Source organism: Triticum urartu, chromosome 3A (genome assembly GCF_056163025.1).
Source record: "Triticum urartu cultivar PI428250 chromosome 3A, HENAU_Tu73, whole genome shotgun sequence".
Lineage (NCBI taxonomy): Eukaryota > Viridiplantae > Streptophyta > Magnoliopsida > Poales > Poaceae > Triticum > Triticum urartu.
Window position 1 is genome coordinate 673,198,814 of NC_141875.1, and position 71,333 is coordinate 673,270,146.

At 43.9% G+C, this 71,333-nt stretch overlaps 5 protein-coding genes across 5 annotated transcripts; 4 read left to right on the forward strand and 1 right to left on the reverse strand.

Annotated features, from left to right (window-relative positions):
* Positions 1-16,375: 16,375 nt before the first annotated feature.
* On the forward strand, positions 16,376-22,228 carry LOC125545909 (putative potassium transporter 2). Its single transcript, XM_048709966.2, has 10 exons — positions 16,376-16,540; positions 17,244-17,481; positions 17,647-17,895; positions 18,002-18,052; positions 18,510-18,770; positions 18,848-18,900; positions 19,395-19,509; positions 19,594-19,848; positions 19,966-21,106; positions 21,842-22,228. The coding sequence occupies exons 1-9, from the start codon at positions 16,499-16,501 to the stop codon at positions 21,054-21,056; spliced, it is 2,355 nt and encodes a 784-aa protein (XP_048565923.2). The 5' UTR covers positions 16,376-16,498; the 3' UTR covers positions 21,057-21,106; positions 21,842-22,228.
* LOC125545908 (catalytics) lies at positions 22,191-28,418 on the reverse strand. The gene is made up of 15 exons (XM_048709965.2): positions 28,096-28,418; positions 27,643-27,715; positions 27,220-27,241; positions 27,053-27,131; positions 26,890-26,922; positions 26,593-26,741; positions 26,358-26,514; positions 25,799-26,039; positions 25,476-25,717; positions 24,356-24,619; positions 24,169-24,279; positions 23,446-23,670; positions 23,156-23,359; positions 22,801-22,977; positions 22,191-22,709 (listed from the first exon to the last, which is right to left on the reverse strand). Exons 1-15 carry the CDS (start codon positions 28,375-28,377, stop codon positions 22,497-22,499), a joined length of 2,472 nt encoding a protein of 823 aa, XP_048565922.1. The 5' UTR covers positions 28,378-28,418; the 3' UTR covers positions 22,191-22,496.
* A 3,529-nt stretch (positions 28,419-31,947) lies between these two features.
* Positions 31,948-35,278, forward strand: LOC125545910 (cytochrome c1-2, heme protein, mitochondrial). The gene is made up of 8 exons (XM_048709967.2): positions 31,948-32,185; positions 32,619-32,686; positions 32,946-33,157; positions 33,479-33,758; positions 33,843-33,914; positions 34,430-34,546; positions 34,651-34,716; positions 34,812-35,278. Exons 2-8 carry the CDS (start codon positions 32,627-32,629, stop codon positions 34,926-34,928), a joined length of 924 nt encoding a protein of 307 aa, XP_048565924.1. The 5' UTR covers positions 31,948-32,185; positions 32,619-32,626; the 3' UTR covers positions 34,929-35,278.
* Positions 35,279-36,397: 1,119 nt separating this feature from the next.
* On the forward strand, positions 36,398-38,127 carry LOC125549119 (F-box protein At5g07610). Its single transcript, XM_048712604.2, has 2 exons — positions 36,398-36,556; positions 36,641-38,127. Exon 2 carries the CDS (start codon positions 36,667-36,669, stop codon positions 37,828-37,830), a length of 1,164 nt encoding a protein of 387 aa, XP_048568561.2. The 5' UTR covers positions 36,398-36,556; positions 36,641-36,666; the 3' UTR covers positions 37,831-38,127.
* A 2,900-nt stretch (positions 38,128-41,027) lies between these two features.
* Positions 41,028-42,282, forward strand: LOC147981375 (uncharacterized). Its single transcript, XM_087513949.1, has one exon. It carries the CDS (start codon positions 41,043-41,045, stop codon positions 42,018-42,020), a length of 978 nt encoding a protein of 325 aa, XP_087370075.1. The 5' UTR covers positions 41,028-41,042; the 3' UTR covers positions 42,021-42,282.
* The last annotated feature ends 29,051 nt before the right edge of the window (positions 42,283-71,333 follow it).

Here is a 71,333-nt window from a genome sequence, read left to right on the forward strand (position 1 = left end):
TGGTCTGGAGATTTTGGCCACCCCAAGTATTGCCTAGATGCCCTTGGCATTATGACAAACACCCTGTGTGCATAGCCAGATTTGGCATGGATTCAAGTTTACATTGTGAACTTGGCCACCTGACCTAACCACCCTGTCCATTCACCCTCTAACTAACCCTAACCTAGCCCTGTTTCTTCCCAACCTCAACCGCGACCTCTAGCATACTTTAGCATTTCGTCGAACAGCTTCCGTGCGTGCTCTGGCCGCGCCCGGAGCGCGCGTATTGCACGTGCCGCGCCCGAGCCGCCACGTCGTGCCCCTAGTTTTCCCGCACCAGAGAGCCGCGCCACGCACTCCCCCTCTCACCGCAACACGCCAAGCAGGCCCCGGTGCCCTGCAGCACCGCCGTCAGAGCCGCTTGGCGGCATGCCCACGGCCGCATCCGCCACCGCCATGGGCAGCGCCGCCCAAGCCACCCCGGCTCGCCACCTGCCCCTGCGGAGCCGCAGGAGCTTATCTCCTCGCTCGTCGGCTAGCTCCCGTCGCCTCCACGTCGCCCTGCAAGCTACAGGAAGGCGGTCCGCCGTCGTTCTTATCCGGCCACCGCAAACCGACCTCGTCACGCTATATAAGGAGGTCCCCGAACTCCCCCGAGCACGCAGGCAACCTCAGGCCACCCCAATGGCGCTCCCCTAGCTCGCATTCGACCCGGGGAGGCCTCCTTCCTCATCTCCGGCAACCGCAGCCGCCGCCATTGCCCCAGCCCTTCCAACGCCACCAGGGCCTCCCCCTCTCCGTTCTCTTCACCAAGAGCTTCCTCTTACTCCCGTGAACCAGTTCCCCTGCTCAATTTTGATCAGGGCTCACCGCGGGAGAGAAATCACCTTCCCCGACGGCCTCCGTCCGCCGCGAAGCTCGCCGCCGGCAGCTCCGTCCACCCCCGAGACCATAACGACTACCGGAGTGGCCGCCTCGATCCCCTGAGCCCACAGGTGATCTCCGTTTCCCGAACGGTGCCGCCGTTCGCCGGCGAGCATCGCCGGAGTCCCGCCCCCTCTCGGGCAGAGGAAGGAGAGGGAAAGGCGACTGGTCAAACCTGACCAGTGGGCCCCTGGACCCACTGTCAGCGACCCCGTGCCTGTCCACGTGGGATTAAGTGAAGGCGTAATCCACCCCAGTACGTTTCCCCGCTCCGAAAGCGTATTCCCCTCTGAAACGTTTTCTTTTCTGTTTTATTTTAAATAACAGATTTTGACCACAACTTTGACTGCCTATAACTTTTTAAATATAACTCCAAATGAATTGATTCTTTTTCCTACATCTCTCAAATTCTGTCTAGTTTATTTTAAGATTTATTTGAAAATTTTCCAAACAACTTTTTTGTACTGTTTTTGAAATATGTGTTATTTGCATATTTTTGGAAATAGGATTTTTGGGAGAGAAGGAAGCTTTCAAAAAATTTGGAGAGCACCCCCACCTCTCCACACCATGAAGGCAAGCATTCTGAACCCCGGAATAATATTTTTGGTGTGTTAGTTGACACGTTTATAACACCACCTTATATCGGAGAACTTGTTATTTCATGTGATATGATCATGTGCATGAATGCATATTAGTGATTTCCTTGCTGTTGGAAATGAATATACTTGTGATGGTAATCATCCTCATGTGCCTTGCATGCATGCCGGAAAGAAATCCGGGAAAGCCTCTGCCTTGGGTAGGAGTGAGCTTGTCGCCGGTCCCCGTCGGGACGGTTATGTCCGGTATGGCATGGTAAGGTATATTGAGTGGTGATTTTGTTGGTTGAAATATATTTGTTATACATGTCATGCAGGGAATTTATAAACCTCCTGAGTCGACCGTAGATCGAGTCTTGTTCCAGTAACCCCCATACTTGTTATGTACTACCACTTGTCCCTGCCGCAGGTAGGGTACGGTTCAGTAAGTCGTCAACCCCTTTCAAGCACACACCGTACAGAGAGGCCATGGTGGAAGATATCGGTTGTAGCCGGTAGGCAGGCCACCTGGTCCGGGGGCATGGGTGTTTTCGGTTGGGACCGAGAGGGGAGGCCACCCCTTAGAGCGCGCGATATAAATTTGATCCCATGCTACGCGAGGTTGTAGCCTCCCCACTTAGAGTTTTGCTTAACAAGTGTCGTGGGTGATTCCAGACACCGATGAGTTAAGCTGGTGTGTGCAAGTTAGGCGTGTTTTCAACTAAAAGGCCGTAGACGGAATTAGTCCCGATGGACTAAAGGAATCCGTTACTCGTGGGTAAAGAGTACACCCTCTGCAGAGATTAAAACCTATTCGAATAGCCGTGTCCATGGTCAAGGATTACAGTCTGGGATGGGTCAAGTGTTGGTCTTAGTGTCGGTCTTCGGAGGTGAAATATTGTTAAAACAAACTTGGATACCAACTGGTTACTTGTGAGGACCATGATTATTATTTTGTAATGGACTAACCCGTTGCATTATTTGCATTATTGAGTATCCCTGGGACGGTTCTACCTCCTGGATATTCATTGTGATTATTTATCTTTTAAAGCCCTTTATGTGGTGTCGCTCAGACGCCCGACTGTGGCATTTCTTTCAAAGCCCTTTATGTGGTGTCGCTCAGACGCCCGACTGTGGCATTTCTTTTAAAGCCCTTTATGTGGTGTCGCTCAGACGCCCGACTGTGGCATTTCTTTTAAAGCCCTTTATGTGGTGTCGCTCAGACGCCCGACTGTGGCATTTCTTTTAAAGCCCTTTATGTGGTATCGCTCAGACGCCCGACTGTGGCATTTCTTTTAAAGCCCTGTATGTGGTGTCGCTCAGACGCCTGACTGCCTCATTTTATTCCCACTCTATTACAGCTTATTCATGTTGCATGAAAATAACCTGCTTGCATGCATAAAAGATGTTTTATTTATGACTGACGATGTGATCATGAAAATTTTCCGTGCATGATTATCAATTATATTATACCTGTGTTCTTAATGTTTGCGAGTACATTCAAAGTACTCACTGGCTTGTCCCTGGCTATTGTCTTGGCCAGATTTTTGCTTGGAGAGGAGCGTGGCGATGACAGCCTCGAGACCTAAGCAACGGTGATAGCAGCCTCGCGAAGATAGGAGTTAACCTGGTCAGCTGTTCCTGTGGGGAAATGGAGTCCCATAGACACTGACGACCCACAAACCGCTTCCGCCAGCAACCACTAGAAAACCATTTGTTGTACTCTCAGGCCAGAATGGTCTTGTACTACATATTTTTGTATTTTGCTTGGAATTTCTGTATCAAGTTGAAGCCTCATCAGCTAACAGTAATCCTGGGGCTGATCAGCACGACGGTCTTTTTCTGGAAATTTATACCCGGAAAACCCGGTCGTGACAGCAGCTCAGTCTGATCCAGCTGAGGATTGGGCACCGACCGTGTCAGCGGATCAGTCTGATCTACCGGAGGATCGGGCATCGACACCGGCACCTGCTCCGACACCGGCACCAGTTCTACAAGGAGCACCATCTCCGGCAGCAGCGGCGGCTTCGGCACCTGCACCAACACTTGCACTTGCATCTGCTCCGGCCCGTGCAGTTGCACTGGCAACAGACTGGGCTGCAGTTCGCACTTCATATACCAAATTTCTTACAAAAACCGACATGTCCACCTTCTTGGTAAGCATTGGCCGCCCAAGTGCTTCGTTCTTTTTTCTTTCCATGTTGTTTCACATGATTCACGGTGTTGATCTAACTGTTTGGGTATGTCTTCTTGTTTGCAAACAGAGAATTTCTAGAGCAACGAGGGAGTCGTTCAACAATCCGGGCGACCGCGGCCAAGTTTCTCTTACCATGCGCAGCCTTGGTGTGAATGAACCTGCTCAATATACCGTAAGTACAAAGGATGGTTGCATGATGATTGATGCTAAAGGATAGTCAAGGTTCAAATCTAAATCATATCTTGCGGTAGGGGATGATGTCAAAATCGAACTTTCTCGGCAAGAAGAGCTGGTCCAAATCAACTTTGAAATTCTTCAGTAGCAGCACGCAACTACCGAACTGATCTATCCTCCGAGAGATTTTGACGTAATAATCTGGCATGGTGAAACAAGTGTCCTGTGTGTATAAGTGGCAAGGTTGTTAGAATCGCGATTCTGTTATACGATTCTATGACTTTACGATCCAAACTTATCCATCTGATTCTACGATTTTAATTCATAAAATCTACGTTTCTACGATCCTGGTAGTGAAGATTCTACGATTTACGATTCTACCATCAGAGCTCCGATCCAATTCAAAATCGCGATTCTGACAACCTTGATAAGTAGTACGACAGTATTATTTATCACATGGTATATCATTGATAGAATTGCAACACTGATTGCTGGTTAGGAACTGTCGTTCGATTTCATTCCAATAGCTGCCGTGCTTTATTCAATTTTGTGTATTCGCCTTGCGACAGCATCTAAAACCAGCGCTGTACCGATCGCTTGCAATATGAAAAGCGCTGAGGTAGAACACATGGGCCCCCAAACATGCAGGGTCGGCCTGCGGCCCAAAGTCCAGAACCGTGAGCCTATCTGAGTATTATATTCTCAGCTGAACCCCCATAAAAAAAGATGAACCCCCATAATGCCCGTGCGTTGTAGAGGGAGTATATTTCTCGGCAAGGTGAGCCTGTGATATAAAAGATTTGTATATTTCTTTACAAAGGGAGTATCTCTCTGTCAAAAAATATATTTATGTGTAACTAGTTACTCCTGTATTTCTACTTCTTTTCGATGATATGTGGGGCAACCGGCAACGGGGTCCACGTGCCATATGCACAAATTAGAGTGCACAACTTCACGGTAGACACACCCCGGTCGTAGTGCCGCAGTAATGCCCAATGAGCCGTCAAATCACAACCCCCCCCCCTTTCCAGCTTTAGCAGTAAGCTGGACAGACGAAGCGGCAATATTTCACTGGGCCTGAATCCCCTTCTCCCTCGTCTGCTTGTTCAGAGAAAACCCCCTCTCGACGATTGCATAGGGTTTTCTCATGGAGAACTAGGTACGGATTCTTCATCCATCCCCGATAAACCCAAGTCCCTTGGTCGCAGGTAATCCTAGGATGGCAGCCGCTGCCGTTGATGCATTTTTCTTCCTACTGAATCTAGTGTGTTTCATTTGCAGTGCCCAAAGTGCGAGTACCCTACAGGTTTCTGCGCCCTCGGCGAGGCGCCACACTTGTTCCTTCTCATCCTAACACAGCATTTTGAAACGCGCACAGTATGTTCCTAGAATCCTCTTTTCTATCCGGGAGGGTGGGGGTTTTTTGAACATGTTGTGTTCTCATATTATTTTTCCTGCAGTGTATTATTTGCTCTGCCAGAACACATGTACTCAAGATGCTCGGCCTTGCCATAACTAAATACACTAGTTTAATGGTCACAGTGAAGACAAGCCATGGATATAAGTTCCGAGTTGGGTTCATGAACCAAGAAGATCGCTGCTTTTTTATGGCCGAACTTGGATAAACTTTCTCAAGTGTTACGGACTGAAAGTTGGTGCACGAATGTTGATGGAAATAGCAGAACCTGGTCTCATCTTCACTGCGATCTTCCACCCCGACGTCGTTCCAATTGTTCATCCATGTTAGTTTTGTATCTGGTTCTTGCTTGTTGCCTCGATTACTTCTTAATCCACCTATTCCGTCTAACTAATCACAATTTAACTTTAGAAGTAGCAATGAATCTCTCACGAAGATGCTACTTCTAACTAATATTTTCTTATAATTGGTGGCACGTGTAGGTTTTTTCAGAGTTAAGCAGTCTGCTCGTTTGTTACTCTGTAATAACTCGGCTGTTACTAATGGCACTGAAGTTGACTGGATCGACATCCACAAGTTCCTACACTTTATTGATCATCTTGAGGTCCTTGTGGGACGTTTCAATGGTGGAAGGCCACGTGGGATATGTGTGCCACTGCTGCACTCGTTGAACAGGTCCAACTGTGTCAATAAACTTATGGTACGAGTTGTTTTCTGTTATATATGTTGTTCATAAACTATTGCTTATACACAGTTTTACAGCTGTGATCTTCTTGAAACAGGAACTGTCGAGTTCTATTGTTCCTATACAGATGTCTGACCATGGTCGGGTCAGACTTGCGCTTGGTCACAACATGATGTTTATGTCGACCTACTCAATTCCCCTTGGAGGTGAAAAGATACTTATTCATGGGTGGTCTCAAATAATGAAGGCCCGTCCATCTTAAAGAATAGGACAGAAGATTATGTTCATGCTTTTCCATGGCTCTAAAGCGAATATCCTGTTTATTGACCACGTTGCGAGATGAAGCCGCTTTCAGAAGGTTGTGGATGCGCGGGGTGGCGCCTGGGCCTTGTCCTGGGGCTTGGCGACCTCACCCTTGGTCAACTGTAGGCAAAGTAGCACTGTTCGAGGCGTGCTTTGTACGGTTGAACCTGTATAAGTACTCATACTGCTTTCAGCTTTGGTTGTTAAGTGCCCCTGCTGGTTTCAGTTAAGGTTGTTAAGTACTCCTGCTGCTTTTACAGTCTGTCGTGTTTCTTCAGTCATGTCTTCCTCCAGCCGCCAAAACCAAACCAGCACCGGCGGGGCCGCCTGCTTCCGCCTCCCACGGCTGGTTGCGCCTCAGCACACGCATAGCCGCCCCACCGTCTCCTAAATCGTTAACGCCGACATCCTCTGCGCGCTTTGGTGTGCTCGCCGCGGCGCCGCCCTCTCGCGTTGTCAACATGGTCAACAAACAACAGGAATCGGCAGAAGTACGTGGAGAGGATGACAGTAGGGGCCCACCACGTCAGCGTATGGAAAAATAAAATGCTTCCTCCTAGTGTTTTCCTGACATCTGGGACCCACGACATTGTGAGCGTATATAGTCAATAGACAAGAGAACAGCACAAGATCGGCTGACACCTGGGACGTAGCTACTCGAGCAGTATTTTTTTTGTTTGGTATTGTTGAGACGGAGCAGGGTTTGAACTGGGCTGTGGCCCGTCTAGCTCAGGCTTATATTTTATGTTCACCATGTGACCAGCCCAGCTATTTTTTCTTTGTGAAAATGAGCCCAGTTTATTTTTTCTGAAGAATGCCCAATCCAGGCCTACTTATTTTTCTATGCCCTGATGGGCTGCAACTCTTTCAAGACGCCTGCAAATCTTGAAAGTAATATGAAACGGGTTGTAAATATAAAAACAGATGACAAATTGGCAATTACTTTATAATTTCTGAATTTTATTGCATTTTCAGATTCCTATTTCACTGGGCATTAACCTAATTTAAATATATCTTCAAAGTACTTTAAATCTGGCTGGACATTTCGGTATTAAAAATAGTTTGGAACCCACAGAAATATGCGAAATTGGCCCTGGCCAACCAAAAAAATGACTGCAATAAATTGCATAAGAAGTTGCCATGAGCTATATATAAATTATTAAAAAAAGAGGGAGTGGTCTGACTTGTGGGCCTGTTTAGTTGACGCGTATGCAAGAATTTTTTTAGTTATTATATACGTCAACAAACGATTCTAGCAGACGTAACCGTTGGATGTCAATCCAACGGCCGTCGTGTTTCTACAATCTCTGATCTTCTTGCTCCAGCCGCCAAAGCAGCGCCGGCGGGACCGCCTACTCCCGCCTCCCGTGGCCGGCTGTGCTGCCGTGCAGGCCTCAGCGCCCCCTACTACTCCCACCGCTGGCCAGGGCATCCCTCTACTTGCCCACAACCCCTGTTATTCTAAGGCGACGGCAGCCTCACACCGCAGCCGAACCGGTGAACGCTCGTACTCCTCTCCACGTGGGCATCCACTGCCGCGTCTTCCCCGGCTCCGCGTCGTCCCCTTCCTATGCCTCGCCGCCGCCCACCGCCGTGGTGCTCTCGGCGCGGCGTGGTCAATGTGGTCAACGACTGACTTCCATCGGAAGAGTACTGTACGTGGAGAGGCTGACAGCTGGGTCCACGGCAGCCGCAAGGAAGTGTCTCCTTATTACGCGGAAAATAATTATTCCTCCACCTGACAGCGGGGACCCACTGGACGGGCCACCAGTATTTTGTGAAAAAAATCATTTCCCCCTGACTGCTGGGACCCACCGGACGGGCCACCGTATTTCGCGAAAAAAAAACGTTCCCCCAGCTGTCAGCTCGGACCCACCGGAAGTGCCTCCTTATTACGCACAAAAAAATGAATACTCCCCCGGCTAGCTGGGACCCACCTTGGTGGGAGGCTGACTTGTGGGCCTACTAAGTTGACGGGGACGAAGGGCTTTGTCAACTTAGTCAATATGAACGATTCTAGCTCCAGTGACCGTACGATGTCCATCCAACGGCCGTAGTGCTTCTTCAACCTCTGGTCTTCTTACTCCAGCCGCCCAAAGCAGCGCCGATCGTGCCGCATGCTCCTGCCTCCCGTGGCCGGCTGTGCTGCCGCGGAGGCCTCACCGCCCCCTACTATTCACACCGCTGGCCAGGCCCTGCGGCGACGGCAACCTCACACCGCAGCCGAACCAGTGAACCCTCGTACTCCTCTCCGCGCGGGCTTCCACTGCCGCGTCTTCTCCGGCTCCACGTCGTCCCCTTCCTAGGCCTCGCCTTCGTCCACCGTCGTGGTGCTCTCAGCGCAGCGTGGTCAATGTGGTCAACGATCGGCTTTCATCGAAAGAGTACTATGCGTGGAGACGCTGACAGCTGGGTCCACGGCCGCATCAAGGAAGTGCCTCCTTATTACGCGCAAAATAATTATTCCTCCACCTAACAGCGGGGACCCACCGGACGGGCCACTGTATTTCGCGAAAAAAACGTTTGCCCCTGACTGCTGGGACCCACCAGCTACATCTTCGCACGCAAGAAAGTGCCTGACAGTCGGGACCCACCTGGTCGAAGCGTACGTAGCGTTGTCATTCTAGTCGCGAACGTGTACGTGCATATATATTGGTCGATGTAGAGGCGCACACATAGCATGTACACGTACGTACAGCGGCCAGGGTGCAAGAAAGAAAATACGGCCACGTATGTGTACATACGGGCGGGGTCTCGAACGCCTACTCGTGCATACGTACGGCCAGGGCTCGTGTACATGGCTGGGTCGGAACGGAGAAACAGCGTCATTGTCGTGTTCATGGGGAGGCAACGGAATGCGTCGTGTTCATGGGGAGGCAACGGAATGCGTCGTGTTCATCGGGAGGGCTTGGATGGAACAGGCGATGGAAACGAGGCCTGGCGTACCGCAGAACGGAGGAAACGGCCTTGTGTTCGACCGGCCACGTTCGAAACGGAATCCTGTTCATCGGGAGGGGTCTGGCGTACCGCAAAACAGAGGAAACGGACCTCCTACGGTCGAAACGGGGGTCCTGTTGATCGGGAGGGGTGTGGTGTACCGCAAAACAGACGAAACAGACTTGTGTTGGAGCGCTACGGTCGAAACAGGGGTCCTGTTCATTGGGAGGGGTGTGGCGTACCGCAAAACGGGACTCCACGGGATACTGTTCATCTCCACCGTCGACCCCCTCCAGCCTCCATGAGCTACTGTTCATCCACCGTCGACCTCCTCCAGCCTCCACCTGTGACTGTTCATCCACAGGCTCCTGTTCATCCAGCCTCCACCGCGCGCTACTCCACCAGCTATTGTTCAACTAGCCCTCTCCACGGGCTCCTGTTCAACCACCCCTCCACGTGCTACTGTTCATCCTGCCCTCCACCGTCTACTGTTCATCCAGCCCTCCACGGGGTGGTCCTGTTCATCCAGCCCTCCACGGGGTCCTGTTCATCCAGCCCCAACCGGCTCGATCGATCGGGGTCCTGTTCATCCAGAGGCAACACCACGGGGTCCTGTTCATCCACCCCCACCGGGAACTGTTCATCCAACCCCCCCCCAACGGTCACTGTTCATCCAGAGGCAACATCGATCGGCTTCAGTTAGCAGCAGTAGCGAAGGAATCGCTCGATCGGGTTCAGTTAACAGCCATCGATCGATCGCTCGGGTTCAGTAATGCGTAGCCTGCAGTGCAATCGCTCGGGTTTAGTTAGAGCCCAACGCCTCGCTCGGGTTCAGTTAGAGCCAACGCCTCGCACACACGCGCGTATGTGTATGAGAGAAGCGCGCATCGCTCGGCCCCCGACCTCCCACTAACCGGGAACTCCCCGAAATTTTCCTCGCCCTCGCTTCTACCATGGTTTTTCCCGTCATGGACGGCCCAAAGAATGTCATGCAGCTGCGTCTCCGGCCCGCCCAGGACGAAAAGCCCATTTTCTGTCATGATTTTTTGTCATAGAAGTAGGATCCCACCACATCTATGATGATACCGGGTTTTGTCACAATTATCGTCATAGAAGTGTCATATGTATGACAGAAAAAAAATTCGTTCGGCCCAAAATGTCACGGATGTGTCTTTTTTTGTAGTGTTGCCACCGGTGTTTGGTATAACACTTCACGGTCCCCTTGCTCCTAGCCTCACCGGTGCTCGATCTCCATGATCCTGGGTACCTACGGGGATGAAGATCACGGACAAGACAAGAGAAACTTCACGATGCAATTTTACTTTACACATACAAGGTGTTTTGTCAAAGGCTTCCATTGATCCCTTCACCAAATACCTGGGGCTGCAAGGCTCATGCCTCACCCCATACCTTACCGGACTACTCACACATGAAGGTCAGATCGCGAGAAGAAATCGTTGGAAAACACATCTTGAGATTCATTGGTTGCAATATGTCTTGCAATAGATGCCTTGTGTGATGCGCGATTACAAGTATGATCTAGATGAGAGAGGACTATGGCAGTGGAGATGTCTATGGAGGTGAAAATGGTGGCTAGGGTTTGTGGATGAAGATGATGAATGGGTGGTGGCTGTGCTCGATGTTCCTCTCCTCCTTGACGACGTTCTGTTGATATTTCAACGGGGTCCCCTTTATAAAAGGTGTTCAGGTGGACAAGCTGCCTCGGTTTCCATGCCAAATGACCGCTCATGCGAGCGCTCACGGTCGCATGGAACGTCATCTTTTGCTCTGGAGTCCTTCTGATGCCTCCTGATGATTTTTTTTCTTCTCCATTTTCCTTCCTTTCCTTTCTCCCACGTGATATCTTCCATTTTTAGCCCATTTCCTGTGGAAAAAACTATTAAAGAGAGAATTTGTGGAATCCTTTGCGTTCATCAGTCATTAGTGGCAATATCAGAGCGAAAATCTCTCTTTTAGTGAAATTTCTCAGTTCAAACAAGGTTGAAATGAGTCCAAAAATATCAGTCATCAACTCTGCCAAGCTTAAACTTGATCGTCCTCGAGAAACATAGAGAGAAATCTGAATCATAAGGAACTTAGTTGTTTAAACCGAAATAACGAGAAGGTTTTGGTCCACTTACGATTGGTATGCCTAGATAGGCCTCCGTTTTTTAACCTGAAAACTTATCATAGATATAGCGGTGGCATGGTTATAGTGCAAGTGTTAGTGAAGTAAAGATAATCAACACAAAGTTTCTGATCTACTATATAAAACAACTTTGTAATGCTTCATTTCATTTAATCTAGACAACACTTGCTTGCCGGGAATGCACGGAAGAGTTTCTTAAGATAGAGCCATGAAAACATAAGTTGTGGAATAGAAAGTGATGTCTACTACACAACTTTATTCTTGTAGACTCGTGTTGGGCCTCCAAGCGCAGAGTTTTGTAGGACAATAGCAATTTTCCCTCAAGTGGATGACCTAAGGTTTATCAATCCGTGGGAGGTGTAGGATGAAGATGGTCTCTCTCAAACAACCCTGCAACCAAATACAAGGAATCTCTTGTGTCCCCAACACACCCAATACAATGGCAGAAATATATTTTTATAATCTGAATAAATAAAAACAACAAAGTAGCAAATAGTAAACGGGCACAAAAACGATATTGCAATACTCCTAGGGTCCGTACTTTCGCTAGTGCAATCTCTCAACAATGCTAATATAATTGGATCATATAACCGTCCCTCAACGTGCAACGAAGAATCACTCCAAAGTTCCTATCTAGCAGAGAACATAAGACGGAATTGTTTGTACGGTACGAAACCACCTCAAAGATATTCTTTCCGATCAATCTATCCTAGAGTCCGTACTAAAATAACACGAATCTATTCTTTTCGATCAATCTAACCAAGATTTCGTACTAAAATAACACCAAAGCAAATTCAGATTCATAATATTCAATCCAACACAAAGAACTTCAAAGAGTGCCCCAAGATTTCTACTGGAGAAACAAAGACAAGAACGTGCATCAACCCCTATGCATAGATTACCCCAATGTCACCTCAGGAATCCGCGAGTTGAGTGCCAAAACATATATCAAGTGAATCAATACAATACCCCATTGTCACCACGAGTATTCAATTGCAAGACATATATCAAGTGTTCTCAAATCCATAAAAGTATTCAATCCGATAACAAAGAAATCTCAAAGGGAAAGAAATCAATTCATCACAACAAGATAGAGAGGGGAAAATACCAAATGATCCGACTATATTAACAAAGCCCGTGATACATCAAGATCGTGACATCTCAAGAACACGAGAGAGAGAGAGAGAGAGAGAGATTAAACACATAGTTACTGGTACAAACCCTCAGCACCGAGGGTGGAGTACTCCCTCCTCATCGTGGTGGCCGCCGGGATGATGAAGATGGCCACCGGAGATGATTCCCCCCTGCGGTAGGGTGCCGGAACGGGGTCTAGATTGGTTTTCAGTGGCTATAGAGCCTTGTGGCGGCGGAACTTCTGATCTAGGTTAACCCCGAAGGGTTTTAGAATATTTGGGAATTTATAGTGCAAAGAAGGGGGTGCGGGAGGCCACCGAGGTGGGCACAACCCACCTGGGCGTGCCTGGGCCCCCAGGCACGCCCTGGTGGGTTGTGCCCCCCTCGGGGCACCCCCCAGGTGCTACTCTGGCCCATATTGGGTGTTCTGGTCCATAAAAAATCTCCAAAAAGTTTCGCGGTGTTTGGACTCCATTTGATATTTATTTCCTACGATGTAAAAAACAAGCAAAAAACAGCAACTGGCACTGGGCACTGGGTCAATAGGTTAGTACCAAAAAATGATATAAAGTTGCTCTAAAATGATTGTAAAACATCCAAGAATGATAATATATTAGCATGAATACTTCATAAATTATAGATACGTTGGATACGTATCAGAAAGCATGTAGTGAAACATGATGCTCAAGTGATCTTGAACATACCCACAATTGTTTCTTCCTCTAGGCTCTTAAACACTTTGTTTCAAGCATTGCTTGCTGGAACTTTGATTGTCACGTGAAGGAGATTATGCCAAATAAGTGATCATGAATAGGTTTACGTTGTGGCTTAATGTTCGGGAACTATGGACCTTTAGCAATAATGTCCCTTTCGAGCTCTTTTGATTAGTCCCCTCTATTTACCACATACATACTCATTCAAGAGAAAGCAGAATAATATTCATTTGTAGTGTTGCCACTACGTACGGTACCAAACTCATAGCCGAAATCCGAGCTATCACTCTTGGTGGATTGTTCATTGGCCAGCGGAGTCCTCACCATAACATCAAGAAGGGTGACGAATCCACATTTACACACGTAAATGTGTATATACTATTAAAGGCCATGGTACCAGCCGGAGGCTGTAACACCATGTTGAGATATACAACACTGATTTTTGGCATAATCTCACCCACCTTTCAACTAAGTTCCTCCAGACAATTTTATCCACAAGTGCTATCAAGTCTATTAAAATTAACATCATGGGGTTGAGCATGTTTAAACATCACTACTCTAGAATTTCTTAACTCCCAAGTCTTGAAAGACTTTCTCTTGTGCAAAGTTACACTTGGTTAATTTCATTTCATTTTCAAAACTGTCCCACGGCAAGTCTTAGTTGTCTAAACTAAAGAAAACAAAGGCTACAAAATTATTTCAGCTACTAGAGCAAAACCTTTGTATCAACTATCAAGACTCACTCCCATCCACACATAGCACACATACTACTACTACATCTACTCTAAGTGTTCAAGTGCGAAAGACGGGCGTCGCAGGACATACCTTCACGATTGTGAATTTACACACTTCTCTTCCTTACTCTTGCATTCCTCGTTGTTCTGGCATAGGTCAACTCCTCTGAAAACAAAATGCAAATGAACTCCAAGGGGCTAAATAAGAATCAAGAGCAAAGCAAAGCTTATTCTTTTTTCTTTGTTTTTTTTGGTTTTTTGAAAACTAACTTGCAACCGAAAAACGCAAAGGCAAAAAGAAAAGGCAAATAAAAAGCAAAGTGTTGGAACAGACCAACATGAGTGTTTTGAAGCTTCTTGAGCTTAAGTACAACCTCATTACAATTTATTCAAATACCGCCACATCTTGATGTAGAAGTGGGGATAACCTCCCGCAAGCTTAGGCCCTTGCAAGACCAAACCAGTGAGATCATTGCGGCGGTTGTTCAGGAGCCCACTCTTGGCTCTAGTTGGAGAAGTTCATGTTCATGTAGGCCGACGTGCTCCTCGGATGTGATGCGAGGTTGCACATATCATCAATAGAGCCCTGAAGGTTGTTGAGGTCCGTGTAGGTGGTGTAGTATTGTTGGGGCTGCTCTTGCTCCTCGTCGGTGGCGAGTTCTTCTTCGTCTACTTGTTCATGTTTTGGCCCTTCTTGGTCAAAAGTTGCATCTCCTTCTTGTGCAACATAATGCAATTGTCCATTCTAAGTGGAGAAATGGTTAGGCATAGGTGTGGGTAACAAGTACACCACTCCAAGAATTTTGATACGATGATGAACATTACGAACTACTACCATAACAGCACTAGTAAGAACATGAATGTTAACAAGGGTGTTACCGACAATGGGGCGGAGGTGACTGTAGTCAAGGCCAAGGGAGTTGGCCAACATGGTGATCACTCCTCCACACATGATATCTCCTTGTTCATGATTAGCTTGATGCTCCAGGTGTAGCAAAGTATTGCCCCTAAGTTGGGCGAATAACCGATGTCCAGGTTTGGTGCTTTCCCAAGAACTAGCATGTTCTCGTCATTTACCTTAGAAACTTCTCTCATGCCTACAACGAGATAGTGATAACATAGTAGAAATAACGTATAGCAGGACTTTCAATGCAACTGGCTCTTTACCTTGAGCCATGACGACATATACGATAAAAGGATTGCCTTGGGTGCGGGTCAGTGAAATCATAAACATATCTAAGATCATCATCATTGTTGGGGAAGCCAAAATAATTACACCACTCAGCAAGAATGATGTTAAAGTCTTGGTCAAGGAGATGGGTAGTGATCCTCTCCTCCTCATATGCATTTGGCACTAATCCAACATTGTGCGAGAGAGTACTAAGAAACTCAAGCGTCAAGTGTCCATATGTCTCACATCCCTGATAACCGAAATGGTGCAACCCGGCATTATGACAAAGCAAATTAAAATCATGAGTGATACCTAGCTTGGCGTGAGTATTCGCGCAAACCCATTTGGTTGCTTTGATCTTCCTTGTTGCGAGCTTTTGGAACTTCTTCCTTGCTCCGCGATCGGTGAAGACGATCCCCTGAGTGAAAACTTGTTGTGGTTGCGCGGTGGATGAACTCCAGGAATATGTTTATACTCATAGGTGATTGATATTGGTGGGAATGCTATGAGAGGAGGAGGTGGTGCTGACGTTCCTAGATCTGGACCAGCAAGTTCAAGTTCATCAGCGCACGGATGGTGAAGGCATGAAGTGAAGAAAAATATATGAGGTTGAAGAGGGGAGAGGAGGAGAGGGCTAACCAAGTGGACGAGGCAAAAGTCGCGGTCGCCGAAGGGGGGCAAAGGTTCGAGGCTGAGGGGTTATCCGAGGAAGGGGGAGGGTGACAGTCACGACCTGTCGCCTCCGCTAGAGGAGCGGAGCGTGGATCCTAAGCATCGGGAGGAGGGGGTCGGGGGCGTCGCTTTGGTTGCCGACGGAGGGGGTCAGGCGCGTCACATCGGCCGCCGACGGAGGAGCTCGGAGGTGGGGGAGGCGGGGTGCTGGATCTTTGTCGATGCCGCCTGTCGCACTTCTCTCTTTCTTGAGTCTGGCTTCTCTCCCCGACCTATGTGGTCCCGGCTTCTTTCCTCGTGGGAACGGCGTGGGTCGGGGCAGGGTTACCCCCGATCTGATCCAACCAAATGTCTATCTCCCTAGGCCAACCCAACTCGTGGTTCTTCAGACTCGGAGAAATAGCGGGGATCCACCCGGGATCCTCCCTTGCAACCAAACAAAGTCCAAAAGAGCAATAAAGCCTTGAGATATGCAATAACCACACATAGCAAGGGCTATAATTGCAAGTTATCCATGAACAAGGGCATGATTGAGAATCAGAGAAGGAAAATAGCATACGGTGGTTCCTATAACGAAGGGGCACAATGGTAATCTTGTTCCCGCAACAGTACAATGGAAGCGATCGATGATCCGCAGCCCCTCCCTCCCTGCCCCCGTGTTCTATAACTCCACGGAATCGCGCTCCACCGCCGGCCGGACACCTCGCGCCGCCGCCGCCGCCTGAGTGCGATCCATGGACGCCGAGGCCGGCGCCGCCGCCGCCCAGCAGCTTCCGGTACGCCCCTCCCTCTCATCTCCCCCGCTCTCAACATTTCTCTCCGCATTGCTCGTTGGCGCTGATTGGACCCGACGCGGACCGGGAGGAGCCCTAAATCAGGGCGCGCTCCCGGTTTCTCCCGCGCCTGGAATGGTTCCGGCGGTCTGATGCGGAGGTCCGGCGGGGGATCAGGGATTCCGCGGCTCCTACGGGAGATCTTATGTCTCCGGTCATCCATCCATCCATCCATTTCGATTTAATTTTTCCCGGGGTTCGATTGGAATGGGTTCGCTGCAGCTAGCGTTTTCTTCTTTGTTTTAATCTTTCTCGACTAGATTTGGGTTTGGCATTTTTGTTTTTGTGGTGGAATGGTATGGGTTAGTGTTCGCCACCTTTTGCCGAAGCAAATTACTTTGGGTAAGATTTGATTCTACAAGTGAGGAATGGCATTTCTGTGACGAAACAAATGCCTCTGTGGGTTAACAATCACTTTGTAATCATAGTGAGGGTCTGATTGCCATCAGTATAAAAGAATGATTAAAAATACAGAGAAGTGCCAGTTTCCGTATCTTCAGGTAGGACATTTAATCTTTTCAAGTTCCAGATGATAGAAAAGAAGAGTTATGATCTCGCATATTGTAGTTATCCAGCATAACTCGTCTGAATATACTCTGCCACAAAATGATTTTTTAACTGCTCTGTCATGGATTTTCATTTTCAGTGGAGGCAGCACTACAGGAATCTACTACTGCTAGCATACCAGAGCTTCGGTGTTGTTTATGGGGACCTAAGCACATCACCTCTGTATGTGTATAAAAGTACATTCTCAGGAAGGCTCCGGCAGTACCAAGATGAACAGACAGTATATGGTGTACTTTCCCTGATATTTTGGACCTTCACACTGGTTCCTTTGCTCAAGTATGTCATTATCGTATTGAGCGCTGATGACAATGGCGAAGGTACACTATAATTCCTTTGTAAGAAGTTGTTTCTCTTTTATGCCTGTCATCGTGAAGTTCATATTGTTGTAGCTGGTTGGCAAATTTCTATAAACATGCTCACATGGAGATCATAATAAATCACCTTATGAACAAAAAATATTTAATCCATGTACACTTTTGTAGGTGGGCCATTTGCTCTGTATTCGCTCCTCTGCAGGCATGCAAAGCTTAGCTTGATTCCGAATCAACAAGCAGCGGATGAGGAGTTATCTACATACTACAGAGATGGGTTCGCAGCTCAGCATGAATCTTCACCCTGGCTAAGAAGGTTTCTAGAGAAGCACAAAATTGTCAAAACTGGACTTCTTGTTGTAGTTCTGTGTGCTGCTAGCATGGTGATCGGTGATGGTGTCCTTACTCCGGCAATCTCAGGTGGATACTACCATCATTTGTTGGTTACCTTCCATGTCGATGCATGATTCTGGTTATTAACCTCTGTGTGTGCTTAGCGTGTGTTTTTCTGCTCCTTTCCTTGCAGTCCTGTCATCTATGTCTGGGCTGCAAGTTCGAGCTACTGGTTTACAGGAACGTAAGTACAACTCGTCTCTTTGAAATGTGAACTCGTAAGGCACAGTATTTAAACACATGTGCTTGTGTGGAGTATTATGAGATACGGTACATGCACTTCCTTTGGTTATATTTCTGTATTACTACATATTTTGTCATTTGGTTGCACTTGATGTGCTACCCATAGCACATCATGTCTACAGCACGATGCACTGTATGGTGGAAAATTTAAGGTCTACTGTATTGCTATGTGCTGTGAGCATGTGGCTGTCTCTTCAAATATACATTGTACATATATCTTTAGTTTTCAAATACTAGTCTGTGTATTTCAAAAACATTTTGTGTAATATATCTGGACATTAGATTCTGTTATTGCATAGTCAGATTATGCATCCTTATTTTCCAAACACTTCGTGGGAACTTTGGGCTTATTATATTCTTAGGCTTAACTGCTATAATCGCAATTTATTTCTATACAGGTTCTGTGGTGCTTCTTTCATGCATTGTATTGGTTGGTTTATTTTCCTTGCAACACCGAGGTACTCAGAAGGTAGCATTCATGTTCGCACCAATTGTAATCATCTGGCTCTTTTGCATTGGTGGAATTGGATTGTACAACATAGTTCATTGGAACCCAAACATATACCAAGCAATCTCTCCATATTATATTGTTAAGTTCTTTAGGACAACCGGTACAGATGGCTGGATTGCTCTAGGAGGAATACTACTTTCTATGACAGGTTAGTGACTGTCAACATATACAAGGGGTAAAATTGTGCTTCGCTTGTAACAATTTATGTTTCCTTTCCCCTTACAGGCAGTGAAGCTATGTTTGCCGACCTCGGCCATTTTACAAGTGCATCTGTCAGGGTAAGTTGAACTAGTGATGATCTTCTATCTGTTAATTTCTGCAGTGAAAACTTCCCACTGGATGTATAGATCCTTTTATGTTTATAATTATATTTGGGTGTGGTGCTGTGTGACAAAGCATCCATGAAGAAATAACTTTGGGAAAATATTTTTGCCAAATGCTTTAAGCTTAAAAGCAGCAGAAAAGTTCGTAATACCAAACAGCCTTTCTGTGAAAAGAGATTGATTTAACCTGCATATTTTAAAGAATGGATGACATTTCCCAAAGAACCTAGTTAAGTTCTTTGTTGTGTACCAAATTGTTGCTTTTGTGATGCTCTATTCGATTCCATGACGTTAAAGCATTGAAACCGCCTGGATAATACTAATGCCTCTCTTATTATACTCATAATTTACAATTTCTATTTGCTTAAACTATACCTGCCCTTCTGGCACACTTTGCTATTGAACCTGTATCTTTTTGGATACATGACCTGGGTTTCTCCTTGTTGCAGCTAGCTTTTATTACCATCATATATCCATGTCTTATATTGCAATATATGGGCCAAGCAGCATTTTTATCAAAGAACATGTTTCACACGCGCACAAGTTTTTATGACTCCATCCCAGGTTTTTGAACTTGTCTCTCACTCATCACCCTCACCTCCGCTCCTTCCTCTTTCCAATGTTATTAAAGTTTCAGTTGTCATCCAGGACCTGTATTTTGGCCTGTATTTGTGGTGGCCACTCTTGCTGCAGTTGTTGGAAGCCAGGCTGTCATTTCAGCAACATTCTCTATTGTAAAGCAATGCCATGCTTTGGGATGTTTCCCACGTGTGAAGATTGTTCACACATCGAGGTGGATCCATGGGCAGATATACATTCCTGAAATAAATTGGATCCTTATGGTGCTATGTGTAGCTGTCACAGTTGCATTCGGTGATACAACCCTTATCGGAAATGCCTATGGTAAGCTTGTAATAACAATTGACGAGATTAAGATCTTTCTTGCACATAGACCTTTTGATTTTTCCAGCATTCTCATTTACTGATAGTCTAACCATTGTCCATGGTTTATAATTTCAGGTATTGCTTGCATGACTGTTATGCTTGTTACAACATTCTTGATGTCATTTATCGTCATCTTTGTTTGGCAAAAGAACATAATATTTGCCTTGTTGTTTCTATTATTCTTCGGATCCATTGAAACCGTGTATCTTTCCTCATCCCTCATGAAGGTTCATCAGGGAGGATGGGTGCCTCTTGTGCTTGCTTTCATATTCATGTCTGTCATGTTTGTTTGGCACTATGGAACAAAGAAGAAGTACCAGTTTGATCTTCAGAACAAAGTGTCAATGAGATCAATCCTGTCTCTAGGTCCAAACCTCGGCATAGTTCGGGTTCCGGGAATTGGACTGATTTACACAGAACTGGTGACTGGTGTGCCTGCCATCTTCACACATTTTGTCACTAATCTCCCTGCCTTTCATGAAGTCCTAGTGTTTCTTTGTGTTAAGTCAGTTCCAGTGCCGTATGTTCAACCAGATGAGCGATACCTTGTTGGTAGGATTGGACCTAAAGCGTATCGGATGTACCGTTGCATTGTCAGGTACGGTTACAAGGATGTGCAGAGAGATGATGAAAATTTTGAGAACATGTTAGTTATGAGCATTGCAAGGTTCATTATGATGGAAGCTGAGGATGTCTCGTCTTCAGCAAGTTATGATATTGCTAACGAGGGAAGAATGGCTGTGATAAGAACCACCGACGATGCTGGCACCCCACTGGGCATGAGAGATCTGGGTGGCCTAGCTGAGTCCATTTCTACCACGAGGAGCAGCAAATCCGAGAGCCTTCGAAGCTTGCAGTCCTCTTATGAGCAGGAATCACCGAGTGCAGGCCGGAGGCGCCGTGTTCGCTTCGAGCTGCCAAATGAGGACGCCATGGATCAGCAGGTGAAAGATGAGTTATTGGCACTCGTGGAGGCGAAACACGCAGGGGCTGCGTATATCATGGGCCATTCTTACATCAAAGCTAGGAGGAGCTCCAATTTCGTGAAGAAGTTTGCGATCGATGTTGCCTACTCTTTCCTCCGGAAGAACTGCAGAGGCCCATCAGTCTCACTGCATATCCCTCATATTAGTCTGATAGAAGTTGGTATGATCTACTATGTGTAGCCTGGTGCTCTTTTGTTCACAATGTGGGCATTCGGTGGCAACAAAGCATGGTGAGTTTGCTAGTCACCGGTTAAAACTGACTACTTTCCTACTCAGATACCATTTGGATAATGCCTTTTTTGGGGGGGGGGGATCCATGTCATTACTAAGATGCTTAATGTTTATGTTCCATCCCAAGGGTCATAAAACATCCTTTATGCCATTGTCATCGCCCTTGGCTAGTTTCATCTGTCATTATTCCCCTTGCTCTTTTAAGTTATATTGGACATAAATTGTACTGTAAGCTTTTGGCTCCCTGGAGCATGTGTTGTTTGGATGAAAAAGGTAGTCTGAAAATATACTTTCTAATGTTAAAACATTGCGAAAAAAGGTCACCTGCTCACCTGCTTCAGTGCTCTATACATGTGTTAATTCTCATGATGAAGTAATATTTCTGTGTTCCTGTGCAAAAAGATAACTAGTTGGAAGTCCAAAAAAGCAACTATTTTGCCCCTAAATTTGTGTTTCCTCTCACGCAGCGCATAAGTACTTTTAGTAAAAATCTGTAGGTATACTATACTAGGTGCTCAAACAATTATATGTCTCACTTTTTTCTAGAATATTTTAGACTTTGTGACTTTTGTTTCTTGTAACTGAGAACATGTGTTCCTGGTGCCCCTTTTCGACTCCTGATTTTGCAGTCAGATGATTGTTGCTTTTGAAAGTATTGTCATTCTGGCACTGTTTCTTCTTTCTTGAACTGAATTGAAGGTGTCTGATTAGAAATATTTTCCTCCCTTTTCCAGTGCTACCTGTGAAGCCCCATTGCTTTATGTCTGGAGTTCAAGCTGCAATCTCTAGGAAGGAATGCTGCACTACATCTAGCTGTCCAAACGGTCTCAGTTTCAGTCTGGTGGAGATGAAGGCGCTGTGCATGTTAATATCACTTGTCAGCCCTAATAAAACGCCATGCTCGTATCAGTGATCGTAGCTTCTTCTTTTTGGTTATTGTCTACTGTTTTACATGTACTTCTTTTTGGAACGATGTGAAGTAGATCGATTTTGTCGCATAAATTTTGCCGCTTTACCCATAACCTGTATAAATTTTGCCGCTTTGCCCGTAAACCTATCTGCGATGAGAAGCCTAGAATGGTGTCATCCAAATTCCAGTGAAACCATTCACCGTACTGTTTTATTTCATCCTTTATTTATAAAGTGTCATGTATACAAAGCAGGCCTCCCTGTGCAAACATATGAAACGCATGCACACAGGTGTGTGACGTACAAGTCTAGCCTTGTATCTTACTGGGAACATCTATATACAACTGCCAACTGAAAGGTCTCAAGAGCTTTGTCGATATGGCACACACATGAACTACATAAGCTCTGCAAACATGTAAACGTCGACACAAACTTGCGGGAAAACAGACTGCTAGTAACATGCAGCAAGGCGGCAGAGCATCAAACAGCTGAACCCGCAGCAGCCACCGTCTTGTTGAGCAGCTCACGGAGCGCGCCAGGAGAGGTCACCGGAGGACTGCACTTGAACTCTTGGCACACATGCGCCACCGCTGGCTTCCCCGATGGGCTGCTCCGTGCCATCTGCGCGATGTTTGCGTTGTTGCTCTCCCAGAATGCCATCTCTTCCATATTGCTGACATCTATCTGGATCACCTGGAGCAATGAAAGATGTATCCTGGTCGGTAAATGTATAACAGGGGTGTTATGTCGAACATATGATACAACCACTTAGTTCATCACTCACGGTTCTGTTTGGATCGTATGACGAGAATGCAGCAGCGACCATGTCTTGAAATTCTGGAGATGCTTTATTCCCCACCAGCACTACCTGCTTCCTTGATGGAACAGTGAGCATGTCTGCTGCGCAGCACATCAGCGGCAATGCTATGCCAAGTTCTTTCAGTCTAGTCTCAAACACCGCCTACAAAACAGCAAATCCATTTGCAAGCATAAGCAGATATCCTGTCAATGTTACTCATCTCATCTCTGATGGGTCTAGGGCAGGAAAGATGACCATGGTGAAGCATAAACCTTATGGAATGAAACCAAACTACTGCTGTAATATAGTGCATACAAATGTAAACTAGATAAGTACATACCAGGAGATGTTCAACATTACGTTTGTAGCCTTCAGATTCTGCAGCATCAAATATACTGGACAACCTGACCATGTTGATCGCTGCCATCGAGTTTCCAGAAGGCTCTGCACCATCATAATCTTCTTTAACACGCAAAAGGACAGAAGGGTCTTCTCCGGGAGTATTGAAATAGCCACCCCCTTGTTTGTCCAAGAACAATTCATCCTGTAAATGTATGTAGTCATGGCAAAGTATTATGCAAGGGACGTGAAATATAACATCGATGCATTTAACAAGTGTGTTTCACTTGCCTGAATGACTTGCAGCTCGACAGCCCACAGAAGCCACTCTATCTTACCACCATATTCATAGAGATCCAGCAAGGCATTGATTAAGAAGGCATAATCATCTAAAAATCCTGGTGCTTTTGCTGGGCCATTTCGATAACTATGATGCAGCCTTTTTGAGCTTGCATCATAGAGTTTTTCCTTTATAAAGTTTGCTGCCTTTTCTGCAACTTGAAGATATTCTACTGGCTGCAAAAAATCCAGAAATATGGGTGGTCAATAAACAAATTTATGACTAGCTACAGTTGGACAGTGAATAAACTTGGTGATGTAAAAGCAGGTGAACGCAAAAATCCAGCACATGGATTCCTCCACTCGCACACGAAGGGGAGATAGCTTTTTAGACCTGATACAAAACAACATAAATGGCTACTGCTGCAGAAGAGGCCCCCATACAACATCATGGTGTTTTCTTTGTCTTTGTCATACACGACATAACATAATAGACAGTTTCATTCTAGCAGTTTTGAACAGATGTATGGGCCTGCATTCCCAGGGATAGGTTTCAACAATGAAGTATGGAGTAGAAAAGTATGACAAAGACTTGAAGAAAGCAGGGATGGATAAAAGCTCCTGCCATATTGATTGGCTGATCATGCACATAGTCACATAACTATAATAACATGAGTTCATGTCAACGACAGAAAATAAAAATGCAATATTCAGAGAATGGAGCACAAAACTTACATCGCATCCTACTACAGGGAAATAAAATTTGGTTCCAGGTGGTCCTGACTTCAAAATTTGTGAAGCTCTTGCAAAGGCAGATATTGCTAATCCATTCCATGAAACAATAACCTAAAACAAATCATATTTAATAGATTATTATGTGACCAGATTAAAAACAAGCTGCTGTCAGCATGTAGACAAGAACCTTGTCGTCCAAATGTGGTCTTGGCCTTTTTGATCGGACATCAAACAACTTCTGTCTGCATTCCCCCAGGATTCCATAATATTCATCAACAGACTTGCCATACTTCGATGCCATCAATGAACCCGGTCTTCTTTCTATTAACACATTTTTACCACTGAACTCGTTGTGAGGATCACTCATCCCCGAAAGGTCACAGTTGCCAGACGATTTAACATAGTAGTGGCTCTTGAACAGCTCCGCGTTCTCCCCAAGTGTGTCTTCGATCTATGTGACAAATATTAGACAGCTTGAGCATGCAATATACCAGAAGTTGAGGCCAATGAATAAATCAACAAATCTAAAATATATAGCTGCCTGGGATCCTGGTCTTTGCTTCAGTGGCAGGAGCATATGGTGGCTGGTAGCAAGAAGTTGGGCACGTTACAGCCTTATAGGGGATCTATCACCAAATATGGTTGACAGTTTAGCGATAGGCTTTGTACTGACTAAGTTTTTAGTGACTTGACAGCCTGCTGATTTTAGTTTATTCAAACTTTTGTGACCTTCTAATAAATTGAGTTGTGTGCATCTTCAGGTGCAGAGTCTGTGTGAGTTATTCTTCTATTTTGAATAAAATGTAGTAGAACTATTCAATAAAATTCTGCATAGCACCAAGTAGGTACAAAGTACCAACTACATGAGAACAACTTACATAAAATTATTGATTATTAGGAGGTAGGCATCAGACTAGCAAGTCTTTAGAGCCGGTATGTATAAGACTAGGCAATGGCTACAGAGTCCAGTCGCTAATGGTATGACTTGAGTCCTATTTGTAAGTACATTTATTGTGGAACAAGAGCAGAGGAGACTATAATTGTCTTTTCAACTTGGATTATCATCTAGCTGAAGTGCAAGCCTGTGTAAAGAGCTCCAATATGTATAAAGTTTCTTCAAGAAACCAGCAAGAGTGTATAAAGTGGCTACGATGTAAACTCAAAGTCAACAGCAGGCGGACTTACATGATGGTTGATGGTATGCGACAGTTCGAACTTAAAGGCCATTTCATAAGGAGCGGGCAGGGGTATGCATTAAATCGGCGAATAAATAGAAAAGGCTTACATATGCACTACTAAGTATGTACCTCTTGACTTGTCCACACATAGAAAGAACCCTCTTTTTTTCTTGGAGCACCTTCATATTCTGCACTATCAGCATCTTCTGCTGAGAAAATTTCACCATCTTCTCCAATCATGTCTCTCCTCAAGTAATCAAGTATATCACGTGCAACTGAAGAATAATACTCATCTCCTGTGATAACATATGTATCCAAGTATACATTGGCTATCTGTCCCTGGTCGTACAGCATCTTCTCAAAATGTGGAACTGCACAGAGAGAAAATATGAGAGATGAATTCTGCAAATACATGAAAAGAAAATGTCTCCTTGAGATTAAAGTGAACTTACCATGCCAGCACTCGTCCACACTATATCTATGAAAACCACCTCCAACATGGTCATGAACTCCACCTCTAGCCATACATTGCAGTGTATGAGTTACCATCTTCATTATGTTTTGAGCTTCACTCTCCTGCCTAGCTTCCATGTGTTTCCGGAATTTATAGAGCATTATGCAATCTTCAACAGGTCTTGGAAACTTGGGAGCAGAGCCAAATCCACCAAACTTTGGGTCATAACTGCTTGCTAACTGCATGGATATAAGGTGCAGGGCTATTAAGGCAAATAAGCTAGCTAGTTAAGAAAAAATAAGAGCTGAAAAAGGTAGGTGAGATCCTGATAGGCTATGACAAGCTAGTGGCGCTGAGTTAAGGATGTTAGAGTGCCCTAATAAGACATGGAATAAATCAGGAACCAGGATACGCCATCCAGGAAAAATGCAGTTTAGCTACTGCACTGTTGTTAACTCAATCGAGCAATTAGTTCACTCACTCAGTCTCGCCAGCTGTTTGTGTAGAAGTTCATAGTAGTAGCATACAGAAAAATAAAGTTGGAGTACTTCTCAAACCTTTTCAACACATTGATCTACATAAAGAACAGCCACATCATTTGGCACATCTTGAGAGCTAGCCTTGGCAGATAATGCATCTCTAAGTTGCTCAATGACCACCTTTCCTGACTTCTCAAGCGCATCACGTTTAGTATCCCAGGCTTCCTTGACCTTTCTGAAGAGAAGTTATGAACAAAACTGTCGTATCATGTATGAGCAATCAACTTCAGAAATGAGGTATTTGAGCTGATACCTTAAAATAGTCTTGAACCCAGGTCTTCCATACTTATCATCTGGTGGAAAGTATGTACCGCCCATCAAAGGTTTTAAGTTGGGTGATAAAAAGACGGTCAAAGGCCAACCACCACCGCCGTACAGCGCTGACACATATGTCATATAAACCTAAAGAATGTGACAGTGTCATAAATCAAGAACTGGTGCAAGTCAAAACCTCTCAAAAGTGTGACAATAGAAAAACAGGGAAATAAAGCCTGCCATCCACAAGAAACAGCATTTTTCTTTTACATTTGATCACTAGAAAACAGAATACCTTGTCAACATCTGGCCGCTCTTCACGATCCACCTGTCAAAACTAATAATCAGAAAGAAGAATTGCAGTTACATTGCATTTGCATAACTTCCACACACCGGAAGACATGTAATGAGTGGGAAGTAAAACAATTAGCAACTAGTGCTTATAAACACGACACTACCTTGATGCTAACAAACCAATCATTTAGAATCTTAGCAACTTCTTCATTCTCAAAAGACTCCACCTCCATTACATGGCACCTTTAACATTCAGCCAATAATAAAAACTGCGGTTAACATCTTTATGCTGTGCAAATAAATCACGATAAGATGAAGAACGACAACTCACCAATGGCATGTACTATAGCCAACTTCACGGACACATCCACATTTCCCATGCAGCAAAAGAAGGATGTTAAGATAGAACGGAAGGACTAACTAAATTTGTATTACGCAAGTCACAAGTAGGTTTGTTTTGCTAAAATGAAGCAGATGAATTTGAATGAATCTAGCTTTAGTTTGAACCTGGCAACACCCATCCACTACACAACTATTTATTAAAAAAATTACAGAGCCGGATTGGCAGCCATTCCTCTGCCCCGAACTATAGCACCACCAGTTGGTAATTTATCTAACACAATTGTTCATGAAAATACCACATCAAGGAATCAGTCCACTACGCAACGGTATCATAATTGCCCCATAATCCAATCGATCATAGCGGTATTAAATGAAGCACTAGAGTATACTTGTATTTCGGACAGTGCATTACTTGACAGAAAGATGGGGATATCCAATTTGCGAGCCTTCTCGAAAGCCTCATCTCCCCAAGGATACCAGTCAACCTGCATATGGAATCAGTAAGTATGCCAGTTCAATAATGGTACCTATAATCCACAGACAATCCAAAAGCCAGTGGAGAGCCAAAGGCAAAGCAAACATTTGTCACGGCTAGCTGTTCCAGAAGGATCTGAATTTTCAGGATAAATAAACTCGTAAACATAGCTCGACCACGTGTTCAGCTAAGCGCTCCTCAGTCACTCGCGCCCAAAAATACAGTAAGTGCTCCCCGAATCAGGCGAACGCGAGGGAGCACGCGCGCGACCGCAAGGTGCTCGGCGGAATCCCCCCGCGGGGGAGGGGGAGGAGAACCGCGGCGCGAGCAGACGGAAGCAGAGCCTCCGTGGGGTGGGGTGGGGTGGGATGGAGTGGAGGGGTCGCTCACCGGGTTGTGCGCGTGCTGCAGCAGGTAGGGGCTGTGCTCGGCGGCGAGGCGGTTCGGCTTCCGGCCGCCGCCGGGCGCGGCGGAGGAGGAGGACGACGACATGGCGGCGGCGGCGACGAAGCGGAGGGGCGAGGAGCAGGAGCTGGGGCGGTGGCGGAGGCGGAGGAGACGCGTGGAGAGCATGGGAGGGGGGCGGAGGGGCGGGGGGAGGAGGCAGGATATGACCCGGGCGAGAGCGGCGGGCGGCGCCATGCGTCCCCTGCTTAGCGGCGACACGTCCATGCCCCACAGCGGCAGAGGCAGGTCGGCCTGCCAAGGTCTCACTGCGCTCTGGGCCCACCACCGCTCGTCAAAACGATGGTGCTGCTACATCGCGAGAGCTATGCCTCGCCTACTGCGAGTGCTAAGTTTTTTTCATTTAAGGAATCTCGCCAACTTTAGTCATTCAAGAAATGTTCAAAGGTACTCCATGTGGATTTTCAAACTAAACATGCCTACCTATGACTAATTTACGAGCTATTTTGGTGAGACTGTGAGCTTCAAAAATGAAGTTCGTACCCTCATGAATAAAAAATACACAACTCAAAAAATTTCATGCTCTCTACTATCTCTTTGACTATTGCTCCAGGAGGGCCACCAGTACCCTGTCTATTGTGAGGCTCCGATTTTGGAATCTGCCTGTCAATTTTGACTTGGTCTTCCATGTGAAGGGTGTCGATGCTGGGTGGGCTCGTTTTGTAAGTGGTTGTGTGTTGTGGGTCATGGGTCTTGATGGCGAAAGGCACGTTTCTTCGTTGGGTCAAAGTATGAGGCGGCTTGGGGTTGTTTCTCGGCTCTCTTATTGAACATACAAAGGAGGAAGAAGGGGGTGTTAGGCAGGCTCGCGTCGTCCACGTGTCGTTATGAATAGTGCACAGCAAACGCATCGAGCGAGAAAAAGATTAGGATTGGGGCCTCTCTCTCCCGTGAAAATATCTTCTCTTTCCCTCATTCCACTACTCTTTTCCGTGCCGCCGCCACCCCCTCCTTCTCGGCCGCAGCCTCCTCTCCTCCGCCTCCACCACCTCCTCCTCCACTGCCTCTCCTCCGCCCGTGTCTCCTCACCCCCTCCCTCTGCCTCTGTGCTCAAATTCTCTTTCCCTCATCCCGCTACTCTTTTCCGTCCCGCCGCCACCCCCTCCTTCTCGGCCGCAGCCTCCTCTCCTCCGCCTCCACCACCTCCTCCTCCCCTGCCTCTCCTCCGCCCGTGTCTCCTCACCCCCTCCCTCTGCCTCTGTGCTCAAATTCTCTTTCCCTCATCCCGCTACTCTTTTCCGTCCCGCCGCCACCCCCTCCTTCTCGGTCGCAGCCTCCACCACCTCCTCCTCCCCTGCCTCTCCTCCGCCCGTGTCTCCTCACCCCCTCCCTCTGCCTCTGTGCTCAAAAGGAGGAGCCGGGGTCGCTGCCGCTGCGCCTCTACATCGTCTTCACACGCCGTCGTCCTCGCCATTCTGCTGGTGGAGAACTCCCCCATGATGGCATCCATCGGATCTCGCCGGCCCAGATCCACACGCCTCCTCCTTCCTCGGCAGCTCGTGGAGCCTCATGATGCGTCAACGACGCGTGAATGCACTCGGCCGTGCTTCCCGCCGCTCCCAGTCACCGGGCGCCGTCCCGCCGACACGGCCCACCGCATGCTGCCACCAGCGTCTTCTTCATGACGGTAGAGGCGCAGCTTGGGCCCGGGGACCCTGCCGGCGTGGGTGCGCCGGCACCGGCTTCGTCTCCATGGTATTCTCTCTTCTCCAATCCCCTCTTTCAGTTCTCTCTCCTTCTCTTTCTTATGTACTATCTCCTTGATAAACAGAGAGGGCCGAATCAGGACGGATCCAAGCTGCCGACGTCTTTGCTGCCATGGACGAGCCCTCACCCAGCGACCAAGGAAGGCAGGAGAAATCCCTCCTCCTTGCGTTGTTGCATCACTGCATCCCCACGGTAGTCCAGGAGGAGCTCGGCCGCCTGCTTTGAGAAGAAGAGATGGTAGGAGGATGAGGCCTGGGCTTGACAAGAAGTGGGTTGGAGCAAGAAGTAGAGCAGGTAATGCCCCTCTCTTCATTGGCATCTGCACAGCCAAATCAAGGACCTAAGCTCCTGGTAAGATCCTCTTTCATTTGTTTTCTTTTTCTTCCATGCCTGCATATCTCTAACTTTTATTAGTTTACCCTTCTAATTTGTGTGATTAATTTGTTGGTTATATTGTTGTTACTAGCTCCTGATTTGGGTAATGAACAAATGATTTAGATTTTGTGTGTAAATCTAAGACGCTACATTGGTTTCGAAGTGAATTTGTAATCTTTTGTTTAATTTAATGGCATGCTAAAGCTGATGCAGATGTCCTGTATTTGCTAATGTTGTCCATAGGAACGGCCCTCCTATGCCCTGCTCCTCTCGCATTGGCGCAAATTCGGCTCCTCCCCGCCTCCGTCTCCACGTGTGCAGCGATGACCCCGGGAGGAGCTCGAGCCGCAGAGGTGGTCCATGGTGTCGTCGCCGTCATCCTCGGTAGGAGAAGCGTGGGCTGCAGAGATGGCCGGATCCGTCCGATCCTTGCGCTGCCGTCCGTCCACCCTCGAGGTTCGTCCCTGCATCCTCGTAGCGAGAATAACACCTCTTGGAGGCGCACACATACAGGGCCGACCCATTAGCTCGGGTCATTCGCTCACGCTTAGGTCGCTTCCTCGCTCGGTTTCACGTACTGGTTTGCTCTGTTTTTTTCCTTCCTTTTCCCCCTTTTTTTCCTTTTTGTTTTCTTTTATGATTCTTTTGGTTTTATTTTCTCTTCACCTGTTTTCTTCGGTTTTATGTTTTTCTTTGTTTATCCACCGATTTTCTTTATCTCTTTCATGGTTTTTACTGTTTTTTTTCTTTGTTTCTTTCTCGGCTTTTCGTTTTTTGTGTTTCTTTCTTTTGATCTCAACTCTTTTTACATACACAATTCAATACTTTGCGTATACACTAGAAACATTTTTTGTATACACAATAACATTTTTTAAATACATGATTAGCATTTTTTTGAAAACTTATATTTTTATGTCTATTTTTCATACATGTTGTACATACTTTGTATATACCAGGGTATTTTTTATATAGACATTCAATGTTTTTCAAATACATGATTAACAACCACACTGGGGAAGGGTGGGAGGTAGAAACGTACCTCCAACCTACTTCACAATGGGAATGTATCGTCGTTATCCATTGGGATACTGGTCCGGCCACAATTTCAAAGTCGAAGAATCTTTTGGGCAGACTTCATAAGAAAACCGGGTCAAGGAAGCCAGTCATCGTCGGCTGACTGGGATAAACGGGTCGACCCAAATTTAGTGGTCCAAGACTCTAGTCTGTCGTTGCAATGCACATGTCTTTTCAAGGTTGTTACCCTTAATGCTTATATAAATTTTTTAATCTATTGACCCAATACTTTTTTGGTTTTAGAGTTACAAATATGCTACCTTATGATGTAAACGATTCATGGTACGAAGTTGCATATGTTCCTTTTTTTTCTTTGAACAAATAAATTTTGAATATCCTAACATACTAAAAATCCTTCTGCTAAATGATCCTAGTTGAAATAATATTGCTGTATAAATGCTCTTTATTCTTGTGCAATCTGGTATTGAAACGGGTCGGACCATGTTGCCCAATAAGAACATGAGTCCACTCGATATTGAATAATTGGGTCGACTCCATGTCCCTGGACAGAACAGACGGGCCGACAGGGACAAGGTCCGTGCCAGAGCGGGCCAGCCCATTCCCAAATCAAAAGTCTTTATAGCCACGTGGACAGACAGTTTCAAGTGGAGCTTGAAACTCCTCTCTCTCAAAAAAAAAAGTGGAGCTTGAAACTCACTCGAATAACCCGGGCCCACGGGTCAGCACCTTCCTCCAGCCGCCACCACGCACGGCCACCGGAGCGCCACAAAGCCCAGCTCCCCACCACTCTCCCTCCCTCCCCCGCCTCCGATCGCGCAGACAGCAGACGTGCAGCCCCTCCCTCCGGCCGCTCGCTCTCCGGCGACCTTCTCCAGCGGCTCCTCGCAGCGCAGCGCAGGTACCGGTCGCCGAACTCGACCCGCCTCTGTTTCTTCTTCTTCTTCTTCTTCTTCCGCGTGTCGGGATCTGGGTGCCGGTACGTTTGATCTCCTACGGGCGTCCAAAGTACTACCTAGTTTGTGATTCTGTTTTGTATGTGGTTTTATATGCACATCGCGCAGACCCTGCTACTTTTTTATTACATCCATTTTCACGGTGAATGAAATTGGGAGCTCTGCTCCTCAATTCTAAAAGCTCCTCTAGTAGTAGGTGAACTGTAAATCATTATCCATCAATTGGAAGTCATCAGGGAGTCGCCATACTTTACTTTTCAATCAGTCTTGTACCTTCAAGTTTGGGATCCTTCCGCAAGAAGTCAATTATTATTGCGCTACAATACTGAAACTCCAAAATGTTAATCGACCTGTTTGTGTTTGGGATGTCTGATACAGCGGCATAGATGGCTGCTGGGAGGGGCATTAGTCAGCTTCTGAAGAAAGCATTTCGCCAGCACCCATCTGTAAGTACTTCCCAAATCTTTCAAAAAAATTACCCTTTCAAAAAATTAATTTACCATATTACGTTATTTACTTTTGACTGCTGGCCATTATTAATTTGCCATATTATGTTATTCGCTTTTGACTATTTGCCTTTAACCTAAAAAAAATAAATAGAGCCAGCATCTTAAGTCACTGTAGTTGGTCAAAAGTGTTCTAGTTGCAACAGTACCTATGCATGCACCAAATCAGTATTGCTTAGTTATCTTGTACTTCTTACAGGGTTCATCTCTTCTTTCTTCGACCCGGATAAATCATGGAGAAGGAACCACTGGCTTCACTGGACTGAAAGCATTGGCTATTCTTGGAGTTGGTGCTTCTGGCCTTTTAAGCTTTGGTACAATAGCCTCAGCTGATGAAGCAGAGCATGGGCTAGAATCTCCGAGCTATCCCTGGCCACATGAAGGCATTCTTAGTTCTTATGATCACGCATCGTAAGTAAAATCATATTCTCTTGTCAAACAACTTTTCTTGACCAGTTGACTCTAACAAATAGCATGGAAGCACAATAGTTATTTGATCATACAATATTATGTTGAGTCCACTTAGGGCAATATAAAAAAGTATACAATTGTTCTTTTTCCATAAGCCGGCAAATTGCGTCCGTGTTCCACTATTGGAACCAACAACAGAGGAACAGTCCAAGTTCAGCAACAGGGGAATAGTAGTACAATTATGCTATCTGTAAAAATGTTCTCTTGAATTGGTAATATCTCTTCAAAACGTATTTAATTTTCTTGAAAACATATGAGCAGAATAAGGCGTGGACATCAAGTTTATCAGCAAGTGTGTGCCTCCTGTCACTCAATGTCCCTGATCTCGTACCGAGATCTGGTGGGTGTTGCCTACACAGAGGAGGAAACAAAAGCAATGGCTGCTGAGATTGAGGTGGTTGATGGGCCAAACGATGAAGGTGAGATGTTCACGCGTCCAGGTAAGCTGAGCGACCGTCTGCCGCAACCATATGCGAATGAGCAAGCGGCTCGATTTTCAAATGGTGGAGCATACCCCCCAGACCTCAGCTTGATTACAAAGGTAACCGACTGATGGATTCTGGTTGCATTCATCCAATATTTGGCCTCAAAATTGCATCTCACTCTTTGCTTACATTTTTTGCAGGCCAGGCACAATGGTCAGAACTACGTTTTTTCTCTTCTTACTGGTTACCGTGATCCACCTGCTGGCGTCTCGGTAATCCTCTCATTTATATTTGGTGTTGATGGTTTCTTGTAGTTCTCAGTGTGATCTTTCCCAGTTTATACTTTTATTATGCGTAAGTAGTAGCAGCAATCATATGGATACAATGGACTCACATTGGCGCATGATGGGCATACACTTGTTCTGAACTGACACTGAATTTACCCAACCATTAATCCTTTCGCGCTATTTGCTTCTCTCTAGTCAACTTCAAAGTTTGAAGAATCTTAAAATGCTGTGCCACTCTAGCACTCTCTCGTCACTAAACCTAATCTTTTTTACTTGGAATTTGAAAGGATTACCAACTTCATCTGAGATTTTTTTTCTTCTAAAATTCCTCTGAGAATTGTACTGTGAAAAGGAATATCGTAATCAAATTTCCAGTGAGTATGCATCTTTCTCTCTTGCTTGAAGTTGTCTGGTAAGGTAGGTACCTTGTTTTGGTTATATACTCTGATGAAATTCTTACACCCTAACTCGTAAGCTTCTGCTTTTGATTTAAAATCTAGATTCGTGAAGGCTTGCATTACAATCCCTACTTTCCTGGTGGCGCCATAGCCATGCCCAAGATGCTTAGTGATGGAGCTGTCGAGTATGAAGACGGTACTCCTGCAACGGAAGCTCAGGTAAGTCTTACTTTTTTATTGTGAGCATCACGGAACTTATGCCGCGGATTCAGTACTAAATTAAAGGATGGGTTGTTTCTTCTGTCTACACTCTACAATTCCAGATGGGTAAAGATGTTGTCTCATTCTTGTCATGGGCAGCTGAGCCTGAGATGGAAGAGAGAAAGCTGGTAGCCCTCTTGCTCTACGCCACCCATTTTATTTGAATGGCAGCATAAATTATCTACTCCGTAATTTCTTACTCCACCTTGTGATTGTAACATAGATGGGAGTCAAATGGATCTTCCTACTCTCGCTCGCGCTTATGCAAGCCGCGTATTACCGGCGCATGAAGTGGTCAGTCTACAAGTCCCGCAAGCTGGTCCTTGATGTGGTCAATTGAGGACCAACGCTTAGTTTTCTCCAAACATTTCTTGGGTAATTAGAAATATTTGAAATAAGGATTACATGATGTACGTTTTCACACGGGCATGGTTGCCATGCATGCCTATAATGCATTATTCTTGTCTACAATTACTCTCATCTTTTTGGGGGACACGGTTTTCAAAATTTGAAATGTCAACAGTGCCAACAATCATCTAGCAGAAAAATAAGACAGAGATTGTAAATATATTTGTGCTTTGTTGATCAAATTTACTTTTACTTTGTTTTTTAAGTCCTGTAATCCACAGTCCACACACAGACTGCAGTTTCAGGATTTGGGGAATATATGTAACCCTTCTGGATTTCTGATTTTCTGGCTTGCGGCACTATCTATCGCTGCATATTATTTGCATTCTAAGTTGATTACAGTCTACCATCAACTTTTATATTTGTCATAGCAATTAGAATCAAATTAAAAAGAGGAATGAGAAGTCCAAGGAGACCGGAGCTGGTATCACCGGGAAGAACCAAGCAGTGCACACAACACGACCTCCACTGATATTTCTAAATTGTTACATTACTGGAAGAAAAATCCTCGGCTACTACGAGATGTATGAATTGTTCATCTTCGCCTTCTGTTGTATCCATGAACTGCTCATCTTGGGGATTTGTGAAGTGCTCATCAGCTACGTAGTTTATGAATAGGTCATCATGATCTGTGAGTTGTTCATCGCCTATGCAATTTAAGAACTGCTCGGATTTATGAATTGCTCACCTTCAGCCATGTAGTTCAGGAAGGATTTTCCATGCTTTGCAACTAAAATTGCCACACTCGGCAAACATAATTTGTCATGGAAAACATTCAATTTGTCATACTCATCTCTGTGAACACACACATACTTTGCCCCTGTTAGCACATCTGAGATTGCACTATTCTGTCCTGCATGGAGGGATAGAAAAACATAGGAATATAAACCTGTGAAGGAACTGGGTTGCAGGTAGCTTGAAAACCTTTGTGATACTCAAATAAAGGATCGGCTAAAACTGAGGTGTTCGGGTCATGGGATAAAATCCAAAGGAAAAGCTAATTGTTGGGACCCACCAAGTTGTAGGCAAACACCAGCACCAGGGCACAGCTAGTACCTTTCTCTCTCACATAGAACATTTTGTCTGGGGTACTTCTGCTTTTCCTCGGGCATCCGCCAACAAATGAGCTTGGAGTAGATTTTTTTGTTCCTTCGGAATAGACACAAGGAAGCCAGCATTTCTTTTGGAATACTGTACTGCTATCCTACAATGCGAACACTTCAAAGGAAAAGCATCCAGTAGGAATTCTTGCGTGTAAAAATCCTGCAAAATTCCTGTGAAACGAACGGGCCTAAGGTTAATTTTTTTTAAGATCGTGTAAAATGGCGTGCGTGTCTATCAGTGAGAGTCTTTGGACACGTATACAGCCCAGTAAAAAGCCCAGATAACTGCAAAAAGAAAAAATAAATTCCGCAGCATCCATCATCCATCCATCTCGTCGCCCCGCACCAAACCAAACCCTCACCGGCTCGCCGCGACCCACTCGCCCGCGCGGATGGGAGCACCCAACGCCGGCGCTCTCGCCGCTTATCCCTAAGCAGTCCGCGCGCCACGGATCTGGTACGTCCTCTTTTCCCTCGCTCCCCCCCTCACTGCTAGGACGTAGTATCTTTCTAACCTCTCGTCCTCCGCCCCGATCTGCAGATTAGCCGCTCGTTGCGTCCCCGGAGATGGCGACGGGATCCATGGAGGCGGCCCTCATGAGCGATCCGACGATCAAGCTCCCCGACGACCTCCTGGTCGAGGTCATCTCGCGTGTGCCCTACAAGTCCACCCGCTGCTGCAAGTGCGTCTCCACGCGCTGGCGGGACCTCATCTCCCACCCCGATCACCGCGAGAAGCTTCCCCGGTCGACCCTCGCCGGCTTCTTCTACAAAACCTACGGCATGGGCCGCGATTCACGGCTTCCTCATGTTTACCAAAGCGTCTCGGGGAACTGGTGCCCTCTTGACGCCTCACTCTCGTTCCTACCTGAATGCGGGGAGCTCGACATCTTGGATTGCTGCAACGGCCTCCTCCTCTGCCGACGCCGGACTGCCCCCAAGTCGTGGGATGACCCTGGTACTTTGGAGTACGTGGTGTGCAATCCTGCTACTGAGAGATGGGTATCCGTGCCCGCCACCGAGTATTCCTTGTTCGTGAACGATGCTCGCCTGGGATTCGACCCGGCCATCTCCTCCCACTTCCATGTGTTCGAGTTGGTAACTGCCGTGGCTTTGGATCTGAATAATAAGTATGATTATCGCATCGAAGAGGTGGGGATATACTCTTCCAAAGCTGGTGGTTGGACGCATCAAATTGTTTGGGACAATTCAATTGAGATACTCTGCTTATCAGGTGGCGCATTTTTCAACGGAGTGTTGTATTTACGTTCTGATAGTAATACAGTTGCAGCCATCGACGTGCAGGGTAATTATAGGATCATTCCTATTCCTACTTCACCTGATGCTCGTGGTGTTCCTAATGTTTATGTATCACGAGGACAATTGTATCTCACAGATCATGCTTCTTCTGAACTGTCAATCTGGGTTCTTGAAGATTCTATTAGTGAAAATTGTTGGACACTGAAGCTCAAAGTCAGCTACATGCAACTGGTCGGAGTAGAGTATTCAAGCGCCGGGGAACATTATGGTGTTATCTCAGCCCACCCAGAAGACAATGTGATATTCATAATTGTAGAATCTGCATTGAGGATCTTTCCGCAGATGAAATTATTGTCATACAAAATGGATTCGAGGGAGCCGCGTTTCGTATGTGATCTTGGACGGAATTCAAGGTGCCCTTATGTTCCATATGTTCCTTTGTTCTTGGAGTCATTAGCGGACGGGCACTAAATGTTTGTGTATTGAAGCCTTCACACTTGTCCATCTTTCTGATGATGATAGTGAACTTAGATCTTGAATATGAGCAACAGTTATCTGGTTAAGTTGTGATATGCTGTTGGTGCTTGATTGAAGTCATGTACCTAACATTATGCTGCTAGCTATTCAGTCAACTTCTCTGTTAATCATGAATATGTGACCGTTATATATAGATACGGCATGTACCTGTTGGTGCTTGAGTGATGTATATGACAGTACTCTGCCTGTGTTTGTGTAGTGTTATATATATTGGAACTATTATTATTTTAATATCTGCATTCTGGTCTTTGTTATTTCTCTATTCGGTATACCAACTTTTATTTGTGGCAGTACATGATAACATGAATGGTTATGTTGTTGTTCTTAATCTGTCCTATAATCTATCTTGTTGTTTGGGTGGACCTGGAATGGCCAGGGCTGCTGTTGCACTTCCACGGAGACTCAGTTATCTTTGGTATTTCATTTATGTGCTGTATTTTCATGTCTGCTGAAACCGAGATTCAGTTTTCTGATATATGAACTGTTGTTTCAATGCAAGTGCTTTTTTGCCTTTCTGGTTTTCGTGTCACCTTCACTGGTCTCAAAGTGCGGTTCCTCCAGATGCAAGCTGTGACAGACGAGTTGCCCGCTTCATGTTGTTAAGTCATGGGGAATGGGGCCTCTTGTCGTTGTGAATTCATGATCTACCTATTGCAGATTTATCAACATAGAAACTTCTTATTGTTTGTTCCATGCTGTGCTTTTGATTGTTTGTCAAGTGATATATATCTGGAGAACGTTCAGATTGAAGGCAATATGGTCTGCCATTTGAATCAGTTCTAGATGAAGAGTGATTTGGCATGCGTTGTGCACCAGGATATGTGGTTGGTATGTGTAGTGGATGGCATTTGTGTTGATTTGTGCAATTCATGAGCGAAAATTGTCTCATGGTTTCTTGCTGCGATACAATCTTCAAGGCGTGTACCTGATTTTTTAAAAGTTTCATGGAATTAAAAACAGTGTTTGTTGAATTTAAAAATGTAATTAGAAAATTATGTATTAAAAATGTTCATGTGATTTAAGAAATTCATGTAATAATAGATGAGAAATTTAAAATTACTTTCTTGTTGAATTATTGTTTCTATATTTTACAGAAAAGAAGAAAACAGAAAAATTAATTTATGTTTAAAATGTTTATTAGTTACCAATAAATAGAAACAAAAAGGGAAAAGCTGAACATAGAAAGGAGAAAAAGGAAGAGAAAACCTACTTTTGATAAATAAAGGAAACAAAAAAGAAAAATACGAATGAAAACTTGAAAAAAAATAGAAATAGAAGAAACGGTCCTAGAATGGTGCAATGCGTCCTTCCTGGACTAAACGGTGCACAAAGCATGTAATAGGATGCCTGATGCACATTCAACCACGTAGATTAATGTAAAGCAGCTTGATTAGGGCCGGGTACGGCAGGGGCTGTTTTGAGGAACGATAAAGACAATTTTATTGCAGAAGGTTTCTGGAAAATTGATCACTGTGTGGACGCTCTAACAACACAAGATTGGGCTCTTAGATTTGGCCTATCCCTAGCGCAATGGGTGGGATGCAATCGCCTCATCATAAATTCTGATAATCTGAAGGTCATTGAAACCATTCCGGCGGACGGCCAATAGGAGTGGCAACGGCAGTTTTTGTTGTTTGCTACTCCCTCCGTTTCAAAATGGATGACCCAACTTTGTACTAAAGTTAATACAAAGTTGAATAATCTATTTAAAAACGAAGGGAGTATTTTTTAGCTTGCGATTTTCCTATTTGTAGGTTTGAACATTGTAATAGAAAAGCAAATAAAGTTACACACGAGCTCCCTAGATTGGCTAGATTTTCCTCTATTCTTGAGTGGTTTGAGTAGCCTATGATTAAAATTGTACCTTTCCTCATGAACTATGTATCTGTTATGTGGGTTGAATAAAGTTCATATGTCTTTCAAATAAAAAGAAAAGGGCCGGGCTTCGTATAGTTTCAGGAGCAAAGATGGCACACGCCAGGTGCACGTTAGGCTAGTACCCCGGTAGTAGTTAATTAAGCTTTGCTTAGCTAGGGCGTTGCTAAATCTTTTTGCCAGCACAACGTAAGCCTCGATCTTCGCCTCATTTTGTTTATTCGAGATGGTGAGATGATTGACGTCACTGCCTACGCAATTAAACCCGGTCGACACACACTGGTTCGTGTCTTGAATGGACTCGTCGGACGGAAGGGTGCAATCATGCAGTACAATTTTAAATTTAATTTGCTATCGACATCTCGTTATATATGCAGCTAAGGAAAATATCCAGCTCCATCGTTTGGAAGCAAGAAAAAATTCATGCACATGTAGCCTAGCGTCACCGATTTTTTCTATTGAGGGAAACGTCATCCGGTATATATATGATAGAATAAGTATAATAAGGTAGGGCTAGGTCTTCATTGAGTCTAGTCAAGTGGCATAGTAAGAGAGAAAAAACTTAAAATAAAATTTTGCACAGAGCTTAATTTAAGATGTCATGGATATAGCATCACGACTGGTCTTAATTGACTGAGACTTAGCAAGACCGAATAAGTTAACTAACACCTACAGCTAAGGCTGGTCCTAATGGTAGTATCATAGCTATTATCATGCATGTCAACTAGGCAATTTTGATAAGGTGTCATAGACTTAAATGAAGAAAGAGAGTATCATATCATGATACTATATCATAATAAATGCTATGCTACTATGTGTCATGCATGACAATAAATAGAGTATTACATGATACTAATATATGATAATATGCATTAGGGAGGTAGTATCATACACTAATATCATATGCATGATACTAGTACTTCCTCTCTCTCAGTTTACAGGGCGTGCGCGTATCCCTAGATTGTCAATTTGACCAACCTAATACAAGTCATATATTATAAAAAATATACTAATATAAACTTCAGATGTTCTATTTTTAAAAGATATAATTTTTGTGTTATATAGTTTATATTAGGGTGATAAAATTAGCAACCTAGATATACGCGTAGGACTTATAAACTGTGATGGAGGAAGTATATGATACTCTCCGTTACAACCAGCCTAATTAAGGGCTAACCTTGTTAGGTGAGCCTTGATATCACGCCCTGAAATTTTAATTTCAAGCCATCGACCATTGACCAAATCTCCAGTGCGATTCACCTCCACTACAAATGCCCCGGTCCGCTCCCATCTCACTCCAGCTGAGACCTTCTGTTCCTGCTACAATGGCACGTCTCGCCACCATCGCCGTGCTCCTCCTCTCCCTCCTTGCCGTCGCCAGCTGCCGCGCCCTTGAGATCATCCCCGACGACCAGGGCCCACCCAACCCCGTCCTCCTCACTCAAGATGATCAGGCGGATGCTGCTGCTGAGGTGACCCTTCCGGCTTTGCCCACCCCGGCCGTCGCGGTGGACAAGGACGTGCTCCGGCTCCCCTCCCACCGCCGCCCCTGCCACCTCCACCGTCACCTCTGGTGGGCGCGCCACCACGGCCTCTCCCACCACCGCGGCGCGTTCTCCGGCCCGGCGGAGGCTCGTGTCCATCCCGCCGTCGACGTCGTGCCCACCGAGCTTGCCCGCGGGGAAGACCAGGAGACCGAGCTGGAGGCGGTCGCGGAGCCTGACCCCGACTCACGCCCGGACACCGACGCCGCCGAGAAGCTGTTTCATGGCGAGGAGGAGGAAGACGCAGCCAAGGCGTGGAAGGTGGAGATGATCAGGAGGTTCCGCCACGGCATCCGCTTCCACCACCGTCACCATCTTCGCCACCACCACGAGGAGGACGGGGAGGAGCACGACGACCACGAGCAGGACAAGGATGAAGGCGCGAGCACGAACCTGTTCGGGCGCTTCCACCACCGTCACCATCTTCGCCACCACCACGACCAGGACGCGGAGGAAGAGGACACCCACGAGCAGGACAAGGATGAAGGCCCGAAGATGAAGCTGTTCCGACGTTTCCACCACCAGCACGCGCATGACGTTGACATCGAGGTCGACGAGGTGGAAGAACTGGCTAGGAAGCTGAGCGAGGCGATCATGAGAAGGAGCTTCGGCCATGGCGGCCCCCGCCAGCACCACCACCACCACCACCATGGAGCGGAGGGCGGGGTGAAGAAGTGGTTCAAGGGCCTCATGAACCGATTCTAGACGTACCGCCGGCCGGGCGGCCGGCGGCTGGTTGATTTGGCCGTTTAATTACTTTGGTTAATCTGTTCGCTGCACTGTGTGCGTGACGTGGAGTGCTCTGCCATTTCGTAGCTTTTTTGCTTCCTATTCCACATTACATTACTACTTATGTTTATATATGTACTGGTGTGTTAGTTTACTCAGTGTTGTGAGATTGTACGAGCAGCACTGTTATGTGTTTTTCCTGCAGATTAACTAATAAATTTGTCTTGTATGTGTGCAATTTTATTGTTATCTCCTAGGTTCGTATTAAAACTGGGTATGTTCATTGATCTCTGTTTTACCCCTCGCGTTTGCATAGTTTCCCATGTTCCTTATGTTACAAGTTATCAATCGTAGTGTTTAGCGTTGCATAGAGCTAAAATTTAAACAAAATTTTGACGAAACTTCTAAGATTTTGGCGGGCGCCGAAATATTTGTAAGTTTGCAATTTCCAGTCAGATTTAAACTAATTTCAGATCAAATTTATCAATATTTTTGAATAATCGGGTGAAATTGATGGATCAAAATGCAGATTTTTTGAACATGAAATGATGATGAGGTCCAAAATTGTTATGTTACGGAAATATTTACCATCGTTGCTGCTTGGGAACTCAAACTCTTGATACTTTGGCATTGGTCTTATTTTCCTTTTGTGCGGAGACGATTTGCCCTTTCATTTTAGCACATATACATTCAGAAAATACAACGGAGCTCTTGGGTGCTCCACACGCCTATACAGATATTAAATATAAAAAATACCAAAAAATTCAAAAAAACTGAAATTTAAGGATATCAAACTGGGTTCCCAATCTACTCCCGTGTGAAGTTTCGTGAATAAAATACTACGAAACGTATATGTGCGAGGGAAATATTGTCTGGACTAAAATCCATCCAAACCGTTTTTTTTACACATAAGAAACTTCACACGAAAGTAGATCGGACACCCAAATTTGATATCCCAAAATCCCAGTTTTGTTTTTCAATTTTTCTCGGTATTTTCTTGAACTTAATGTTCATATAGGGGGTTGCAGCACCGAGGTGCTACATATCCTCTTCCTTATACAATTTTTCCAACCTCTTCACCGGTTCAAGCACACAAACTATCTTTAGTACAAAGTTCAAAATTCTTACAAGAATAACGAATTTTAGGCCTCGACATATGGGTCGTGTCTAGCTCACCATCATCTTTTCTGCAATTGCACAGGTACGCAGCTGGCAGGCGGCCAGGCGTCAAGAAATTTGGTATGCATTGCTTAATTTGGCTGAAGAGATTAATTGTACGTGCAGTCGTGCAGATCACATTCACTCCCCCGCTGATAGTGATAAAGTCAGATAACTTGGCTTCTCCTTCCTTGTCTTGATCCGGGAGAGGGCTTCCACTGGGAACTTTTATTGTGTTTTGGTGTTTTGATAGGTCGACTGGGAAAGCTTAACAAGCAAGTCTCCAGATTTGTCTGAAGTAAGAAGGGGAGAGGAAGAACGCGTGCAATCACACATCACGTGCATCATCATTGTTTTGGTCTACGCTCCTCAGTCTTCTGATTTGTAAGCATCTGGCACCTATCATTACCCAACATAAACAATTGCGTGACGCGAGTTTGATAGACACTCAACTTTAATTTTGGCATCGATGATGCAATCGGCGACAATTAACCGTCGGTGGAATACAACTGTGCTCTGACGACATACGAGAGCTACCTCTACTTTTGCCATATTAACCTCGACATATGTAATAGCAGTAGCGTTTGATTAGCACACGCGTTACTGTATTTGAAAGCTTGTGACCCGTGCATGTACTCTACTGGAGAGCGCAGACGCAATTGAATCTGGCAGACCAACCACCGTTGGTGTCCAGCTTGTGCAAATTAGTCTATCTCTAGCGTATCAGATTGACGAGTGTGATTCGTGTGTTGTTAAGGGCGATGGATGGTGTTGTTGCTTGTTGCATGTCGCTGGTTGCGTTGGCTACCTTTATTTCTGTTTCCTTTTGGTTGTGTGCATTTCTAATACCTTGACTACCTCTTGACAAACTGTAGTTGCAGTTCCGGCAAAAAGGAAAAAAAAAACAATCATTGCAGAGGCCGGGTGTCATTAATATAATCATGATATTAATATGAGCATATATTACCCTTTGTCGAAAAACTTAGTTAGCTTATATTATGTAGATAGAGCACATTATACTTGTTGGTCGCGATTTTCTTATGTCTGTCAAGTCATTCATGCAATTTAGATTTTGTAAACCAGTATAGAAAGAGTTACTACATTTCTTTCAATCTCACATTTCATACGTTGCAGCAATGACATCCGTACAAAGTTACAAACGCTGCTATGTTTGGCTGGGTTTGGTGACCGATGGCCGGGTTTGACAGAAGAGAGTAAGAATTGCCTGGTTAATCGGTGGAAAACCAGGCTAAAATCGATACAACGCATTTCACATGACATGGGCATCACTGGCCAACCTGGCCATCGAGATGGAACACAGAGCTGCAAAGAAGAAATGCATCGGCTGAGAAGTCGCAAGCCACATCGTCATCACCGGTTGGCTTTGAATGGGCAACTTCGACTTCACCATAGAGCTCCAACAACGAAGCCAACCCACAAACAACTACATAGACGGCACATGCTAACGGAAGGTCACAAGTGCAAGCAACCGACAACTCTGACTTTGACGACGAGCTTCACAAGGGAAAAATGCGGGACTTGTGCCGACCGTGCCCTCTGCAAAGGACCACCGAGTGTCTGTCATTGTCACCACCTGGACTCGCTCCACCGCAGCTCCAACTTCAAAGCAACCAAGCAACCCACAGAAGAGCACCTCGGACACGTCGGGAAGACCAAACTGACTATTGAAGTCTGCGCCGCGACCCAAGCTCCTCTCGACACCATCATCGTTGCCAAACAGAAACCAACGCCCCGCCTTAGCAAACGAAGCGGCGAAGATGCCGCCATCCACCGGTCTCCCAGTCGTAGCCGGCTACGAGACGATGCCCTTAAGGAGGAGACAGAGGCGAAGATTCCTCCATCGCCCGATCCAGCGGATTTGAGGTTTCCTTTCGGAGCCAAAGCCATGGGGAGAAGGAGGAGCACACCTCCACGACGACGCTTCCAAGAAAACTCGTGGCACCTGCAGGCGCCGCGATCGCTGGACCCGATGAAAACTGGAATAAGTATTTCTCCAAAAGATGCGCCAACCACCCACCACCATTGACCGCCGTCCACAAACCACCACCCTTGCCAATAGCAACCTCACTCTGGCTGCGGGATCCCTCGATACACCGCACCCAGACACGCACCAGCCCTCGGCTATAGCCACCCCCACCATCGCGACAACCAATGACGCATCGCGAGAGATAGCATCAAGATCTGAGACCCAATCCCGATCCCGATCAAAGTTGCTCAAGTGAAGAACTAGAGAAGAGGATGAGTAGGCTAACCCACAACACACCCCGTGCTCCGGAGAAGACACCCGCCACGCCTTGCTAGTCCTTGCGGCCAACCTACACAAGCAACCTTTGCACCCAGCTGACGACCCCCCCCCCCCCCCCCGCGTGCGCATCCAGCGCCGAGCGCCATCACAAAAAACGTGCGCATGCACAAGCGCACACCACTACGCATGCAGTCCATGCCCAGGTCACGTCGACAGCCCGGACCGAGGCCGTCGCCCAGGCGTCCCACTACACCAAGCTGCGCCCCTACACACACGCTCTGCCGCCTTCGGACAACTGGAGATCCCCACCCACCTTTTGGGAGTGGGGATGTCGCCACCTCCACAAGGGCCAGGGGCAACAGTGGTGAGAGAAGTCGATGGGGAAAGTGCCGGCGGCGGGTGGTTAGGTTTCTCCCGAGCCACCAGAGCTAGGCGAAGCGAACACCTTTCAGATTGGATATAACTATGAGATAGTCCTTAGCCATTCACATCCACTGCAGCGTAATCTCAAGGACCTTCAAGTCACCGGTGTCGAAGGAAACCACTGCAAAAGATCCCAACTAGTTGATATGTTCATCTCGCGCCATCGCCGCAACACTTCCCACATGCTGGATCTTCCCCACCATGGTATCCAAATCATCGCATGTCCCACTGGTGGCGGTTGGCAGCTCTAGTGCACTAGAGTAGTCTGAGTGTGGGGAGTAACCTTCGCCTCCTTTGTAGACAGTCGAAGTTCATCCAGGATACTTTGAACAAAGTGAAAAGTGGATAACGGACTTTTGTATATCTCTTCGTAAATTACCATTCGCCTTGCATGCCATATAGCTCAGAGGTTGAGACACACACATAGTTGTAAGTACTTCATGCGGTACTGACTCGAACATTGAGAAATGTGAGTGCTTCGCCCATGGGACCTGCATGGAGCTCATTGATGACCCACAAGTATAGGGGATCAATTGTAGCTCTTTTCGATAAGTAAGAGTGTCGAACCCAACGAGGAGCAGAAGGAAATGACAAGTAGTTTCCAATAAGGTAATGTCTGCAAGTGCTGAAATTGTAAGTAGCAGAGTAGTTTGGTAGCAAGATAATTTATAACGAGCAAGTAACGATAATAGTAACAAAAGTGTAGCAAGGTAGCCCAATCCTTTCGAGGCAAAGGACATGCCAAAACGGTCTCTTATGATAAGCAAAGCGTTCTTGAGGGTACACGGAAATTTCATCTAGTCACTTTCATCATGTTGGTTTAATTCGTGTTCGGTACTTTGATAATTTGATATGTGGGTGGACCGGTGCTTAGGTGATGTTCTTACTTGAATGAACCTCCTACTTATGATTAACCCTCCCGCAAGCATCCGCTACTATGAGAAAAGTATTAAGAATAAATTCTAACCATAGCATTAAACTTTTGGATCCAATCGGTCCCTTACGGAATAGCACATCAACTGGGGTTTAAGCTTCTGTCACTCTCACAACCCATCATCTAATTGCTACTACACAATGCATTCCCTTAGGCCCAAATATGGTGAAGTGTCATGTAGTCAACGTTCATATGACACCACTAAGGGAATCACAACATACATACTATCAAAATATCAAACACATATCAAATTCACATGATTACTTGCAACATGATTTCTCCCGTGACCTCAAGAACAAAGGTAACTACTCACAAATGATAAACGTGCTCATGATCAGAGGGGTATTAAATAGCATATTGGATCTGAACATATAATCTTCCACCAACTAAACTATATAATAATCAACTACAAGATGTAATCAACACTACTAATCACCCACAAGTACCAATCTATAGTTCCGGTAATAAGATTGAACACAAGAGATGAACTAGGGTTTGAGAGGAGATGGTGCTGTTGAAGATGTTGATGGAGATTGCCCTCCCCAAGATGGGAGAGTTGTTGGTGATGATGATGACGATGATTTCCCCCTCCGGGAGGGAAGTTTCCCCGGCGGAATCGCTCCACCGAAGGGCAAATGTGCTTCTGCCCAAGTTCCGTCTCAAGGCGGCGACGCTTCGTCCCGAAAGTCATCCCCTTATTTTTTCTAGGTCAAAATGCCTTATATACCAAAAGATGGGCACCATAGGTGGGCCGAAGAGGCCACAACCCCCCAGGGTGCGCCAGGGAGCCCTGGTGCGCCCAGGTGGGTTGTGCCCACCTGGTGGCCCCCCGCTGGTAGTTATTTTCCCCAATAATTCTTATATATTCCATAAAAAATCCCCGTGAAGTTTCAGCTCATTAGGAGTTGTGCAGAATAGGTAGCCTGACGTAGCTTTTTTACGTCCAGATTTCCAGCTACCTGGATTCTCCCTCTTAATGTGTACCTTGCAAATTATGAGAGAAAAGGCATTAGAATTACTCCAAAAAGCATTATTATGGATAAAAACATTATAAATAACAGTAAGAAAACATGATGCAAAATGGACGTATCAAGTCCCCAAGCTTAGACCTCGCTTGTCCTCAAGCGAAAACCGAAATCGAAACACATGTCCACATGCTTTGAGAGAGAGGTGTCGTAAAAACAAAATATGGAAATAGAAGCATCATGTTGATTATTTTAACATCAACAAAATTAAACATAGGACTTTTATCATATACTTCTCATGAATAAGTAATAGTTCATCACACAATCGAAGTATAAAGCAAAAACTCTATTAGAAACCAACAAACTATGTTCTCAGTTAATTTTGCAACTACAATTCATCATCTTTTCAGGAAGAGTCATGTGTCGGAGCCTTTAGGCAAGTCCACATACTCAACTATCATATAGTCTTCTATGATTGCTAACACTCACCTCGTACCCATCAGCAAAACGTTTCAACCGGACACATAGAAAGATAGGGGCTTATGATTTTGCCTCCCAACATACTCACCTTAAAGGTGATGTCAACAATAATAACTCATGCCACCCATATTCAACTGGACACATGTGCCTAGATATTTCCTCACCACATGATGCTTGCCAAAAGAGAAAAATAAAAGGAATAGAGAGAAAAACTTTGACTCTTTACATAAAAGTAAAAGATAGGCCCTTCGCAGAGGGAAGCAAAGGTTGCCATGCACTTATTTTTTTGTATGCTCAATCCCACGTTACATTGCCCCTTGTGATAGCGACCTTTATTATGTAGTTTATCGCTTTTATTCTTCACCATCACGAGTTCGTGCAACGCTTAATTTTCTCTTACACTAAATGATCTCACAGTTTTAGAAGCAATTTTTATTGCCTTTTTTTGCACCGATGACAACTTACTTGAGGGATCTTGCTCAATCCCTAGGTAGGTATGGTGGACACTTGAAAATAGATTTGGGTTTAAAGGTTTTTGGATGCACAAGTAGTATCTCTACTTAGTGCAGAATTTTTGGCTAGCAAAGATAGGGGGCAAGCACCACATGTTAAAGGATCTCTGACAATATGACTTCTATGTGAATATGAACAAACATAAATCATTAGGTTGTCTTCCTTGTCCAACGTCAACAATTTTGGCATATAATATTTTGATGAGTGCTCACAATCACAAAAGATTTATAGGATAGTATATTTATATGTGAATCTTCTCTTCCCTTATTAATTCTTTCATGAGTTGCATCATTGACTAATGCTATGTTTGTCAATCTCTAATAAAATTTTCTACTTATACTTTTCCTTATGTGGTGCCATCACCTACCATAGGATTAGTATACAATATTTTCTTTATTTAATTCTTTTGTTTTATTTGATTCCTTTGTTATTTCTTTTCTTTATTTGCAACATGAAAGTAAAGAAAGCAAAATTCATACTAAACTTTATTATATAGCTTGCACACGATTACAAGGATAGATCACTAAGCAAACTCTCAAAGAAGAAAGGATCGTACTAAACTTTTATTCATCTAAAGCAAAAGATCGAACTAAAATAAGTGAAAGTAAAAAAGATAGTGGGATGATATGATACCGGGGCACATCCTCCAAGCTTGGCGGAAGCCAAGGGGAGTGCCCATACCCGATACTCAATTCTCCTTTGGTGGTGAAGATGATGAAGGTGGTGGTGAAGAAGAGATCTTGTCCTCGGATCTCCATGGCAGTGGTCCACCATCGTGAGAGGAGGAGTAAGTCTCATGAGTCCTGCAACTAGCAGCCAAACTCATACCTTTAAACCTCGCCTCATATTCAAAGAATTGGTTTTGAAGATCATAGATCTGGCTTTGGAGGAAGTTGATTTGCTTATTGATGGTGAAGATGATGTCCTTCATGGGCTTGCCATCCACCTTGAGATCACGAGAAAGGTTCGTGATCATGAGGTGATTGGCATTGAGCCCACGCTCCACCATCCCCTTACACCGGAAGACGTCTTTCTCCACAGCTTCGAGCCTGGCCTCCATGGTTCCTGTCCCCTTGGGACATGGCATATCGCTGAGGTGAAGCACCCCCTCATGCATCTGGATGACCTGAGGGTGCTGCACCACCTCCCGCAGATATGGGTTGATGACGTCCTTGAAGAACTTGTCCTTGGAGGAGCTTGAGGAGGCCATGGTAGATGGGATCCGACAGAAAACAACAAGGAAAAAGAGAACAGGGGATTTCTCCACGATACGGTGATCAACAGGTTTGGGGAGTATATATAGATATTTTATATCTTGGAGGACAAGCATATGGTAGAAAAAAGGAGTACTGAAGGTGTCCCAGGTGGGCACAACCCACCTGGGTGCGCCAGGTCTTGTGCCTACCAGGGAATGCTTCCTGGAAGTTTATTTATTTGCAAAATTCTAAAATATTCCAAAACTGATAAAAAATATTTTTACGGATTTTTCGGAGTCCGTTTACTTACCGTATCACGTACCTCCTTATTTTCACGATTCCGGAGTGTTCCGGAAGGACTCTTTTATGTGTTCTTCTGGTGTCATGGTTTGGATAATATTACTTTCAATATTAGGCGTACTTGAGATATAATGCTTTATTCGTTTCCCATTGACAACCTTCGGGTTAGTACCTTCGGAATTATTTATTTTGATGGCTCCAGACAGGTAAACCTCCTCGATGACGTATGTGCTTTCCCATTTTGAGAGGAGTTTTCCTGCAAAGAATCTGAAACGAGAGTTTTACAAAAGAACACATTCTCCGACTTTAAACTCACGCTTTTTAATTCTTTTGTCATGCCATCTTTTTACTTTTTATTTAAATAATTTTGCATTTTCATAAGCTTGGGTTCTCCTTTCATCTAATGAACTAATATCAAATAACCTCTTTTCACCAACAAGTTTGAAGTCATAATTGAGTTCTTTGATTTCCCAATATGATTTATGTTGTAACTCAAGAGGCAAATGACATGCTTTTCCATAAACCATTTTATAAGGAGACATAAGCCCAAAGTGCATCATCTAATTTCTTAGACCAATTCTTCCTGGACCTATTGACAGTCTTTTGCAAAATTAATTTTATTTATCTATTCCTAAGTTCAACTTGACCACTAGACTGAGGATGATAAGGCGATGCAATTCTATGGTTAACATCATACTTGGCAAGCATTTTACGAAAAGCGGCATAAATAAAGTGTGAACCACCATCAATCATTAAATATCTAGGGACTCCAAACCTTGGGAAAATAACTTCCTTAAGCATTTTAATAGAGGTGTTGTGATCAGCACTACTAGTTGGTATAGCTTCTACCCATTTAGTAACATAATCAACATCAACCAAAATATGTGTATACCCATTAGAGGAAGGAAAAGGTCCCATGTAATCAAATCCCCAAACATCAAATGGTTCAACAACAAGTGAATAATTCATAGGCATTACTTGACGCTCACCGATATTACCTATTCTTTGACATTCATCACAAGATAAGATGAACTTACGGGCATCCTTGAAGAGAGTAGGCCAATAAAATCTAGATTGCAATAGCTTGTGAGAAGTTCTATCTCCAGCATGATGCCCTCCATAAGCCTCGGAGTGACATTTCCGTAGGATTTGTCCCTGTTCATGCTCAGGTACACAACGTCTAGTAATACCATCTACTCCTTCTTTATAAAGATGTGGGTCATCCCAAAAGTAATGTCTTAAATCATAGAAGAAATTTTTTCTTTTGTTGGTACGAAAGCTAGGTGGTAAATATTTAGCAACAATGTAATTAGCATATTCAGCATACCAAGGAGTACTATGAGAACCATTTATTGCAGCTAACTGCTCATCAGGAAAACTATCATCAATAGGTAGTGGGTCATGAAGCACATTTTCAAGCCTAGACAAATTATCAGCAACTGGGTTCTCAGCTCCTTTTCTATCAATGATATGTAAATCAAATTCTTGTAACAAGAGAACTCATCGAATAAATCTAGGTTTAGCATCTTTCTTTTCCATAAGATATTTAATAGCAACATGGTCTGTGTGAACAGTTACTTTGGAATCAACAATATAAGGTCTAAATTTATCACAAGCAAACACAAATTGCTAAGAATTCCTTTTCAATAGTAGCATAATTTCTTTGAGCACTGCACTACTAGGAAAAGGCTAATTAGTGGCACACCTGTTTTGGCCATTAATGGCGCACTACAGGTGCGCCACTATTATCACGCCACTAGTAACAAATGCTAATGGCGCACCACATAGAAGTGCGTCATTACTAACAATTGTTTTTAAAAAAAAATCAATTTTTTTTCTGTTAATCTCGGGTCAATATGCTTAATCTCAAGTAAAATCACACTAAGTGGTCATTATGCTTAATCTCAAGTAAAATCACACTAAGTGGTCATTATGCTTAATCTCAAGTAAAATCACACTAAGTGGTCAAACTTCCCAAAAGGTCACCCATCCTCACACTACTCCAGCCCGAGCACGCTTAACTTCGCAATTCTATCCAACCCCAACACCACCTCACTTAACAGGCACTTGTTGATATATCTATCATATCAATCCTATTAAACCTTGTTGATGTCTAGGACTTTGTTCATGTTCATGAGTGTGATGAAATTTTGAAAAATATTTCAAACTTCCTGGTCATATTACGTATCATATTTTGAAAAAAAAAATTCAAAAAAAATTTGAAACCAAATTTTTTTTCTGTTACTAGTGGCGCACCTAGCAAATGGTGCGCCACTAGTAAGTTTGAATTTTTTCCATTCCCCCCTCTAGATCTTAAAAGCCCCGTATCTTTTATTCTGTTAGGTTTTTGGGGATTCTGAAAATCTTGAACAATGTTCCCCCAATTCTATTCGGATGTAACTTTTTGAGTAGATGATTTTTCATATAAAAACTTTTTAATCCGAGTTCATATGCAAAAGTTATGCCCATTTTACGAAATTCTAGAGAGATTTTGCAAATGAAGTCGAAATTCATATTTGTAAATTTCCCGACAACTAGACCACGTATCACATGGGAAACTTATTTTCTTTTATTTTTTTTCACATTTCCATCATTTTCTTTTATTTTTTCTAAAACTGAAAAGGCGGTCCATAGGGGGGGGAGGGGGGGTGTGCAAAGAAAGTTAGTAATGGCGCACCACCTAACAATGCGCCATTAGTAACCCTGGTTACTAATGACGCACCTGTTACATGATGCGCCATTACTAGTTTTTGCAAAATAATAATAAAAATTGTTAGTAGTGGCGCACCATGGTTGTGGTGCACCATTACTAATTTTGAAAAAAAGTAAAAAAAATTGTTAGTAGTGGCGCACAGAGTGTGTGGTGTGCCATTACTAGTTTTGGAAAAAAATTTGTTAGTAATGGCGCACCACAACCTGCAAGCTTAAACAATCAACAAATTTGTTCTACATAACTTTATCTTCGGGTAAACCTGCAAGCTTAAACAATCAACAAATTTGTTCTACATATATCAAGTGCATATCAGGATGTTCGGTTCCATCTCCTGCATAAGGATTAGCTAGCAGTTGTTCTATCATACTCGAAGGAATTTCATATTCAATATTTTCAGTAGGTGCAGTAGGTTGAGGGGTAGCTAATTGTGGTTCCGGACGAGGTGAAGATACCATGAACAAACCCCTTAAAGGATTGTTTTCCATAGTAACAAGTGGCAATAAATTTTAGCACACCATATAAATGTTTCCTTACTGAATTCCACTTACCAAAGGCGCTTCATGATACGTCTCCAACGTATCTATAATTTATGAAGTATTCATGCTATTATATTATCAACCTTGGATGTTTTATATGCATTTATATGCTATTTTATATGGTTTTTGGGACTAACTTATTAACCTAGAGCTCAGTGCCAGTTTCTGTTTTTTCCTTGTTTTTGAGTTTTACACAAAAGGAATATCAAACGGAGTCCAATTGACGTGCCAATTTTTGACATTTTTTTATGGACCAAAAGAAGACCCCGGAGTAAAAGAGTTGAGCCAGAAGAGTCCCTGGCTGTCCATGAGGGTGGGGGCGCGCCCGCCCCCCCTCGGCGTGGGCCCCTGCCTCGTGGACGCCTCGGGCACCTCCTTGATGTGAGACCGACGCCAAAAATTCCTATAAATACAGAAACCTCGGAAAATTAACCTAGATCGGGAGTTCCGCCGCCAGAAGCCTCCGTAGCCACCGAAAACCAATCTAGGCCCTCTCTGGCACCCTGCCGGAGGGGGCCATCATCACCAGAGGGCATGGAGGAGGATCCCAGAGGGGCCATCCTCACTATGAAGGCCAAGGACCAAAGGAGGAACCTCTCCCCATCCAGGGGGGAGGCCATGGAGGAGGAAGCACAAGGGGGAGAACCTCTCCTCCTCTCTCTTGGTGGCACCGGAGTGCCATCAGGAGGGGAATCATCGCCGTGGTGATCGTCTTCATCAACATCACCATCATCATCACCATACTCATCTCTTTTACGCGGTCCACTCTCCCGCACCCCGCTATAATCCCTACTTGAACATGGTGCTTTATGCCACATATTATGATCCAATCATGTGTTGCCATCCTATGATGTTTTGAGTAGATATCTTTTGTCTTTGGGTTGATTTATTATCTAGATTGGTATGAGTTGTATGTTTTATGTTGATGCTGTCCTATGGTGCCCTCCGTGTCGTGCAAGCATGAGGGGTTCCCGCTGTAGGGTGTTGTAATACGTTCATGATTCGCTTATAGTGGGTTGGTGAGTGACTGAAACACAAACCCGAGTAAGGGGGTTGTTGCATATGGGAATAAAGAGGACTTGATGCTTTAATGTTATGGTTGGGTTTTACCTTAATGATCTTTAGTAGTTGCGGATGCTTGCTAGAGTTCCAATCATAAGTGCATATGATCCAAGTAGAGGAAGTATGTTAGCTTATGCCTCTCCCTCATATGAAACTGCAATAGTGATAACCGGTCTTGTTAACGATTGCCTAGGCCAATTCCGCACACCGATCCACCATTATTACACACTCACTATTTATAATATTTAGTAATATATTCTAACTTTATGATAACAGCACATACTTTTATATTTTATCTCTCCGATATCATACAAAGTTATCCTCTTCATACCCACAACATAGTTTTATTTCTCGTTGCTAGTTGGAAGCAAACGTTCGGTGTACGTAGAGTCGTATCAGTGGCAGATAGGGCTTGAGATAATATTGATCTTACCTTTTGCTCCTTGTGGGTTCTACACTCCATACTTATCACTTCCACCTTTGGAAATTGCTACGATGATTCCTTGCACTTGGGGATTATCAAGCTCTTTTCTGGCGCCGTTGCCGGGGAGCAATAGCGTGGTGTTGATATTCTCGTGTGTGCTTGTTTGCTTTCTTCACTAAGTAGATTTTGTTTTTCCTTTTTGTTTCTGTTTAGTTGTGGGTGAAACATACAATTTTTTTAAAATAATGAAAATACCAAAAAAAAATTACTTGCCTCTCATGCCTAAAAAGTTTTCAAAAAGAGGAGTGATTGGAAAGTTATGCATTGAAGAAGTGAGGGTCGACCTTGAGCTCTCGTGTTCATGCTCACCGAAATAATGTATAATTTTTCATGGAAGTTTCTCTGTAAATAATTATCCCCTTGTATATATCCATTGTATTATAAAAATAATGTGCCAAGATTTGGTTTTAGGATGATTAGATTGCTTGTTTACTATGTGCAGAACAAAAACAGAAACTTTGGCTGTAGCGCGTGAATTTACATTTTTTTACTAGAAAGTCAAATGGGTCTGAAACTTTTTGCACATTAGTTCTGTACAAAGTTTAAAATTTTAAAATTTATTTCATAATTATTGGAGTTATAGAAGTTTACTAAACTTCCAGATTACTACAGACTGTCCTGTTTTAGACAGATTCTGTTTTTCGCGTGTTGTTTTCTTATTTTGATGAATCTATGGCTAGTATCGGAGGGTATGAACCATGGATGAGTTGGAATACAGTAGATATTACACCAATATGAATTTATAATGAGTTCACAACAGTACCTAAAGGTAGTGATTTGCTTTATTATACTAACGGATCTCACAAAGTTTTTTTAAGTTTTGTGTGGATGAAGTGTTCGAAGAACGAAGAGTTACCAATGTGAGAAGAATAAAGAGAGGCAAGAGCTCAAGCTTGGGGATGACCAAGGCACCCCAAGTAAATATTATAAGGATACTCAAGCATCTAAGCTTGGGGATGCCCCGGTTGGTATCCCATCTTTCTTCTTCAACAATTATCGGTATACCTCGGTTTTTGTTTTGTTCACATGATTTGTGTCCTTTGTGTTTTTATTTTTTTCTTTAAGAACCATGCTAGTATGAGGCATCTCTTCATTGGTTTATAGAATGCTTCATGTGCTTCACTTATATCTTTTAAGTATGATCTTATAGAATTGCTCTTTGAGCTTCACTTAAATCTTTTGAGTATGGTTTCATAGAATGCTTCATGTGCTTCACTTATACATTTTGAGCTTGGATATTGGTTAGCCTATGTTAATTGTAGAACGCTCCATGAACTTCACTTATATCTTTTGGAGTATGAATGGTACTACCATCTAAAGCGGGTTTGGAAGAGTGTCCACTTTAGGAACTAGTGATCCCGCTATTCCGAATGAGAAGAATTTTGCTTATGTGGAGAGTAGAAAAATTTCTATGCTTGTAGATCTTGAAAAGAATGTTTTATGAGATGGTTATATTGTTGAATTCATTCATGATGCTACTGAAAATTATTATGAGGGAGGAATATATGCTTGTAGGAGTTGCAATAATATCAAGTTTCCTCTCTATATGCTTAAAGCTTTGAAGTTATACTTGTTTTGCCTTCCTATGCTAGTTGATTCTTGCTCCTATAAATTATGTACTCACAAAATCCCTAGGCATAGGAAGTGTGTTAGACTTAATATGCTAGTCATATTCTTCATGATGCTCCCTTTATGTTTTAATTCTTATCTTTTATGTGAGCATCATTGAAATCATCATGCCCAGCTAAAAGGCATTAAAGAAAAGTGCTTGTTGGGAGACAACCCAATATTTAACCGTACTGTTTTTGTGTGTTATCATGGTTAAGATACTGTAGTAATCATGTTTTATAGCTTTTGTTTCAATAAAGTGCCAAGTAAGACCTTTCGGAAGACTTGGGAGAAAGTTAATGTGATCTTGCCGTAAAAAACAGAAACTTTGCGCTCACGAGATTAGCTGCCATTTTTTTTACAGAAGAGTGCTTTTGTGCTGAAATTTTTTGAAGAAGATCAATAGACAAATTCCTCACGTCCACAAATTTATTTCATAATTTTTTGAGTAGCAGAAGTATGGTTAGTGTTTAGATCATTACAGACTATTCTGTCTCTGACAGATTCTGTTCTCATTGCATAGTTTGCTTGTTTTCTAGTTCCTATGACTTATATTTCTCAATATAAATTGGAGAAATGACATGGTACAGTAGGCATTGTGTGAGAACAATTATGAACCTTGTCTTTGACAGTACTAAAGTGAATGGTTTACTCTTTATCATACTAACCTATCTCACGAAGTTCCGTTAAGTTTTGTGTGATTGAAGTTTTCAAGCTTTGGGTGAGATATCGATATGAGGAGAATAAGGAGTGGAACGATCCTAAGCTTGGGGATGCCCGAGGCACCCCAAGTTATTATTTAAGGAAGAATCAAGCGCCTAAGCTTGGGGATGCCCCGGAAGGCATCCCCTCTTTAATCTTCAAAACTATTGGTATACCTTACTCGGAGCTATATTTTTATTCGTCACATGATATGTGTTTTTATTGGAGCGTATTTTCAATTTTACTTGCTGTTTGAATAAAATCATTGGATCTGAATTATTAAATGAAAAATAATCCTCCCATGGCTAGTTAATTATTTGACTACTCAGTGTCCTTCACTATTATCTTTTGGAGTAGCTTGTCATTTACTCACGTGCTTCACGTATATCCTATGAGTAAATTGTTGAATAATTGAACTTCATAAATCTGAATTTATATATGTTTCATATGCTTATACCATGGGGAGTAATGACTTCACATAGAATAAGTATAGGTAGTAAACTTATTGAAAGTTAGCAAACGTAGAATTGGTCACTTGAACAATTCATGAAAGAATATTGAAGGAAGAGAGATTTCACATATAAATATACTATCTTGGACATCTTTTGTAATTGTGAGCACTCATTAAAATATGACATGCTAAAAGGTTGATGTCGGACAAGGAATACAACGTAATGGGTTATGTTTTCTTATACCCGAAATAAAGTATATTGTCTTGGATCATCCAACATGTTGAGCTTGCTTTTCCCCCTCATGCTAGCCAAATTCTTTGCACCAAGTAGAGATACTACTTGTGCTTCCAAACATTCCTTAAACTAGTTTTTCCATGAGAGTCCACCATACCTACCTATGGATTGAGTAAGATCCTTCAAGTAAGTTGTCATCGGTGCATGCAATAAAAATTGCCTTCTAAATATGTATGATCTATTAATGTGGAGAAAATAAGCTTTATACGATCGTGTGATGTGGAAGAAATAAAAGCGACGGACTGCATAATAAAGGTCCATATCACAAGTGGCAATATAAAGTGACATTCTTTTGAATTAAGATTTTGTGCATCCAACCATAAAAGCGCATGACAATCTCTGCTTCCCTCTGCGAAGGGCCTATCTTTAACTTTTATCTTCTACCTTTATGCAAGAGTCATGGTGATCTTCACCTTTCCTTTTTACATTTTATCCTTTGGCAAGCACATTGTGTTGGAAAGATCCTGATATATATATATATATATATCCAATTGGATGTAAGTTTTCATGAACTATTGTTGTTGACATTACCCTTGAGGTAAAACGTTGGGAGGCAAAACTATAAGCCCCTATCTTTCTCTGCGACTGATTAAAACTTTGAACCCACAAATATCACATGAGTGTTAGCAATTGTGAAAGACTAAATGATAGTTGAGTATGTGGAGTTTGCTAAATCAAAGCTCTGACATAGACACTTCCTGAAAATAAGATGAATTGCAATTGTTTGATGACTGAGAATATAGTTTGTTAGTTTGAAGAAAGTTTATGATCTATACTTTAACATGTGAATAGTTTGTTACTTGATCATGAAAAGTTTTATGAAGATGAGTCACTGTTATGATATATAATGATGCTATAAAAAGTGATTGGAACTATCATTGATGAAACTTATGCACTTGCTAGCATTCACACTTCATAAATTATTTCTTTTATCATTTACCTACTTGAGGACGAGCAGGAATTAAACTTGGGGATGCTGATACGTCTCCAACGTATCTATAATTTATGAAGTATTCATGCTATTATATTATCAACCTTGGATGTTTTATATGCATTTATATGCTATTGTATATGGTTTTTGGGACTAACCTATTAACCTAGAGCCCAGTGCTAGTTTCTGTTTTTTTCCTTGTTTTTGAGTTTTACAGAAAAGGAATATCAAACGGAGTCCAATTGACGTGCCAATTTTTGACAATTTTTGATGGACCAAAAGAAGACCTCGGGGTAAAAGAGTTGGGCCAGAAGAGTCCCGGGCTGTCCACGAGGGTGGGGGCGCGCCCACCCCCTGGGCATGGGCCCCTGCCTCGTGGACGTCTCGGTCACCTCCTTGACGTGAGACCGACGCCAAAAATTCCTATAAATACAGAAACCTCGGAATATTAACCTAGATCAAGAGTTCCGCCGCTAGAAGCCTCCGTAGCCACCGAAAACCAATCTAGGCCCTCTCTGGCACCTTGCCGGAGGGGGCCATCATCACCGGAGGGCTTGGAGGAGGATCCCGGAGGGGCCATCATCACCATGAAGGCCAAGGAGCAGAGGAGGAACCTCTCCCCATCCAGGGGGAGGCCATGGAGGAGGAATCACAAGGGGGAGAACCTCTCCTCCTCTCTCTTGGTGTCATCGGAGTGCCATCGGGAGGGGGATCATCGCCGCGGTGATCGTCTTCATCAACATCACCATCATCATCACCATCCTCATCTCTTTTACATGGTCCACTCTCCCGCACCCCGCTGTAATCCCTACTTGAACATGGTGCTTTGTGCCACATATTGTGATCCAATGATGTGTTGCCATCCTATGATGTTTTGAGTAGATATCTTTTATCTTTGGGTTGATTGATGATCTAGATTGGTATGAGTTTTATGTTTTATGTTGATGATGTCCTATGGTGCCCTCCGTGTCGTGCAAGGGTGAGGGGTTCCCGCTGTAGGGTGTTGCAATACGTTCATGATTCGCTTATAGTGGGTTGGTGAGTGACTGAAACACAAACCCGAGTAAGGGGGTTGTTGCGTATGGGAATAAAGAGGACTTGATGCTTTAATGCTATGTTTGGGTTTTACCATAATGATCTTTAGTAGTTGCGGATGCTTGCTAGAGTTCCAATCATATGTGCATATGATCCAAGTAGAGAAAGTATGTTAGCTTATGCCTCTCCCTCATATGAAACTGCAATAGTGATTACCGATCTTGTTAATGATTGCCTAGGACAATTCCGCACACCGATCGACCATTATTACACACTCACTATTTATAATATTTAGTAATATATTATAACTTTATGATAATAGCACCTACATTTATATTTTATCTCTCCGATATCATACAAATTTATCCTCTTCATACCCACAACATAGTTTTATTTCTCGTTGCTAGTTGGAAGCAAACGTTCGGTGTACGTAGAGTCGTATCAGTGGCAGATAGGGCTTGAGAGAATATTGATCTTACCTTTAGCTCCTTGTGGGTTCGACACTCCATACTTATCACTTCCACCTTTGGAAATTGCTACGATGATTCCTTGCACTTGGGGATTATCAAGCTCTTTTCTGGTGCCGTTGCCGGGGAGCAATAGCGTGGGGTTGATATTCTCGTGTGTGCTTGTTTGCTCTCTTCACTAAGTAGATTTTGTTTTTCCTTTTTGTTCCTGTTTAGTTGTGGGTGAAACATACAATTTTTTTTAAAATAATGGAAATACCAAAAAACAATTACTTGCCTCTCATGCCTAAAAAGTTTTTCAAAAAGAGAAGTGATTGGAAAGTTATGCATTGAAGAAGTGAGGGTCGACCTTGAGCACTTGTGTTCATGCTCACGGAAACAATGTATAATTTTTCCTTGAAGTTCCTCTGTAAATAATTATCCCCTTGTATATATCCATTGTATTATAAAAATAATGTGCCAAGTTGTGGTTTTAGGATGATTAGATTGCTTGTGTACTATGTGCAGAACAAAAACATAAACTTTGGTTGTAGCGCGTGAATTTAATGTTTTTACTGGAAAGTCAAATGAGTCTGAAACTCTTTGCACATTACTTCTGAACAAATTTTTCAAATTTTCAAATTTATTTCATAATTATTGGAGTTACAGAAGTTCACTAAACTTCCAGATTACTACAGACTATCCTGTTTTAGACAGATTCTGTTTTTCGCGTGTTGTTTGCTTATTTTGATGAATCTATGGCTAGTATCGGAGGGTATGAACCATGGATGAGTTGGAATATAGTAGATATTACACCAATATGAATTTATAATGAGTTCACAATAGTACCTAAAGGTAGTGATTTGCTTTATTATACTAACGGATCTCACAAAGTTTTTGTTAAAGTTTTGTGTGGATGAAGTGTTCGAAGAACGAGGAGTTACCAATGTGAGAAGAATAAAGAGAGGCAAGAGCTCAAGATTGGGGATGCCCAAGGCACCCCAAGTAAATATTCTAAGGATACTCAAGCATCTAAGCTTGGGGATGCCCCGGTTGGCATCCCATCTTTCTTCTTCAACAATTATCGGTATACCTCGGTTTTTGTTTTGTTCACATGATTTGTGGCCTTTGTGTTTTTTTTTCTTTAAGAACCATGGTAGTATGAGATATCTCTTCATTGGTTTATAGAATGCTTAATGTGATTCACTTATATCTTTTAAGTATGATCTTATAGAATTGCTCTTTGAGCTTCACTTAAATCTTTTGAGTATGGTTTCATAGAATGCTTCATGTGCTTCACTTATACATTTTGACCTTTGATATTGGTTAGTCTATGTTAATTGTAGAACGCTCCATGAACTTCACTTATATGTTTTGGAGTATGAATAATACTACCATCTAAAGTGGGTTTGGAAGAGTGTCAACTTTAGGAACTAGTGATCCCGCTATTCTGAATGAGAAGAATTTTGCTTATGTGGAGAGTAGAAAAATTTCTATGCTTGTAGATCTTGAAAAGAATGCTTTATGAGATGGTTATATTGTTTAATTCATTCATGATGCTACTGAAAAATTATTATGAGGGAGGAATATATGCTTGTAGGAGTTGCAATAATATCAAGTTTCCTCTCTATATGCTTAAAGCTTTGAAGTTATACTTGTTTTGCCTTCCTATGCTAGTTGATTCTTGCTCCTATAAATTATGTACTCACAAAATCCCTAGGCATAGGAAGTGGGTTAGACTTAAATATTGTCGGGGATATACCCCGCGGAGTAAACCGTCCAGAAGTATAACCCGGCCGGACTAGGCGTTTCATTGGTAAACCGCCAAATGATTGGCGGTTTACGTGTCTGGCGGTTCACTGATATGACTATTCACGAGCCTGAAGACTCATTGGTGAACCGGCGCGTGTTCCAGATGGATGACAAGGCCCAAGGCCCAGCAGACCGGTTTAGGTTAATGGTGGGCCGGTTTAAGAGGAAAGGCATGAGGAACATTTATCTTACAAGGAGTTAAGACCTGGACTTGTATCCGGTTTGTATTAAGATAGACTAGTCCTAATCCTAATAGGACTCCACATGTAACCCGCCCCTTTAACATATATAAGGAGGGGCAGGGATCCCCAAAAGGGGAGAAGACTCACAAGTTCCACGAGTTGGACAAGTTAGGTTTAGACAATAGCTCTCGAGATAGAGCACTCTTGTAACCGTGGTCATCATCATCAATATCAATGAAGCAGGATGTAGGCTTTTACCTCCTCCGTGAGGGGCCGAACCTGGGTAAAACATCGCGTCTTTCGTCCCGCTCAACCCCTCTCAAGCTACCACATAGATGCGTTGGCCTCGCGACTAAGTCCTGACACTAAGGACATCTGCCGTGACAATTCCACGACAGATATGATGGTTGGAATATATTTCCAAGAGTTATAACATTGGTCTTTATATAACTCTTGGAAATACATTCCAACCATCATATCTGACCAAGATTCAGATTCGATTGGCGTCAGGATACCTTAGACTCAGGATGCCTGAGAAGAAAAGGTGCAACACAATTTGACGAGATGACATTGTGAGATTCTCAGAAATGATCTATGGAAGCGAGTTCCGAAACAAGAGTTCATCATTAAACCAAGGATAGGATGAGAGGGTGGCTGATGAACTAAACGATAATTCATCGAGATTTCCAAAAGATGGATTTCCGCAATCATGTGAACAAAGAGATCACATTTGTCAGATGAAATGATATAAGGGGATATGCTCGAGGAAAACATACCCAATTAAAACATTGGTTGAAAGGTGCACCCAAAATATGGGCTAGGTTGCACGACCAATGTCAGAATGGTGATTCAATAATCAATAGTATAATGAACGGCCGACCATTATCTTCAAAGCAATAGGGTTGCTAGAAGGGCAGAATCCAAACAGCACCATTCACTTGTTGGAATCAACACGGGGACCAAGAAAGAATGGTGATGGTGATAAGTATCACTATACCAAGAATAATTAAGAGGTGGAGCAATCCTCATGACATTCTTGACATAAAAGATGGTAATACTCCAAGGTAAAGAAGAACAAATGCTAGATAGCAAGGAACTCAAGGTATAACACAGAAGACGAACAAGTTTGTGTTGGAGGGAAGGCAATAATGTTGTTCATGATAACACAAATCCTTGAGAGGCAAGGATGGTGTTTCTCATCATGAATTCAATTGATATCCAGGAAGAACTCAAAATGTTGGTGATGATCACGACACATTTGTCGAGAGATTTCATGAAGATGTAATCTATCGGCGATGACATCAAGTAAAAGGAATTATGAAGCAAAAGGTTATTGGAACCATGGGTACGACACAAACTCGGGGTCAAGTTTGTTGTCTGAGGTGAAACAATAAGACGAGGAAAATCAACGTAAGATTAGCTCATCATCAAAAAATGTGCTCCGAGAAGAAGGACCAGGTAGCACAGTTAAAAGTTTGCACGATAATGATATAGCCGATAAGGCTTGGAAATGACTTGAAGCATTATTAAACTCGTAAGTAACGAGAATTACTTAGAGTTATTGAATCAGAGTGCGGAATCGATTCACTTACCGGTGTTCTTGAGCGACCAACTCAAAACCCATGAAAAATTGGAATTAGTGAGAATGTAGCACTTGATGAAGAACTCATAAGAAGTTATGCAGTTCCATGATAATCTCGAGATACCAGGGGGTAATACTCGATGACAGATCAAGGTAGAGGTTGGACTAGGGTATTGCTCTGCAGAAGACAAGTGCTCAAACTTGCACAAAAAACGGAATCAAGGAGAAACATGGTTGGAACCACGTCCACGGATACAAGATGAACTTATATCAAGGGGATAATTATTTTAAGAGAAGCTTCCATGATAAGGTATACATTGTGTCCATGGGCATGAACACCGGGTTCAAGGTCGACTCCCACTTGTTCAACGCATAACCTTTCATTCACCTCTCATATTTCGAAAATGACATTAGTTGTTGAAAGTTTTTACCTGGTGCAATACCAGATAAGTATGACCCATGTAATATTTCGGGTTCACACGGATTAGGGAAGGCGTAGGTTCAACCCATCAGGGAATCTTAGGAACATATACCTCAAACTTCAGGAGTAAATAACACAAGCTTGAAAGCAGAGCATGGTTGGTCAATCAGAGGATAGATTTACCAGTGGAGAAAGAACTTCCAAAGTGATCGAATATGAAGGTCGCTGTCGGATAAAATCCAACAAAGGATCTGCCGGTCCATAACAGAGCTGACGTGAGCATCGGCACACAACCAGAGGAAGTAACAATGCAAAGACATTGGATTATGGAAACAACTTACTAATCCAGAGCTCAAATAATTACGATTTTCAAATCAAGGGATTAGAAGCAATGTTCTGATTAGGGATGGATAAGTTGAATAGCCTTAGGGGTACAATCGACGGCAATTGGATTTGCTGAGAACCAGCTCATGTTTAAAATGACACCTGAGCCGGAAAGATAATTTAAAAGGATCAACTGATGATTGCGTGCATTCACACTCATGTTGAATCAAAGGGATCAAAAAATGACGGTGTCTAAGGATACTAACGAATATTGCCAGACATATGGAAAGCATCCATCATGCAAGCAGACAAGTATTGTAGAGCAATAAGCTACTAAGGATTTTTGGAGGATCGAATAGTATTTCGATGACCATTGTGAAACACATGAACAACTGGGGGATGAGCGGATACTCGATAAGTGCGAGAATTATCCGTAGGGGTATTCAGGTGACCAAGAACAACAAGGCAGTAAGCTCAAAGGATTATCGAAACAACGACGAGTATTTCGGGGTATCTTGTAATAACAAGACCAACTGGGAATAAAAGTAAGAACGACATGTGTAATTATTTATCCATAGGGATTTTTCGGTGGTAGGGAATTGCAAAAGCAATGGCACAAAGTTTCGGGAGAACATCGGAGAGTATTATCAGAATCTTCTGTTGAAGCAGTCGATCATCTGTAATGAAGGGCTCTCCGGGAGAAAGTGATAACGAGATCCTAATGTTAGATTTAGCAAAATTCATTTAACCCGAATAGAAGAGAGTTCAGAGTCCTAGAGTAAGGATCGAGGAGTAAAAGATCCTAATACCACCCAGATGGCGACGTGGGCCCGTAAGCCGCACAGCCATGTTAGTAAAAGTTTTTCAATGACTAGACTCGACTTCGGTCAAGGAGTTGGAAAGGGGGATTTCTACAGATAGTCGGCTCTGATACCAACTTGTGACGCCCCCGATTTGACCATACACTAATCATACACGCAAACATGTACGATCAAGATCAGGGACTCACGGGAAGATATCACAACACAACTCTACAAATAAAATAAGTCATACAAGCATAATATTACAAGCTAGGGGCCTCGAGGGCTCGGATACAAGAGCTCGATCATAGACGAGTCAGCGGAAGCAACAATATCTGAGTACAGACATAAGTTAAACAAGATTGCCTTAATAAGGCTAGCACAAACTGGGATACAGATCGAAAGAGGCGCAGGCCTCCTGCCTGGGATCCTCCTAATCTACTCCTGGTCGTCGTCAGCGGGCTGCACATAGTAGAAGGCACCTCCAGTGTAGTAGGAGTCGTCGTCGACAGTGGGGACTGGCTCCTGGGCTCCATCGTCTGGTAGCAGCAATCGGGTACAGAAAGGGGGGAAAGAGGGAGCAAAGCAACCGTGAGTACTCATCCAAAGTACTCGCAAGCAAGGAGCCACACTAAATATGTATGCATTGGTATCAAATGGAATAAGGGTATCATATGTGGACTGAACTGCAGAATGCCGGAATAAGAGGGGGATAGCTAATCCTGTCGAAGACTACGCTTCTGGCAGCCTCCGTCTTACGCGGTCCAACCCGGCGTGCGCCACTCGGTCGCTGACGTCATGAAGGCTTCGGCTGATACCACGACGTCGAGTGCCCATAACTGTCCCCGCGTAGATGGTTAGTGCGTATAGGACAGTGGCCAGACTCAGATCAAATACCAAGATCTCGTTAAACGTGTTAAGTATCCGCGAACGCTGACCAGGGCCAGGCCCACCTCTCGCCTAGGTGGTCTCAACCTGCCCTGTCGCTCTGCCACAAAGTAACAGTCGGGGGCCATCGGGAACCCAGGCCCACCTCTACCGGGATGGAGCCACCTGCCCCTTCAGCCCCCAACTCCGAACAGTACCACAGGTAATGTAACAGTGTAAAGTATATAGTATATGCCCGTGATCACCTCCCGAAGTGATCACGTCCCAGTATTATAGCATGGCAGACAGACAAGAGTGTAGGGCCACTAATGGAACACTGGCATCCTATACTAAGCATTAGGATTGCAGGTAAAGGTAACAATAGTAGTAGCAAGGACAGGCTATGCATCAGAATAGGATTAATGGAAAGCAGTAAAATTGCTACACTACTCTAATGCAAGCAGTAGAAAGAGAGTAGGCGATATCTGGTGATCAAGGGGGGGTGGGGGCTTGCCTGGTTGCTCTGGCAAGGAGGGGTCGTCAGCACCGTAGTCGAACTGGGGGTCGCCGGCAGCGGCGTTAGTCTCGTAGTCTACCGGAGAGAAGAGGGGGAAGAAATAGTAAATGCGGAGCAAACCAAGCATCACAAAATATAACAAGGCAATACGTAGTGCCAGGGGTGATCTAACGCGGTAGTAAGTGACACTGGTGAAGGGGGGAAACATCCGGGAAAGTATCCCCGGTGTTTCGCGTTTTCAGGCAGATGAAACGGAGGGGGAAAGTTGCGAGTTCGATAGATTAGGGATGTGTGGCGGACGAACGGGCTGCGTATCCGGAATCATCTCGTCATTCTGAGCAACTTTCATGTACAAAGTTTTTCCATTCGAGCTACGGTTTATTTTATATTAATTTTAAAAAGATTTAATCATTTTTAGGATTTATTTAATTATTCTAAATCAACATTATCCAGAATAGTGTTTGCTGATGTCAGCATGACGTCAGCGGTCAATTGTGACCGTTGACCGGTCAAACTGACAGGTGGGGCCCGTTCGTCATTGTCTTAGACTAACTAAGCAGGTTTAATTAGTTTAATTAAGTTATTATGTTAATTGAACAGATTTAATAAGTTAATTAATTATCTAATTAATTAATATTTTTCTAATTAATTTTCAAATTTCTGGATTTAAGTTAATTCGAAATTAAATTTGTATTTAAATGATATGGGTACACAGGAAGTGTACCCAGAGTGTGTCTAAGGGGCTGACAGGTGGGGCCCTGGTCAAATGTCCAGCCAGCGTTTGACTGGACCGTTGACTTGTCAAAAGGGGCCCATGGGACCCGCATGTCATTGATACATGTTTTAATAAACAACATTTGATTAGCTAATCCGATTGATTAGGTTATTCAGCAAGTTAATTAAGTTAACTAATTAACTTACTAATTAATTAATTGATTAACTAATTAATTAACCATTATTATTTAAATAATCTCCTTTTTTATTCCTGGGCGTGGGGCCTCCTAGTCAGTGGCTCGGGGGGAGGCTGACAAGCGCTGGGCATGCGGGTTTCGGGTGCTGTGGGCGCGGGGCATCGCCCGAACGGCGCGGGCGCGCGGCCAGGCGGCGGAGCAAGGCCAGTCGGGCGGGGCCGGCGGCAGGGGCGGCGGCGCGCAGCGGTCGAGGCGGGGCGGCGCGACAGTAGCGGCCAGAGGGAGCAACGGTCACCGGCGACAAGCTACGTGGGGCGGCACGGGGCAGACGAGGTAGGTGAGCAGCGGGGCCGCGGTGGGCACAACACCTAGGTGCGGGACGGCGAGGTCCGGCTGGCAAGCAGGGAAACAGGCACGGGGACGTGCGTGCGCGAGCGGTGAACGACGCCGGCGACAAAGATCGAGGGGGAGAGGCCGATGGCCTCACCAACGTTGAAGAGGAGCGGGGCGGCGAGGCTCGCGGGCGACCCATGGGGAGGAGATGAGGAAGCCACGGCGAGGTCGATCCGGCGCAGGGCGGCGATGGTGGGGTAGTGCCGGCGAGGCAGCGCTTGGCGCCGGCGATGACGGCGGGGTCGGGGGCGATGCATTCAAATCGGGGAGAGGGGGCGATGAGGGTTGGTGGAGCCGGCGAGGAGGAGTCAAAGACGGAGCGGCGACAACACGGGCGATGGGGGGGCGCTCCGGCGAGGTGGCTGTGACGACGCGGCGTCAGGGGCCGATCTGGATCGGGAGGTTACAGAGGGAGGAGAGGGGATCGTGCGAGGGGGGCGAGTGGGGAAGTGGGGGCTTCGGTCTAGGGTTACGGATGGGGGCGGGGGGGGGGGGGGGGGGGCGGTAAGTAGGCCACGGGGTAGACGGGCCTGCCGGCTAGGCCAAGGCCCAGTTGGGCCGGGGGGTTCTATCTTCTTTTTTGATTCCTTTTTATCTTTTCATAATTTTCTTTTATTCTGTTTTATTTTAGTTTCCTATTAATTTTAGTTTTAGTAAAACATACACGTAGCATCTAAATTAGTATTTCAATTTAGTCCATAGCCACAAAAAGTCTAGTCCTCAATTAATTTAGTTTCAAATTTTATTAATTACAAAAGGTATTTAAATAATTGTTTTTACTGATGTTTTATTCATCTTATAGTATTTAAGCATGTTATAAAGGTGTGGTTTCTCCACCAAAATTACCTATGCAATATTTGGTTCACCGCAAACATTTTAGTTTAATATTTGAAAAGTTTTATTGTTTGCTTGATTTTGAATTTGAATTTGAATCAGTTTCGAACTAACACGAGATTAGCAACAGTAACCATCGTGACGTGGCATTAAGGATGGCAATTTTATCCATGGACATGGATATCCATGGATATCCGACCTAAATGGATAGGGTTTGGATATGCTTTTGTGTCCATGGGCGGTGCCCAAACCCGCCCCGATTGTTCGTGGATAGGGAATGGATATAATCTTGTACCCATGGATATACCAAAACCCAACCCGATATTATGACTTAATGGAGGAAAATCTGCTATCCCTGCGCCACAGCAATTTTACACTTTTTTAATCTAAAACATGCATAAGAAATTACACAATCCCCATCATAGCTTTTATTAGTTGACATTCAATCCCTCCGTAACATACTCCAACACCCCTTCCCTTATTTTTACCTCCTTCTTAAACGACTCATCATTCTCATCTGTTACAAAAATACTAAATGATCTTAGGTTGTTAGTGGATGTTGATTTACCAAAAGTGAAGCCTAGCCTGCCACGAGGTGAAGAATGTAAGAGTTTATGTTAATATTGTGTTATGTCTTATTTATATGTCTCGACAGGACCCAATGGATATCCAGTGGGTATGGATATCCATCAGATTTGGACATGGACACAATTTTTCACCCATGGATTTTTTCATGGGCGGGTAAAGACTGTCTTCATGGATATGGATATGGATTTGATATTATTCAACCCAATCCAAACCCGACCCGTTGCCATCCTTACGTGGCATCATTAGTAGAAGGTTATTGTAGCTTAATTATCGGGCGTCACAAGTGCCAAGTAAGACCTTTGGGAAGACTTGGGTGAAATTTAATGTGATCTTGCTGTAAAAAAACAGAAACTTTGCGTTCACGAGATTAGCTGCCATTTTTTTTACAGAAGAGTTCTTTGGTGCTGATTCTTTTTGCAGAAGATTAATAGACAAATTCCTCACGTCCACCAATTTATTTCATAATTGTTTGATTAGCATAAGTATGGTTAGTGTTCAGATCATTACAGACTGTTCTGTCTCTGACAGATTCTGTTCTCATTGCATAGTTTGCTTGTTTTCTAGTTCCTATGACTTATATTTCTCAATATAAATTGTAGAAATGATATGGTACAGTAGGCATTGTGTGAGAACAATTATGAACCTTGTCTTTGACAGTACCAAAGTGAATGGTTTACTCTTTATCATACTAACCTATCTCACGAAGTTCCGTTAAGTTTTGTGTGATTAAAGTTTTCAAGCTTTGGGTGAGATATCGATATGAGGAGAATAAGGAGTGGAAAGACCCTAAGCTTGGGGATGCCCGAGGAACCCCAAGGTAATATTTAACGAAGACTCAAGCGCCTAAGCTTGGGGATTCCCCGAAAGGCATCCCCTCTTTCGTCTTCAAAACTTTCGGTATACCTTACTCGGAGCTATATTTTTATTCGTCACATGATATGTGTTTTTCTTGGAGCGTATTTTCAATTTTACTTGCTGTTTGAATAAAATCATTGGATCTGAATTATTAAATGAAAAATAATCCTCCCATGGCTAGTTAATTATTTGACTACTCAGTGTCCTTCACTATTATCTTTTGGAGTAGCTTGTCATTTACTCACGTGCTTCACGTATATCCTATGAGTAAATTGTTGAATAATTGAACTTCATAAATCTGAATTTATATATGTTTCATATGCTTATACCATGGGGAGTAATGACTTCACATAGAATAAGTATAGGTAGTAAACTTATTGAAAGTTAGCAAACGTAGAATTGGTCACTTGAACAATTCATGAAAGAATATTGAAGGAAGAGAGATTTCACATATAAATATACTATCTTGGACATCTTTTGTAATTGTGAGCACTCATTAAAATATGACATGCTAAAAGGTTGATGTCGGACAAGGAAGACAACGTAATGGGTTATGTTTTCTTATACCCGAAATAAAGTATATTGTCTTGAATCATCCAACATGTTGAGCTTGCTCCCCCCCCTCATGCTAGCCAAATTCTTTGCACCAAGTAGAGATATTACTTGTGCTTCCAAACATTCCTTAAATTAGTTTTGCCATGAGAG

What these genes read in the sequence shown, in the direction of transcription:
- LOC125545909 (XM_048709966.2), top strand. Translation starts at nt 16,499, where the DNA reads ATGGACGCCGAGGCCGGCGCCGCCGCCGCCCAGCAGCTTCCG. An exon ending in CCGCCGCCCAGCAGCTTCCG is followed by an intron (nt 16,541 to 17,243) that starts GTACGCCCCTCC and finishes TTTCATTTTCAG; the next exon opens with TGGAGGCAGCACTACAGGAA. An exon ending in AATACTACTTTCTATGACAG is followed by an intron (nt 18,771 to 18,847) that starts GTTAGTGACTGT and finishes TTCCCCTTACAG; the next exon opens with GCAGTGAAGCTATGTTTGCC.
- LOC125545908 (XM_048709965.2), bottom strand. Translation starts at nt 28,377, where the DNA reads ATGGACGTGTCGCCGCTAAGCAGGGGACGCATGGCGCCGCCCGCCGCT. An exon ending in ATTGGTTTGTTAGCATCAAG is followed by an intron (nt 26,923 to 27,052) that starts GTAGTGTCGTGT and finishes TAGTTTTGACAG; the next exon opens with GTGGATCGTGAAGAGCGGCC. An exon ending in TAGATCAATGTGTTGAAAAG is followed by an intron (nt 26,040 to 26,357) that starts GTTTGAGAAGTA and finishes ATATCCATGCAG; the next exon opens with TTAGCAAGCAGTTATGACCC.
- LOC125545910 (XM_048709967.2), top strand. Translation starts at nt 32,627, where the DNA reads ATGGCTGCTGGGAGGGGCATTAGTCAGCTTCTGAAGAAAGCATTTCGC. An exon ending in AGTTCTTATGATCACGCATC is followed by an intron (nt 33,158 to 33,478) that starts GTAAGTAAAATC and finishes ACATATGAGCAG; the next exon opens with AATAAGGCGTGGACATCAAG. An exon ending in ATCCACCTGCTGGCGTCTCG is followed by an intron (nt 33,915 to 34,429) that starts GTAATCCTCTCA and finishes TTTAAAATCTAG; the next exon opens with ATTCGTGAAGGCTTGCATTA.
- LOC125549119 (XM_048712604.2), top strand. Translation starts at nt 36,667, where the DNA reads ATGGCGACGGGATCCATGGAGGCGGCCCTCATGAGCGATCCGACGATC.
- LOC147981375 (XM_087513949.1), top strand. Translation starts at nt 41,043, where the DNA reads ATGCCCCGGTCCGCTCCCATCTCACTCCAGCTGAGACCTTCTGTTCCT.